The sequence below is a fragment of the Pleurodeles waltl genome, chromosome 2_2, assembly GCF_031143425.1.
Source record: "Pleurodeles waltl isolate 20211129_DDA chromosome 2_2, aPleWal1.hap1.20221129, whole genome shotgun sequence".
Taxonomy (NCBI): Eukaryota; Metazoa; Chordata; class Amphibia; order Caudata; family Salamandridae; genus Pleurodeles; species Pleurodeles waltl.
This window is the reverse complement of record NC_090439.1, coordinates 332478660-332550748: the sequence shown is the minus strand read 5'-3', so window position 1 is coordinate 332550748 and position 72089 is coordinate 332478660. Positions and strand designations below refer to the sequence as shown.

The 72089-nt window shown below is 45.0% G+C and overlaps 1 long non-coding RNA gene across 1 annotated transcript; it reads right to left on the bottom strand.

The window, feature by feature from the left end:
* Positions 1 to 48863: 48863 nt before the first annotated feature.
* LOC138273281 (uncharacterized) lies at positions 48864 to 59382 on the bottom strand. The gene is made up of 3 exons (XR_011200280.1): positions 59278 to 59382; positions 54068 to 54175; positions 48864 to 48965 (listed from the first exon to the last, which is right to left on the bottom strand). It is a non-coding gene; the product is annotated as an uncharacterized lncRNA (long non-coding RNA).
* Between the last annotated feature and the right edge of the window lie 12707 nt (positions 59383 to 72089).

Below are 72089 nucleotides of genomic sequence, written 5' to 3'. Positions count from 1 at the left end.
CTGCAGCTATCCCCTGATCCTGAGGGCTGGGGGAGCTGTACTCACTGCTCCCCTAGTGCAGCATTGCTGCAATACCCATCTGGGCTACAGGTAGACCTGCAGCAGCCATACTGTCAGACTTCTGCTTCCAGGGACCAGGCCACACTCATCACTGCCCTGCCAGTCCCAGGACCGCCAGGCAGCAGAACTCCTCCAACACTGCAGACATGGCTGACCTGTGCATCTGCCTGCCTTAGAATGTGCGCAGTGCTGACCAGAACCGCATCATCCCCCAATTAGGGAGGATTGTGAAGGATTAATTTCCCTGACTGCTAAAGTCTCACTGAGGTGCAGCCATCTTGTGCACCGGCTCACTGGTGTCCCCCTAAGACAGGTTTGTTCTGTATCTCCATGGATGTGGATGACTCAAGCGTCGAAGCAGCCCTTCATATAAGGCATACTTCACAGTTGGGAAATGCATTTCTCTGCAATAGGCTTAGTGCATCTTGAATAGCCTTTACAAGTGCTTTCAAGTTGATGGATGCCATGGGGCAGCTTGAGAATGGTGTCCTGTATAAAGCTCAAGTATCAAAAGACAGGTCATTCTCACAGAGCATACAACACATCCATTTTGTAAAATGGCAGAGCCCAGTGCTCACTTAGTACTGAGAGCCAGTCATAACCCAGTTAGAAATCTATGGTCGCTCTTCATTTCTATTTGGATAGGTAGGTGAACTCCACGTTGTTGACAAGTCTTGTACACGTTCTTTTCTAGAAGGAAGGGGATAATGCCACAGCAAATTATCAGAAGTATTGTATGGAATATGCCAAACAAAGTTGAAAACAAGGAGTGGAAAAAAGAAGGAATCTGTCCAAACACGGCTTTTAATCCAGTCACCAGACCAGATCTGATGGTTTGCAAGAAGTGCACAATGCCAGTAATGCTTAATAAGTTGAAGATAATTTGCACATAGTGTGCAAAATGAGTAGGATACCAGGGGCCATATGTACGAACACTTTTTCCCATAGACAAAGAATGGGTAAAAACCTTTGCTACATCTGGCCCCAGGTCTGTAAAAGTTTTCAAGTCAAATGTTTCTGGTGTTGAGGTCAAAGCGACCTCCTTTTGAATCAAAATAGCAACAAACTTATTAAGTTTATCAAAACTCATATTGCCTGTGTCTATTTGAACCATGGAACACTTTCAATTACCAGGTGGATAATACAAGGTTATTTTTCAACATTTTAACACTTTTGATACATTAAGCAAATAGGGCTGTCTAGTACCATACCACAACAACTTTAATTAATTAACAATAAATAGGAATTATTTCTCAAGAGTGAATGACGAACCAGGATAGATGGAATGTGCTGAATGTATGGAATGGATCTGATAATGTGCAACCCAAAAATGGCTTTGAAGGGTTACAAGTAAAGTTATGTAATCACCAAGAAGTGGATGACCTAGAGGGTTTGTGCAACCAATTATGAATATAGAATTGTCTTGAGTTAGGCACCAGAACTCGAAGCGTAGTTCCCATGCATGATGTAAGAAAATATAGGGTTCAAAACAGCACTTTCACTTACAAGGTTCAATTGTAGTTTTGTAGCTCAGAATATTTGCAATGTCCAATTTAGCTGTGTAATTTCTCTCAATGGAGCCTGTCCATATTGAAGAAAACCTAAGTCCCTTTTTAGAATATCAAGGATTGAATGAACTATACTGTTTACAAATACACTCTTTATGAGAATGTAGGCATGCCATTATCTATAACTTTAGATGCCATTTGCAAAATGTATTTGTCCATTTGTCTAATTCTTTGTGCAGCTTCCTTTTCTGAATATCGTTGTCAATCATAATAGACAGCTTAGACTGCAGCATATATGAAGCGTTCAACTTTAGCTGTGTGTGTTCCCAAGAGGAAATCAGAAAAATCTATATTTTCACCAGTTCTGAAGAAATGTTCCTTCACAGCTGTTAGGCAGGAACATGCTACCCAACGTTGGCATAGCTTACCCACATTTTATATGTGGTTATGATTACAAGTGTATTCCTGTTACAGCTAAAGTCTGGGTGATTAAATTGAGGACCAGGAGTACTGTAAAGAAATTGTTGCTTGCATTTGTGTGCATCAACAGGACATAGGGCTATTCATTCAGAATATAATTTAGTGGAATTATAAATTCCATTTTGGATCATATTATATCAGTCATGGTTTCTTTTATTTGCTAATTTGGTAATTTGATTAAATTGACTTTTGGGAAGGAAGGAATTTTTAATTCCTTCATAGTTCCAAATGTCAGACAAGTTGTCTGCTGGGTCGTTTTGTTCAGGAAAACTATTTCTCTGGGCATTATGCATGCTCTATGCAGCACTTTTTTACCTTGTACTGGCCAAACTTTAGTTCCCTTAACACCCTTCTCATCAATATTTTCTTTCCAATTCTCATGACCTTGTATAGTGAAGTTTTTAGCGAACTAACAGAAATAAATTAATTTGCTATTAGTAATCAGGTTCTTTTTAAATTGTTATGTTTTTGTGAATAATAAAAAACAGAAGGATCTGACCTATCAGCACCGTTAAAGTAAGGGAGTTCCTTAAAGAAATTCAAGTAGTTATTTAAAGACGGAGGCTGGCAGTACTCCTTTTGAGTGTAAATGGATATTTCTTGTGGGCAGCTAGTTGTTTGTAAGTAATAGTGTGCATAGCGGTGAAAACAATACATTTATTTATAATTGTCATCATTCAAATAAGGATCCTCACTGTTGAATGTTGCGTATGTTTGTAAATAAGACATAATGGGGTGATTCCAAGCTTGGCGGGCGGCGGGAGCCGCCCGCCAAGCGGGAACCGCCAGAAGACCGTACCGCAGTCAAAAGACCGCAGCGGTCATTCTGGGTTTCCCACTGGGCTGGCGGGCGACCGCCAAAAGGCCGCCCGCCAGCCCAGCGGGAAACACTCTTCCACGAGGAAGCCGGCTCCGAATGGAGCCGGCGGAGTGGAAGGGGTGCGACGGGTGCAGTAGCACCCGTCGCGAATTTCAGTGTCTGCTAAGCAGACACTGAAATTCTAAGTGGGGCCCTCTTATGGGGGCCCCTGCATTGCCCATGCCATTGGCATGGGCACTGCAGGGGCCCCCAGGGGCCCCACGACACCCCATACCGCCATCCTGTTCCTGGCGGCCGAAACCGCCAGGAACAGGATGGCGGTATGGGGGTCGTAATCCCCATGGCGGCGCAGCAAGCTGCGCCGCCATGGAGGATTCCCCTGGGCAGCGGAAAGCCAGCGGTACACCGCCGACTTTCCGTTTCTGGCCGCGGCTGTACCGCCGCGGTCAGAATGCCCAAAGGAGCACCGCCAGCCTGTTGGCGGTGCTCCCGCGGACCACGGCCCTGGCGGTTTTTACCGCCAGGGTCGTAATCAGGCCCAATATTTTTAAGAGTCTTAATGTCATAATCATCGAAAAAGAACTAGGAATAATTATAGTATCCATTGACAAGTTTTGAAGCGGAAGACTATTATAGAAGTTCTGTGAGATCACTCTGATTGGGTCCCTATGTGAAAACATGCCATCAGGCACAGGGTAGGATGTAATGTTCATAGTGTAGAGATCTCTTTGAGCTCTGTGGGAAGAAGAATGTGGTTGCAGTTCTTGAATTACTGGTTGTGGCACCGTTTTATCAGAAACATAATGCCTCTTTAATAATAGCAGACAAAAATTAACTAAGCAAGCCACAAAACAATGAAAAACACTGCTGTAACAATCAAAAGATAGGAGTACAGTAGGATTAGATACATGTAACAAAACCAATGAAAGGCAATGTTGTTGAGTGACTGTGGAGTGTGTCAGTAAGTCATTTATTTCAATTTAAGAGGCATGTTCATAAAGCATTATTTCTTGTACAGGCGTCATTTCAATTGATGTTTTGACTGTCAGAGGTTCACAGTAAATGACAGCATTTTTCAGAATTGTAGCAGCTGTGGACATTACGGCATATGATCCATCCATAGAATCTGTTACTTGGTGCAGGGGTGGAGACACACCAGGCATCATAATCCCCAGATTGGGACTCAAATTCTCATCATTGTTGCATTCTCCTCAGGGTAGCTCCTTCAAAGTAGGGAAAAGTAGTGAGGGTCTACGCTTAAAATTTCTTGTGCAAGAAGGGAGCTGCTGTACAAACTTGGCCATAGAGTGCTTTTGATGTGATTGATGGATACCTTCCTGCTTTTCTTCAAACCAGGCAATTGAGGTAGGATTACAGCTCCTGTGCCTTCTTCTCCACTAACTGGAATGGGTGGTCGGTAAAATGAACCAAATGCTTGCCTATTGAGGATCTTTAGATGGACTAGATCAGCTACTTTAGGCATCTATCCATAAGCAGCTTGAAAAAACTTTTGTTCACCAGTGGCTGACTTGAAAGCCTTGAATGACTAGATACCTTCTCGCTGACCTCTTAGCTGCTCTGAATGAGATTAAAAGATTGGTCAAGTTCAAACTTTTTCTTGAGTATCAAATTTCTTTTTAGCTAAAACCATAGAAATCTGGAGCATGAATCTACTGCAATCAGTGTATATTGCAACTCATTGAAAGTTATGATTGGCCCAATATGATTGAGATAAGTAACGCCAAAAGAATGTTTGGAGATATTAAGAGAAGCCTGCACTGGTCTTCAAATATTAGAATGTTTAATTTGTTTGGCAGATATTAAATCTCCTGAGACATTCTTTAGCTTGTTTATAGGAACCTGGCCACCAGCATTGTTGCTGGAACATTGATACGGTTGCACTTATGCCACCACTGGCAGAGGCTGCACCCTCAGGAGTTCAGTACATCTAATCTACGCAGCTTATTAATTATTCTATTTCCATCTTTGTTCAAAGAACCTCTGGAATGTTATCTGGATTGAAGGTGTGGGAGTACCTGCTAGAAAAGCCATCTGGAGGCTTTTCACTCCTAACTGTTGCTTGCATCGCTGCCAGAACATTTATGTCAATCTTGGCCTTAGATGTGGTTGATGCTGCGACTACAACAATCTGAATCACTGCCTTTGTAGCAAAGTCAGTTGCAGAGTTTCCTTTAGCAAGAATTCCTCCACTTCTATGAATCATGGTGTGTTGAAGCATACAACAGTGGAGGCTTGTCTTGTAGGACTGTTGCTTTTCCCCTGAGCTGTTTATTCTTTATCTATTTTCCTTTTTAACCTTTGAATTCTTCCAGATGCCAATGTACAAAGTCAACATTGTATCTTTGCATACAAAAAGGATGAATCTGACACTATTAGTGTGGGAACTAAGGGATCAACATTCTGTGGAGCAAGTAACAAGGAATGAAGTTCTGCTGACTGCAAACTGCAATCACATAAAATTTTAGTTTAAGTATGCTGCAGCTGTAATTTGCCATTTATAACAATGCCCTGTGCTGCAATGAAAGCCATGGAGTGTTACTGTTTAGTGTCCACTGTAGGTTGTGCAGAACTGTGTATATGAAACAAGCTCTCAATGCGTGTTGTTTTGTAGTTTGTAGTCTCTTGTGAACACTGGAGAAATGATTGTGTGCATAGAGTCAGATGATATTCAAATTTCACAACTACTGCATTTAATTAAGAGGTTCACTGTACTCTACGTGGTGGGGAGTGTGAGGATTTGGTATGCTTGCTTGTGTCACCACTTCTAGCGCAGGAAAGGGAGACATTATCATTATGATTTTTTTGTGCCAATGGGCACTCTTTCAGATGGCAGTCTGCAGTGTGTCTGTGCTTTGGAAAATGTCTGCCCCGCGTTTAGATTATATATGTGTAACCTGAGGTGCCGGGTACACTTCTAATAACTAGGTTGTTGTATTTTTTTATCCTTAGTCTGTAAATATTTTGTCTTTAGCATGTCTGCTTGGAGTGCATGCAAGATAACTGTATTCTCCTTCCAAAGTTAAGAAACCACAGCAGGGCTTATAATTTTCTTAACATATTTGGGGGTCCCCAGATGCTGCATTTCTAGAGAAAGTCTGGTACTAAACCCTTGCTCTCATTAGATAGTTCATATCTGAGGAAAACCCCTTCCAGGTAACTGATTATGGATTTTGTTTAAATTATCTTTATAACCATGTCTATGGCCACCATCTGGTCTGCCTTAGTCAGGTGTGCGATTCAATCATTGTCAATGTAAGATAGTGCACCAAGATCTGGTTGTACAAATCTCTGTGATGCATTCAGCAAACAAGCCAGGGCTATTCTTATCCCTCATTGGTAATCCTTTAAAGGCAAAGTGCTGCCTATTACAGGAGAAAGCAATTACACAGCCCCATTTCACGCACCATGTTCAGGATGAAAACCCCATCGGAAATACCCAGGATAGTTTTATGTTATTTCTGCATCCTGTTTGCCATTAAGCCTGTGTTGTGAGTATTTTGAACTGCATAAGTATGTGAGTTTAAATTCCTATCGTCTAAGACTATCCTGCTGGATCAATCTGGCTTTAAAAAAGATAAAAGAGTGGTATTCATGGCTGAATTACAAGTCACAATAATGCCTACATTCTGTAACTTATCTACTATTGCTTGTGAGCTGTGCTTTGCTTCTGGCTTTAGAGGATATTGAGCTTGAGTTTAGGGCTCTATCCCTAAGCAATGACATGTGGAATAGAATATTTATTCCAACCCACTAGATTTCTGTTTACCATGTGGATTGTTTTACACTTCACACTCTTGCATGTATTTCCCTGTTATCCTCAGGTAGGAAAAGGCTTTTTATAATCCCCTCTTCCATCTAGAGGAACTTCCCTAATAGACAGTCATACTCAGCAAGGTTAATGTCATAAGTGTCATATAAATATTTCCAGAATGCTGTTTTTCATTGTGTGTGGTAGGTCACCCTTAATGAATATTTTAACACTATAGACCTTATTCCCAGGGTCACCTCCAGAAGCTCCTGGAGAGTCTGGTGCACTATCATCACTTCTGCTGTACTGTCTAGAAAACTGTCACTCAAGTCCTCTTCTGCAGACGTATCTATAGTTTTCACCCCATGCTTTTTGCGTTAGTACAGCTCAAATTTCTGAGGTGTGTCTTAAAGTCATTGCCTATCTCTTCCTTTTTTACATTAACCTCAGCTTCAAGTCCCGCTTTTCCTTTTTTCTTGCTTTTTTAATCTTTTCTATGATACTTGATCCATCCACTTCTTGCTGTTCTTTTAACCTCAAATTTCTGAAAAGAACGGAAAGAACAGCTATCAGAGTATGAATATGTATCCAGCGTTTGAATTTCATCACAGCCTCTCAAAATGTAACCAACCCCCACTGGACTCCTGAGCTAACAGAGATCCAGTCTATGGGGGTCATTACAACATTGGCGGTAAAAGCCGCTTACCACCGTGCAGAAGACCAGTAATACACTGCCGCGGCCGCGGAATTCCGCCACAGCTATTATGACCCACATCTCGGAATCCGCCGAAATTCAGACACCCACACAAGTCCGCCACACCAAAGGTCAGTGATAAACTGGCGAAAACAAAACCTCCACCGTCACGCCAACAGAAACACGCCCATGATATTATGACCCACGAATCCACGCAGCGGTCTTTCAACCGCGGTATTTCATTGGCGGTACACACCGCCGCGCTCAAAATACACACACATCTCCAAAACACCGCCACATTGGACATTTCGAAATACACACACCTGATACACATACAAACACCACTCCCACACACCCAAAACAATATAAAACACACACCCACATCACCCACAAACCCCTACGACCCAAAATTAGAGACAAAGGCGACAGAGAGAGATCACAGCAATAGACAACCCCACCACACAGAGGCACACAACACCATCACCCACACAACATCCACGCACAAAACACCCCACACCGAATTACAAATCACCACACTCATCACCACATACACCCCACACACATCACCTACACCACCCCATGGCACGCCAAAGACACCCCAGGTTTTCGGAGGAGGAGCTCAGGGTTATGGTGGAGGAAATCGTACGGGTAGAGCCACAGCTATTTGGATCACAGGTGCAGCACACCTCTATAGCTAGGAAGATGGAGCTATGGCGAAGAATAGTCGACAGGGTCAACGCAGTAGGACAGCACCCAAGAAATCGGGAGGACATCAGGAAGAGGTGGAACGACCTACGGGGGAAGGCGCGTTCAGTGGTCTCCAGGCACAACATTGCGATTCAGCGGACTGGCGGCGGAAACCCACCTCCTCCCCCACAACTAACAACATGGGAGGAGCAGGTCTTGACCATCATGCATCCTGAGGGCCTCGGAGGAGTCGGTGGAGGAATGGACACTGGTAAGACAAATCTTAACTATCATATCCCCCACCCTACCTGCATGCTATCACACACCCCCACCCTCACCCCCTCCCCTATCACTCCAACTCCTCACTAATGTACTAATAACACAAACCACCCATCCCAACACCAAGCCCTACATGACACAACAAAGCATGGACACCCATCACTAAAGCATGCCCACTGCACATATCCATAACAACCCCTAACCATCATCAAACAAGCAACCACACAGCAATGCTAGCACTGGGGTACACGCTCACCCACCCATTGCACACCATGACACACACACATGCAATAATCATGCTTTTATACCCCTGCAGGACCACTACCCAACGTCACCAGACAGGAGGGTCCAGACATCTCTACCCCACCCACAGAAGAGGCCCACAGTGATGTCAGCAGCTCTGGCCAACTGGATCCAGATGACCAGCCCGGACCATTGTGGGCCTCGGGACAGTTGGTTCCCCTCGCACAGGCACAGCCCAACACTGACCTTCCACCCTCTGGTAACACCAGCACAGCACCCACCCAGCAGGCCCATACCTCCGTACCCAGGACACGTCAATCAGCTGTGTGTCCACCACTACAGGGAACCCAGGATAACCCACCACCCCAACAACAACAGGGACCTTGGGGCAGTGGCAGTGGGCACGCAGTCCAGGGGACGGAGGCACAGGAACACAGGGGAACTGGGAGGGCTGCTGTGTGACAGGGGGCGGACAGGCCAAGGGAACCCACTCTCCACGAGGCCCTCTCCTCCATCATGGGAGCATACCACCACTCCCAGGAGACGATGGCTACAGTCCTGGCCAAGTTTCAGGAGACCCAGCGCATGCAGGACGAACAGTATTTGGGGTTCAGGGAGGAGCTCAGAACCATCAGCTCCGCCCTGGGCACCATCGTAGGGGTGCTGAAGGACATACAGAAGACCATGAGGGACACCGTGGCACTCAATGGGGCCCCTGACACTAGCCTGGACGATGAACTGCCCACCACCTCCTCCGGCGCTAGTGGACAGGACGCCCCACCACAGGACCACAACACCAGCACCCCACCCCCTGCAGACGGAGAACCACCCCGCAAGCGGTCCCTGAGATCCAGGAACAGGACAGAGCAAGATGGCAAGACCCCCGCCAGGAAATGAGACCACCCTGATTGTCATCCCACTGTCCCACTTTGTTACCCTGTCCAGATTGGAACTGTCCCAGGTCCACTTCCTATGCCCATATGGGCAGTGCACCTGTGAGACTAATAGACTAGACTCTGCCATGGACATTCCTCCACCATCACCCATCACCATTTTGCCACCCCCTCCAATAATTAGCACTTCAATAAATACCCTTAAACCACAAAACAATCTGGAGTCATTCTGTGATTTTGAAAATGTGTATTATCTGTGACAATGACAAAATCCGTTTGAAAATGTAATGTCAACATACCTATGTCACACATCACAAGCCCATGAAGGATGCAAGCAGATGACACACGTTGGTAACCACACCTGTGAAACCGTAATGGAAATGTACCACTCAGTTAGCAAATACTGCTTCAAATTTACAGACAGGATAGAGTTAGAATTGTGAAAGTAAATGTAATAGTAAAAAACAATGTTCTCACCTGTGTGTCACTGGAAATATTGCTGTATGACAGAGTCCCTGTTATCAATGTCTTCTTCCTCTTCTTCCTCCTCATCACTGTCCACAGGCTCCACAGCTGGCACAACACCGTCATCTGGACCATCCTCCTGCAGAAAAGGCACCTGGCGTCGCAAAGCAAGATTGTGAAGCATAGCGCAGGCGATGATGATCTGCCACACCTTCCTTGGTGAGTAGAATAGGGAACCACCTGTCATATTGAGGCACCTGAACCTGGCCTTCAGGAGGCCGAAGGTCCTTTCTATCACCCTCCTAGTCCGCCCATGTGCCTCATTATAGCGTTCCTCTGCCCTGGTCCTGGGATTCCTCACTGGGGTCAATAGCCATGACAGGTTGGGATAACCAGAGTCCCCTAATAGCCACACACGGTGCCTCTGGAGTTGCCCCAACACAGCTGCTATTCCGCAGGATGTAGGCGTCATGCACTGAGCCAGGGAGCATAGCATTTACCTGGGAGATGCACTTGTCTGCCAAACATACCATCTGTACATTCATCGAATGATAACTCTTCCGGTTCCTGTACACCTGTTCACTCCTGTGGGGGGGGACCAAAGCCACATGGGTCCCATCAATGGCACCTATGATGTTAGGGATATGTCCCAGGGCATCGAAGTCACCTTTAACTGTAGCCAAATCCTACACCTGAGGGAAAACAATGTAGCTCCTCACGTGTTTCAGCAGGGCAGACAATACTCTGGACAACACGCTGGAAAACATAGGCTGGGACATCCCTGATGCCATGGCCACTGTTGTTTGAAATGACCCACTTGCTAGGAAATGGAGCACTTATAGCACTTGCACTTGAGGGGGGGTTCCTGTGGGATGGCGGATTGGTGAAATCAGGTCTGGCTCCAACTGGGTACACAGTTCCTGGATTGTGGCACGGTCAAACCTGTAGGTGATGATTAAATGTCGCTCCTCCATTGTCAACAGGTCCACCAGCGGTCGGTACACTGGAGGATTCCGCCATCTCCTCACATTTCCCAGCTGACGGTGCCTAGGAAGGACAACAGCGACCACAGAGTCAACCAATTCTGAGGTATGTACCCACAGCTACACAGAATACGACACAAAGTACAAAAATCTTCCTGTATGTGTGTTGAGTCCAGGCCTAAGTATGTGTGACGCAGTTGTAAATGAAGCCATGTAGGCCCCTGAAATGGCGGCTGCCTGACCTCTAAAGTGGGACAATGGGATGTGAGGTAACTGCGCTGGCATTGTACACCATCGCGGTAGGCGGTCGTAGACCGTGGCGCAATGCTGCATTGGTTAACATTGGACCCTGCGGGTCCCAGGAGCCACTGACGAAGTGCGCCGGCGGTGATGATACGCACCGCCGCGGACGTGACCACCATTTTCTATCTGTTCAATCACTCGATACCTGATCTTCGACAGGAGAGGACCTACACTGCAAGTGCTGCTGTGACCTCGGTCTGGAAGAGACAATGGCACATGCATCTGGGGAAAGGGCCCCTGCCTTCACTGCACAGGAGTTGGAAAAGCTCGTGGACGGGGTTCTTCCCCAGTACACGCTACTCTATGATCCACCAGACCAACAGGTGAGTACATAGGGTGCAAGTTGTATGGGCTATGCCTGGGTGGAGAGGGCTGGATGTAAGTAGGAAGGGGGCAGAGTTATGCGACCATGAAGGAGTGTGAATGCATGTGCCACGTGGCAAAGGCAGGGATGTGGGCCACTCACTTTGACGGTGCAGTTGGTAATGACTTCTCTTCTTCCCCTGTACATGTCATGTAGGTCAGCGCCCACCAGAAGAAGGATATTTGGCGTGCCATCGCCAAGGACGTCCAGACCCTGGGGGTCCTCCAGAGATGGAGCACCCACTGCCGGAAGAGATGGGAGGACATTCGCCGCTGGAACAAGAAGACGGCGGAGACTCACTGGGGATGGCCTCCCAATGTGGGAGGGGTGCCCGTCGCACCATGACCCCCTGATGTTCCGGATCCTGGCGCTGGCCTACTCTGAGTTGGATGGGCGCATGAGGGCATCACAGCAGACACAAGGGGGTGAGTCAAACATCATTCAGCTGACTTTGCGCGCAGTGGAGGGGCCTGGGTGGGGGAGGAGGGCTGTGGGTTTCCATAGGCCAGGGCGAGATACGTGGGCTAGGCCCCTCCATAATGCAGGCCATGTGCCACTCCACCCCACCTCTGTAGAGTGCCAAGTACAGGTATACATGCCCCTGTGTCATCTATGTGGGCAGATGACACTCATAGCCATGTAGGCCATATCCCAGGAACTGCATCTGTAGAGGCCAAGAGCACGGCGTAGTGCAGGGGGCTGCTGGGTCTGTATTGTCCGCCAACGGTAGCGGTAAGCCATGCACTCAACCTGTCTTTCTTCTGTTTCCCCACCCCTTTTTGTGCTCTCCCTGTTCTTTTGTGCATCAGCATCATCAGGCAGAGGTACAGGGGCACCGGAGCACGAGGGAGCTGCATCCCACATGGCCATGGAGGGCCACACCACGGACTCTGAATACACCAGTGGGACGGAGGGCGAGGGGAGCGTCACGGCGGGCACCGGATCAGCAAACAGCGACACAGACTTGTCCTCCATTGGGAGCTCCCTTGTGGTGGCAGCAACATCTGTGCCCCCCACCTCAACAGGTACAGCCGCCACCCCCCCTACCAGCACCGCCCTCCCATCAGCCCCTCAGCCTTCGCCCCGTGCCCGCTCATCCAGGAGGGTGGGCATCACCATCGCCCCAGGCACCTCAGCCCCTGCCCCTGTCACCCCTGCTGCCCTCAGTGAGGAGGCCATTGACCTCCTCAGGTCACTCACTGTTGGGCAGTCTACCATTGTAAATGTCATCCAGGGTGTCGAAAGGGAGTTTTGCACACACTAATGCATTCCTGGAGGGCATTCATTCTGGTCAGGGTGCCCATCATCGAACCCTGCAATCTCTGGCCTCAGCACTGATGGCAGCCATTGTCCCTGTGTCTAGCCTCCCCCCTCCAACTTCTTCCACCCAGACCCAATCCCCTGTACCTCAACCTATCCCAAGCACACCATCAGACCAGCCTGCACACACCTCAACACACAAGGGCAGCTCAGGCAAACATAGGCACCATACATCCCACAGGCACTCACACACGCATCACCCAAATACAGACACAGCAACATCCACTGCCTCCACTGTGTCCCCCTCCTCGTCATCTCCCTCCTCCCTCCCAGTCTCGTCTACACTCTCACCTGCATGCACTATCACTACAGCCACTAGGACTCGCACCAGAACACCCAGCACCACACCCCGCACACCTGCACTCACCACCCTACTACCATTTCACGTCCCCTGTGTCCTCTCCCAGTGTGTCTGTGACGCCCTCTCCCAAAGTACACAAACGTGGGCACACACACACCCAACATCCATCCACCTCACGACAGCCTCCAGAACATGCACCTGCACCCAAATCATCAAAAGTGACACCTCCTACAACCACCTGCTCTTCCTCCACCCCCAGACCCCCTCCCGCTACCCGTCCCAGTGTTCGGCAGAAACCTTTCCTGAGCAACCTTGACCTCTGTCCCATCACCCCCCCCTCCAATTCATAGGTCCCGTAGTAGCACCTCAGCCAAAAAGATTCTGGTACCAGTGGTGCCTGTTAGAGGTATGTGGAGTGCACCGGGCACCAGGGCAGCCAGTGTGACACCGAGTCAAAGCACTGCCAGTCCACCCCCTGTGAAGCACCAGAAGTTGGACAGTGCCCAACGGGAGAGGGGGAAGACACCTGCCGGCAAAGCCACCCACAAGGATCCCGGGGGGAGTGTCGAGTCAGCTGTGACTCCTTCCAAGGTGGTGAAGGGGCAGAAGAAGTCTCCAAAGTCTGGGAAAAGCAATACGGTGGAGAAGGCCGCCGTCCTCCCCGCTGCCCAAGACGCCACCACCAGCCCCATCGTCACTGGTCCGGAGACCACCGCCAGAGTCAGTGCCCAGGAGGGCAGCACAATCATCACTGGTCAGGAGACCACCGCCAGAGTCAGTGCCCAGGAGGGCAGAAAAATCATCACTGGTCCGGAAACCACCGCCAGAGTCAGTGGCCAGGAGGGCAGCACAATCGTCACTGGTCCGGAGACCACCGCCAGAGTCACTGCCCAGAAGGGCCCCGGCAGACACTGCCATGGCACACACCGCTGCACAGGTCAGAGACAGCAAAGTCAAGCACCGCTGAACAGGGCAAGCACAGCTGAACAGGGCAAAGACCGCCATGGACAGCACCGCTGAACAGGGCAAGCACCGCTAAACAGGGCAAAGACCGCTGAACAGGGCAAAGACCGCTGAACAGGGCAACGACCGCCATGGACAGCACCGCTGAACAGGGCAAGCACCGCTGAACAGGGCAAAGACCGCTGAACAGGGCAAAGACCGCTGAACATGGCAACGACCGCCATGGACAGCACCGCTGAACAGAGCAAGCACCGCTGAACAGGGCAAAGACCGCTGAACAGGGCAAAGACCGCAGAACAGGGCAACGATCGCCATGGACAGCACCGCTGAACAGGGCAAGCACCGCTGAACAGGGCAAAGACCGCTGAACAGGGCAAAGACCGCTGTACAGGGCAACGACTGCCATGGACAGCACCGCTAAACAGGGCAAGCACTGCTGAACAGGGCAAGCACCGCCAACTCAAGCATCGTTTGCCCATGAGCGGCAGGGGCAGGGACGGAACTTGGACCGTCACGGGGAGCGTGATGCACTCTGGGCACCAGTCCTCCTCCAGAACCAGTGGAGACTGTTATCAACTTGAGAGACTATGGCTTTGCACTCCCCAGGATGGTACAGTGGGCAAACCAACCACTGAAAAGACTTGGGAGACTGTGGCTTTGCACTCCCCAGGATGGTACAGTGGGCAAACCACCCACTGAAAAGACTTGTGAGACTGTGGCTTTGCACTCCCCAGGATGGTACAGTGGGCAAACCACCCACTGAAAAGACTTGTGAGACTGTGATTTGCACTCCCCAGGACGGTACAGTGGGCAAATCACCCACTGCAAAGACTTGTGAGACTGTGGCTTTGCACTCCCCATGATGGTACAGTGGGCAAACCACCCACTGAAAAGACTTGTGAGACTGTGGCTGTGCACTCCCCAGGCTGGTACAGTGGGCAAATCACCCACTGAAAAGACTTGTGAGACTGTGGCTTTGCACTCCCCACGATGGTACAGTGGGCAAACCACCCACTGCAAAGACTTGTGAGACTGTGGCTTTGCACTCCCCAGGATCCATCAATGGGCATGGAGCCCCGTCGTGGATCTGGCTTGGTGCTGTCATCCGGCTCAGGTGCCCCCCCTTCCCTTCCCCCTGAGGTGCCTGTTGTATTTCTATCTGATGCCGCTGCAGTGTTCTCTCCGTTTCAGGACAGGTATCGTGTGTGGGCCTCTTCCATGCATTTTGGGCCCAGTGGTCCACGGACATTGAAATGTGCATACCTGCACTACTAATCGTGATGTATATATTTGGAATGTGTATATATATCTGTATATATTAGCTTACTGTATTTTGATACATTACAATGGTTGTACTCATTTCCTTTTGTCTTTGCATTCTTCCGGGGGGGTTGGGGGTTGTTACTGTGATGTTTGGAAATGCATTGGGGTGTGTGTTGTAGTGTGCGAGGGTCGGGTTGGGGGTGGGGGTGTTGCGTGTGTGTGTCCGTGACTTTTGCCTCCCCCCTCCCCTATGTCATAGGTGCAGTACTCACCGTTGTCTTCGGCGCCGCCGTTGCTGATGTTCGTAGAGGAGCAGGAAGACGAGCGCAGGGAGTATTTGGAGTTCCGGCTCCATGGTGCCTTCCTTCCTCGTGGAGTGTGTTAAGGTGAGCGTTTTCCCATTGCAAAAGCTGTTTCGGCCGTTTTTTTATTCACGGTGTATCCGCCCCGGAAAAGGTGGCGGATTGGCCTGTTGTAATATTGTGGGCGGTACTTTGTCTTCCGCCTGTCTGTTGGCGGTGACCGCCGCGCTGCTTGTCTGTACCGTCGTGGCGGTCGGAGTGTTAAAGTGGCTGTCTATGTTGGCGGTTTCCGCCACGGTCATAATTCCCTTTTTTTTTTTCGCCGGCCTGTTTGCGGTATTACCGCCGCTTTAACACCGTCCGCCAGGGTTGTAATGACCCCCAATGTTTTTCTGCCTTATTCTCTGTTTTTTCTTAATTTCAGGTATCCTTTCCTCACTGGCATTCTCAACCTGTCCTTTGGCTTTGAATTGCAGTTCAACAGACCACCAACCTACAACATCACAACAGACAGATCAATACATTTTAGATGGAATTTTTGGTGATTCCCATTGACAAACAGGAACTGCTTCCAGTCTCTAGTGGATGGGCAGGGCTGCTGCTTCTCTGCAAATGTTACTCTGAATGAATGAGGAAACATTCTCAAAATTAATAATTAATGTCATTCCAAGATCAAGGGCTAATGCAGTTAAATGCTCGTTTTGTACCTGCCTTAATACATCTGGACGAAGTGCTGCTGAGGGTGTGTCATGTGTAGTAATATAAACATACACAAATATGCTTCCCCAGGTGTTACACTCCTCTACAGGTGGCACCATCCCTAGGGGAAGCCACAAAGACAGGATTTTATGCTTCTCTTTGGGTGAGGTATGAGGATACTCTGCTTCCAACAGATTGGTCTTGCAAGCAAAACAGAAGGCAATTTTGTCATGTTTCACAGATATGTTACCCATGATAACACTTAGGTCTGTGCACTAATTGCTTTTATAGCAACTTGTCTCTGTACTGCAGGTAATCCAAGGTCATGTTGAAGATGTATGTTTTGCAATAAACATTGCTTGCGAAACTGTATATTTTTATACCCCTGCTACGTTAATTATATGCACAGTAGGCGTTCCCTTCCAAAAAATGACTTTAAGGCCTGTGCCCCATATTTATACTCTGACGTCATTTTGACGCACAGGAGGGGGTGGGCCTTAAAAAATGACGCACAGCCTGATGGGCGCCGTTTTTTAACGCCTGGGTCAGGGCAGGCGTTAAGGGACCTGTGGGCTCGGAAGGAGCCCAGAGGTGCCCTCCCCTGCCCCCAGGGACACCCCCTGCCACCCTTGCCCACCCCAGGTGGACACCCAAGGATGGAGGGACCCATCCCAGGGAAGGAAAGGTAAGTTTGGGTAAGTATTTTTTTCCGATTCTTTTTTTGTGGCATTGGGGGCCTGATTTGGGCCCCCCTACATGCCACTATGCCCAATGACCATGCCCAGGGGACATAAGTCCCCTGGGCATGGCCAGTGGGCAAGGGGGCATGACTCCTGTCTTTGGTAAGACAGGAGTCATGTCAATGGAGGTTGGGCATCAAAAAAAATGGCGCAAATCCGGTTTGAGGCCTGAATTTTGCCTCAGACCTGACCTGCCCCATTTTTTAACGCACAACCCCCATATTCCCATACGCCGGCGCTGCCTGGTGTGAGCCATTTTTTTTTACGCACACCAGTCCGCAGCGCCGGCTAACCTCATTCCATAAATAAGGCGCCCGCATGGTGCGTTGGAATGGCGTTAGCCGGCGGTAAAATTTTTGACGCACAACTGCGTTGGCGCAGTTGTCCATCAAAAAGTATAAATATGGGCCTATGTTTCACTCTACATGGTCCGGTGGGGACCAGTGCCAGCACTGGAGGAGTTTGAAATAACTAAATTTTAGATGCACTTCCTTAGCATCTTATCATCTGCCATTAAAATGTCCTAATCATTCTCCAAGATTTGTATGTGGAAAGAGTGTTCCAACCAGGCCCATATTGAGGAGGTGGGCTGAGAGAAGACATGATCAATTAGAGTCCAATATAGACCCAAGATAGTTCTCCCATAATCTTTCCAGGTGCGTAAGTACTGAACTATTGGGAAGGAGGGAATGTCAGAGTCGTCATGTGTAAGACTGCAGCTAGGGCATGGGCAAGCTGCTTAAGGTGCGATCATTGTGAAGGTGGTAAGCAATGTGAGTGATGGAGGTCTAAGAAAGGTTTAAGAGATCGGTCCCGATCCAGATGTTGTCCAAAAGTAAGATTCTACACTGTTTCTAGATTGACTAGTAGAGTACTTTGTCACCAAGCTAGATCAGATTGTCACACCACAATGATACTTTGCTGTGGAAAAGATGGTGAGTCTGCAATAGTTTGGGAGCTCTGCACTATGTGTGTTATGATGAGAGGATTAATGGATTATCCAATGCGGGGGTGGACTGATGTACAGAGCCTACTTTCAGATCCCTCAGCATGGTAAACATGTGCCATTCCATCTGAGACCAAAATGAAGTTTCCCTATGTTTCTTAAGCATATAGGTGGTTTTGGCCAACTGATGACCCAGCTAATAGAAGCGAATTCAAGCATTCCATTCATCACCTTGTTTTTTTTGCATTTGCTACCCTAAGTATGCCCGATATACCCAGACGTGGGTACAGGGCTCACAGGGCCACTGGATTCAAGCTAGACAGATGATGAGAGTTGATACCCCTAAACTGGTCCCAGGATGCTTGTTTCTGGTCCAGGGAAGACCTGGCCTGGCTGTTGGGCTGGACTGTTGCCATGAGAAGCAGGGTCAAGACTGATTTGCATATGGCTGGGTCCAAACTGGGGTGGCATAATGGGCAACTAAATGATGGATTGGGATGCGGCCTTGAGCAATTGCCACTCACTGAGATTAATTCAAGCATTCCATCATCACTTTGCTGTTTTTGCATTTTCCACCCTATGTTGCTGAGCCAGCAGCTGAGCCGCCTTTTTCCACCTTCATAGTGTTTTGTCACAATCTAAAGAGGGATTTTTCAGCCAGCAATGTAAATAAGACATCCATTTTGTACTTTGCTTAAGTTAATTAAGTTACTTAAGCAGAACCTCTCATAATTTCTCACCATGGACAGGCCTTACCTGCCCCCCACAGAGTCCAAGCTGACGTCTCTGACCAAACATTGGTGTCTTAAGTAATGCTGATGGTTAGAGCATATGAGCTGCTTGCCTTGGGGTCTCTATACCGAGCAATGTTCATTGACCAAAAGCCATGGGAAGGCTTGATCATTTAAAGGTCTTGTTTAATCTTTATTAGATCGTCATCAGAGACTCTGCTCAGGAAGATAGTGGAAAATACCATGGCCCATATTTATACTTTTTTAGCCCCGCATTTGCGTCATTTCTTTGACGCAAAAGTGGTGCAAACTTGCAAAATGCAATTGTATTTTGTAAGTTTGCTCCGTTTTTGCATCAAAAAGCGGCGCAAATGCGGTGCTAAAAAAGTATAAATATGGGCCCAAATATTACGTTAAACTTGAGGTCAGCAAGAAGTACTCTTTTTTTGTACGGGTGCTGAGTGGGCAGGAAATGAATGTGTAGTCTCTGCCCAGAGCTGTAATGCTCACTAAGTTTCAATTAACTTGTGGTCATGTATAATGTTGTGTAGGATATATCTCTATCAGGTTTGCAAACTCTGTCCATACAGGATCAATAGTAAAGTTCCAGTCTCCACCAGGTGGCCATTTAGTTTTGCCAGAAAAAATAATGAGGTGCACTATGTGGGAAAGAATGTCAGCTTTGTTCCTCACGGAGGCTTACACTGGTCCCACCACAAAATATGCTTTGCGGATTTTACGTTTGACAAAAACATAACTGCCACGTACATCAATCCACATCTAAAGCACTTTTACAGGCAGAGTGTTCCCAATGGCTAAGCAGAGAGTCATTGCAGGTGGGTGACTTTTGGTCTTATGTGCATGGAATATCTTCCTGACCCAGTTCCAGCACAATTTTTCATCCTTAGCAGCTGTAAAATACATTTCCTGTAGAGGGGCTATGTCCGTACATCTAGCTTTTAAAACAGAGAGGACTTGCTTGCGTTTTATGAAGTGCACTAGGCCATTGAGGTTAAGGGAGTAGATGGACAGAGGAATCAGGGGCGTCATGATGTAGTGTGAGGAAGCAACTCACAGAGAAGAGAGGTTATGTCACTGGGAATCTGTAGTACCAGAAAGAGTAACAATCTAACCTTGTGGGCATAGTTTTCAAAGTTCTGAAGCAGGGGAGTCACTGGTAAGACGACCGTAGGTGGATATAAAAGGAGGGGAGGAGATGTGAATTGTACAACTCAAGGTTGCAAGAAAAGGAGAGGCTTGCAATTACTGTATGATGTGCCCACAAAAGGAAACAGTGAGGAAAGGGTAGGAGAATATAGATGAACAGAAAATGACTGGGCCCTTCCCATTTGAATCCCACCCTGTGGGCAAGCTCACTCCCTCAGGAATAGGGAGGTGGTCAGAATCCGAGTAGGTCCCAGTGCCAATCCCAAACCCAATCTGATATAGAATATGTGAAAACATAATAATAAAACAATAGTACGGAAGCACCAAAATTGTTACACTGAGGGCTGGGGTTATGACTCAACTAGTGGCATCACAGGCCACACCATTTTGTAGTACAGGAATGCCACAAGGGGACTGACGATGAACTTAAGTAGTCACATGTGTGTGTAAAGAAGTACAGAGAATAGAGTCACCAAGGACAGTATCAGGGAACCAGGAGCATTTCAGCATAGAAGCTAGATGTTTGTAGAATGGTCCAATATCCAACATGGGTCATTTGGGCTTACATTGGGCATCGACTCACTGGTGTCAAGAAGCAGTAGCCCAGTGTGGGTCACAGCCAGTAAAACTGGTAAGACAGATGCCACCAGGTCAGGGAGGAAGAGCGCTCAAGAAGACAGACCAGGGCATCACTGTGGTGTTTAAGTTTTCAACTAAGACTAGAACTTGTCATGTGGTTCTGTGGGCTTCCATCATCCTTCTTTATGACTTGAGACCATCATTAAGTAACCCTAACCAAGCGCTCCCTCTCATCGGATGTGTCAATTGAGGTGGGAGTCAAGTCCGGTGAAGCTGACACTGTGGGTTGAGCATATTGCGGCAAACTTTTCCAGTTCCTTTAGGTTATCATATTCTGTGTTTTTTTCTGGCTATCATCAAAGTGAGTTTGAGTCAGAAATATCTGATGCCCTTTTTCCACAGCTGTGGTCGAAGCTCCAAGAATCTCTTCCTGGTGGAGTTAGTTTCGGAAGAGAAATCTTCTGATATTTGAATCTGACTGCTGACGAAGTGGGATAGGCCATGTTTCTTAGGTGCCTCAGTAATTTGTCTGGTCTGCTGACGTTGAAGACAACATTCCAGAATTTGACATCATCTTGTTTGATCATGGCTATGTAAGGAACACATGAGGTGGCTCTTTGGAATTGCAAGGGAGGCTCGAACATTAGGTTTAGGAGATTTGGCAAAAAAGTATTCAGGAAATGGTGCATATTGATCTTCTTCACTCGTTCTGGCACCTCAGAGATTCATACATTATCCCTTCTGCTTCTGAGAATAGCAACTGTCAAGAATGTTTAGACATGTGGAGGGTGTGTGGAATCTGGCAACTGACCACCCGCTTCCAGGGCACAAAAGAGCCCAAGCCATGAGAGGACTAAGAACCAAAAAATATTTTGGTCTCCAAGGACACCAAGGAGAGAATAGGTTGAGATGGTCTGCACTCTCCTCCATAAAAGCAACTGTGAAAGGCCTCAGTGCCAGAGAAAGGACAGACATCTTGACAATGTGTGCATGATGTTCCCAAGAATACAAGAGTCCCAAATGTCACCCTCCACATGTGCGTGCCAGTGTCATAGGCAGTGATGAGGCAGTAACTCATCCAAAATGGCTGGCTCTCTCTTTCGTCAATGTCCCCCAGTCTCTGGCTTACTGGCCTCCAGAAGAAGGTCACTGTGGACTGGGGAATTAGGCCCCCATGAGAAGGAAGTACAGAATGTGTCAGTACAGTCCTAGTACCCAACTGAAGAGACAGGTGTTAGAGGCCCCAGTACCAAATAAGGGAGGCTTCTGTATGCTTGTGTGCTTTTTCCTCTGGGGAAATACTAGTCCAAGATGACTGCCTTAATGTAGTATATTAGTCTCAAGGGGAATGAAAACGTAGCAGTACATCCAAAACGACAGTCACTGATGAGGGCTAGTCTCCTCATTATGTCTGATGTGACCTGGTCCCGGTCGCTGGTGTACTGGCTCTCTGGTATAGGTGGGTGGGGGCAGTACACAAAAATGGATACTGCTAGCTTAGACACCAATGGGGCCTACCGGCTACTAACTCCATTCCACCCTTGTTGTTCGAGGTGGTTTATGTCCTCCAGGGCTATGGCCAAGAGACGTTTGGTCAGTAGTCAGTCTTCAGAGGCTGTACGGTGCCTCAGAAGATATGTGAAGGTTACAGGGAGCTTGGTTTAGCCAGCAGCGTTAGGGTTGCAGACTCCCCATGCTCCGTTGTGAGACTTGACTCACTTGGTGTGCAGCAGATGGGAGATGTTGTGAAACAGTGGAGATTGGGTACTGCTTGACAGGGATTAGCAGTGGAGCTTGTCTGCAAACAGTGATATCAGGGAGAGCATTGAGGTTACCTACGGTCAGAGTGAATAAATGTGGGGACTGCTTGTGCCATGGGAGCTCTACCAGGTTGCTGCCATGGTCATGGTCATCAGCACCAAGCCCCACCTCTTTTGGTTATTTGGATTTAGATGCGTTGTATATCCAGCCAATATGGATCAAATTCATCAAGGAACCCAGTCTAATATTTCTTTATGTGAGTGGAAGCAAATCACCAAATTAATGTTGGTGTTTTAGATAGGTTAAGGGAACCTCTAAGTCATAATATGATCTGCAATGTGCAGGCCCGGATGCAGCTTTATATGCTTGAAGGTACCCTGTGTTGGTAACTAGGGGATCGAATGTTATCCATGTGTAAAAAGACCGAAAGGTTTATCAATGTGTGTTGTGACCTCATCCTCGAGAAAGGTCCTGTCTTTGTGATGTTGTGTGATTGCTGAACTGAAATTTATGCCGTCAGAAACACAAACCGCTATTCTTAGCAAACAGATTAAACAGACATAGGATTCAAGATCCTGAAAATCACAGATGGGGACTACCCTTTTTAAGAAGCTCGACTAACCTACAGTAAACTGGGGATTCCTATTTTATCTGAAGGTTGTAACGAACATTACAATGGGCATCTCCATGTATTTGTAATACCTGGTTCTTTTTTACTGTGTTTATCCAAAAACTACTTAAAATCCAGAAACATATGAAAAGTCAGTGTTGAGCACCAAATTATAAGAATTCAGTTTTTTACCAAATCTTCAGAAGTCATATTTCTAACCCACAAAGGCCAGAATTGGTTGTATAGTTAAGTTTCTGGACCCTGTACAGAGGACCATGGAACTAGCAAGCTTTACCTGCCCAGTAGTGGTAATTGAGGACTTTATGCTTGATGTCCTGAGACCCCACCTACTATGGTCCTGAGCAACTGGGCCAGGCACCCCTCCTGCACTTGACTCTCAGTGGTAACAGGGTCAAGAAGTCCAAGGTTTCTCAAGGGGATGTAGGCACAGGGGTTGAACACAAACTCCAAATAAAAAAAATGATTACCCAGTCAAATAGTTGTGTTTCTGAAAACAAGAGTGAAGAGTTATATTTCAGGCAAGATCCTCCTGGGACCACTGGCTTGAAAATCAGTCTTACTAATACCAGTAGGATCTGAATGATCAGAGTTTTCAAGTGCACCCCTTTCATAGGCGCTAAGGCTGCAGCGTCTGTCTTCTCTAAGATCTTCACATGTGACCCAGGAAGGTCAAGTGACCTTCAATTCCTTACATGTGGTCCTACGGAGGTAGCAGCTGGGGGGGATCATGATGTTTCTCTGATACCGGTAAGTTTCTTTAGATCCTTGCCACATGTACAGAAGAAACCGCTCCTCCTGCTGGTCCTCAGTTGGGGCTTGTGCCAACTTAGGTACCTAGTGCAGCCTCTTCCTCATAACAATAGTCTCAACTGGGTCATGTTCCTTGACCCGTTCTGGTGGCCCCCCTTGGCATATGCAATCACTATCCTCACTTTGTACACGGGCTATGGCCTGATCTGCACATCATCAACCTTCACATCAGCCCCATCTGACATATGAGGTTGCTGAATTCACTCTGCAGGTGGGTTATTGCCTGATTGGCAGAACAATATTCTTCAAGTTGGTACATCCTAGAAAACAGAGGTTGCTGACTCTTCCCTGCACATGAGCAATGACCTGATCAGAGTAGCAATATTCACAGTTCAGTTCACGGCTACCCTCCATCTGGCATAGGGGCCAGAGTCTAACCTTACTATTTTTGGGTATTCGCAAAGGTAAAGTTAGACCAAAATTGCCTAACTTTACTGCCAGTAAAGTTAGATTTTTGGTCTAACTTTACCTTTTTCAATGCCGAAAAGTAGTAAAGTTAGACTTTTGAAGTTAAACCATGAAAGTGATGGGTACACAATATTGGGTGTGAACCAGTACATGAGGGAAAAGCCAATGTAACTGCACAACACATAGAGAGGTAAAGCCAAATATTGGCTTTTGTCACTTCTGATGGATCACTCGCAGGAGCTGGCAAGTCTTCTATGAACTTCTCAACCCTCCACTATGTGGGTAGACATGGTATAAATTTGCCCAGGTACAAACGAGTTGCACCCGAGAGAAAGACCATTACTAATCACATCATCCTATGAGCTTTTTAAAGCATGTCTTGTAGGCAACTTTTGTGAGCTAGTGTTACCCAAAAGTTAGTTCTTCTGATATGAATTGCCAACTTGTGAGCTCCATTGTTATACTCTAATTCCAATTCCAATAGTGTAACGGTGTTCTTTCATGAGTGGAGGCGTTTAGCCGAAAGACTGTGCAGTGCATCCAGGAATGAAGATGTCTGAAGCCTTCGGAGTGTGTGTTACTGAAAAGTGGGGTGATATAAATAACAATCCTATGGAAAGGAAAGGATAAGAGAGTTGTGGGGAATCTACACTAGACTGGCTAGGTGCTGGCGCAAGATGTTGTTAGGCACAGGGTCCCAACTGCCCCACCAATAGTTTCATCTTGGGACGCCATGGGAAGATGACCTTACCCTCTCTGCACCTTTGCTGGACACTATAAAGAACCAGTCATGACACACAGTTAACAGGTGGTAGGTATGAAAAAGAGGCCCTAGGTCGCACATGTTGTGTGAATGCAGTCTTAAAACAGACTTAAAATATAGCCCAACACAATACCACGTCATGCCTCGTGCCCCTGTTACAGCAGCATTAAGACTGTGAAAGTTGATTAAAAATGAGAATATTATCTGTGGACCACACAAGTGCCATACCCCTAATAAAAACCAGCAGGGAGATTAACAAAAATCAGTTTTGAAGTCTTTCTATACCCAGTGCTGCCAGAGCTTTGAGGAAACATTGTTGTAAACATTAGCTTATGCATTCTATTCATATTGGGGCTTAATCCTTAATCTTTTATTTGAGCTAACTGGGTATCCTCACACATATTAATACATAAATAAAGAAAATCTATAACCATGGAAAAATAAGCACTAGTGTTTCAAATAATTTTTGCCGATAATGTATCCTACTTGCAAAATAGCATAATTAATATGACAATTTAAGGTTGAAAGAATAGAGAATATGTGATTTTTTTACTTCACAATTGGACATTAACCGTTCTTGGGCAAAAGAAACAATAAGAGAAAACACATATACCAAAAAACAAAAAGAAAACACATCAGATAAGCTTAATATTTAAGAATAAAGACAGCACAATACATATGCTGGTTGATGATTGCGACTAGAAAACTTTTGCAAATATATGCAATTTGAGCACCATATTGTATATGATGTAATAGACTGCCTCAATCTTGGATCCAAGGAATTGGCAATATATATATACCGCTTTTTGAATTGGTGAGTCCTCTATACAGGAAAACAGGATTGAACTTTATCCACCCGATCAGAATCAGAAAGCTTTAAAACATTAAATTAATATACTGGCAGAGAATAGCTCACTAATAGTTTGTGTACGTGAATAATTTTTGTCCATTGTTAGATTTATACCCACTTCATGGTAGTCTGTCAGAGAAAATAATTATATAGAGGAGAAATATCAATTAAAATGAACATAATATTCACGGCCCTCAGACAACTAATGTGTCCAAAACAGAACAGCAAAAATTTAGACCACAAAAATCTGTAAAACAGCAATAATATATGGAAATCGGTAAGGGCCCGTGGGTCCAATGATAGCAACAGAGGGTATGTAAAAATGACAGAAAAATCTAGAAATATAACATGTGGCCACCACAAAACACATAGCTTGAAATGCAAAAGGAGAAGATGCCTTGCATCTCTTTTTCAAAAGTGGGGCGCATCAATGATTTAGGACTAACCAGTGTGCAAGGTGCCCACTTAGTAGTAGTAATCCCTGGATCCCAAAGGATGCAATAAGTCACAAGAACATGTAATATCCAAGAAAGCAGTGACTCAAACAGATTATCTCACCAAAGAACAAGAATATATTTCTACTACAACATTTCAGTTTCCGCCTTCCTCAGATAGTATAAGATGGTTTGCTCAGTGGCTGCACAGCTGACACTGCTGTATTTTCAAAAAGCATCATGAGTGAAGATTTTAATTGGATTGTGGAATCAATGCAGTCCTGAAAACTCTTCAGATATGCAGAAATCAAGTGGTATTGTCAGTGATGTACAGTCCATCTGGATGCAGTGATTTTAAACGGTACATCCAGAAGTTTTCTCTGATGTCCAGCAGTTCTTCCTTTAGAACATGTTCCGCAGGGAAAATCTTCAAATTTGAAATTTACTATCAGATTTGAAGATTTTCCCCGTGGAACATGTTCTAAAGCACTACATGTAATACAAGCCCATACTGCAATTCACAAAACCAAGTGGTGAAATGACGTGTCACATACTGCTTTACGTTTGAAACATAGATAGACGATTGTCACAAAAACAGGCACTTATGTCAATTCCCCTATGTGGAAACAGTGTAACTTCCCTAATAGTAGCACTAATGCCAATCATGAAATTAAAAAAGTTCAAAACTAGCAAACATTTTTCTCTCACCCAAATATCAAATATGCTTCCCCAACACACCATATCTTACTCCATCCATTCTATCAACTTGCATGTTTAACTTAGGACTGACTAATTTAGCACATATTTCAAAACAGTTGTGAATTTCTATAAAGTTATGAGCTTGGGTGTTTGTCTCAGTAAACACAATACCAATCATCTACAATTACATGATCATAATCCCGCCCTGCAGCTTTCATGAATAGTAAGTCTGTACTTTTGAAAAGCTCCACCATGATAGACTGCTCCAATTGTCACATTCATTTATACCTAGGAAAATATTTTAACAAAGGTTTGCTCCATACCTTACCCATAGATGTGTAGAATATGCATATAATAGATGTGTATTCTGAGCACTCATGCACATTTTATATAGCATGTTTAAGATAAGCATGGTGGCATTGGTGGCACCATTGTCATATGCTTCATGGTGTGGCACACACAAGTAGACATTCTTAGACATGGAATTACTTATTCACATTTTCTGCTAATATACATGTATGACCAATGTGTATTTTAAAGAGTTTTTAATGCATGACTTTTATTGTGTGTTTTGATGTATTGCTATCTTTGGATTTAAATGTCATGCATTGGTTTGAAAGTTGATCTAGCATGTGAATTGTCCTCAGCAGTGGTTCTTGATAGTGGCACTGCATGTGAAATATCTATAGCACAATTCATATGCCATGTGTTATTTTGATATGTAATTGCTTCAACCTCCGTATTTTATAATGAGATATTTTGTGTTGGGTGGATTTACAATGGTGTAATGTGTGCAAACATGTGAAAGAGATGCATTTTCATAACAACAGGTTAGAGATAGAAAACCTGTGGCCTGATTTAAATGTTGGTGGAAAGGGTACTCAGTAGCAATGGTGATAGAGTCCCCTCGATGCCGACATTATGGGCCACCCATCTGATCTTTAATGAGGCAGACCATAGGTTTGACGATGACAGACAGTACTACGTCTATGCTGTGGTCAAAACTTATCGACAGCCTAATGGAGAGAATGCTGTCACAGGTTTGGCTATATGTCCGCCCACCTAATCAACAGACATACAGCTGATTTTCAATGTCTGTCACTGCCTGGAAAAGCCTGGTGATAAGGGGCATTGAAAAGTGCTCAATGTTCTAATCACCATGGGAGGAACCTCATGGGAAGGCTGTTAGGTTTTTTTTTTATATATTTTTATATTAACAAAGAAGATCCCACTTTAGGATTTTCTTTTAAAAAATAAAAAAATATATATGTTTTCTGTATTGACAGGAACTACATTGACAGCGGTTCCTGCCAATGCTAGAAATATTAGTTGGGCTGAAAGACATTTCTAAATTTGTCAGACAGTCCCTCTGTCAGAGCGACAGAGTAATTTGCTCCTTCACTCTGACAGGAATAGGGGCCTGCCAAGATTCAGATTGGGCCAATAAAGAATAGCTAGAATATTAAATGGAATAATGTAAGGATTTTTTCAAACTGAAAAGATGTATTTCTCCTTCCTAAACAACCACTATGTTTACAAATAAAACAATGTATTTAACGTTTTTAAAATAGGACTATTATGAAACCGAAGTTTAAATGTTAAAAGTAAAAACAATGTTTCCTTTTTTGCTTCCTCCTATTCTTTTACTTACAATATCAATTTGTAAAATTGCTTATTCTCTTCCTCATATAGTCTAAATGTTCTATAAAATTAAGTAATTACATTATTAAGCTAGACATGCAAAACTGTACTTTTCAAGTTTAAGCTATTGAAATCTAAAATTCAATTTTGAAATTCACAATGTTAAAAATTGCATTAAAATTGTCTTTATCCTAAAAATCATGAATTTGTCATTAAAATATTTAAAATTGTTATGATTGATATTTCTAAAATAAATTTTGACAGTTAGAAACATTTTAATAAAGTTTGAAGTTTAATTTTATATTGTAAAGCAGCTCCCTCACAAATAGATACAAGGAAAAATGAAGTGGTGCTGATTACCATAGTAACTCCAGGTTCACAGACATTGTGGAAAGTACATAAATGCTGGGGGCTAAATTACTGTTGTACCTCAACTCACAAAAAGTGCATAAATCATGAATGGGGGGCAGATGTACTACTCTAGCTCCACTGGTGGTATTATTATTCTCACTCCTGACACCTTGGAGTAACAGGTGGGTGTGCGTCTCTTCCAGTCCTGCCACCACACATTGTCAGGCCTATTTATGGCACAACTACCCTGGCCACCTCCTTTTCATTGAAGGCATTGCGACAGTGGGAACAGGCTGCATGGTCAAGTATGAGAGGAGACCACTTGGCACAGGTGCTGGGTGCCATTCTGGCCAACCTTCATGGAGTCTGCAGTGCCTCTTAGGAGGTCACCTTGTTTGGGGCTGCCTTCTAAGTCACATTTTATGGGGTCTGTAAGGGGGGTGAGCTATGTGTGGTGTCCAAAACTAATTTGCTGGACTGATTACAATGGGTAGACACTAACTTATACTCAGACAGAGTTATTCTCAGGCTGAGGACGTTCAAGACTGATCCAGCTGAAAAAAGGAGCTGTGTTAGATCTCAGGTCAGCTCAGGACTCTGTTATTTACCCAGTCACCCATATGAGGGCATCCATCTCAGTTTGGCCCAATGTACAATCCCCTGCAGTGTTTGTCCATTCTAGTTGGGAGAGCCTCTGATGGTAATAATTTCCAGCAGTGCTACACAGCACACTCAGCAGTACTGGGATACTCATCACATCCTTTTAGGCTTGGGGCAGCATCTTTTTCTGCAGGAGCCAGTTTGTCTTCAACGAAGCCAAGTGGAATGGTCGGTGGTCATCATCTTGTTTTTAGGTGCTACATACACACTGAGTTGCTTTGAATCTCTATATTTCCTGCCATTATCACTATGTCAATCTGTTATCTCACTCTAATTTTTCTCTTTTTTAGCATGCCTTCCAAGGTTGCGCTGGTGGTTGGTCACTCCTTTGTGCAGTGGGTGGACTACCATTTGCAACAGCATCATAAGTCAAAGCCTGCTGGATTGAAGGATTGCTTCTTCCGATGGTGTGGAGGTGGGGGCCTCAGGATTGGTCACCTTCGACAACTGGTGGAGAAGATGAACGATCGTGTGGGACTGCATTTACCAGACCTCATCATTGTTCACACCGGCAGTAATGACTTGGTTTAGCTGGGGCACAGGGCATTCAGGGAGACTGTTTTGTGCGAGTTTGACTGGTTGGGCAGGGCCTTCCCCAAGGTGGTCCTAGCATGGTCACACAGAATCCTGCATCACAAGTGGGGTCTAAATGTTAGACCTAAGGCTCTGAATGTGTTAGTTAGTGCTCCAAGCCACTCGCCTGAACTCCAGGTGGTTCCGATGGGGTGAGTTGAATCCATGAATCCCAATGAAAACTGACAGGCAACAAAGAAGGACACACTGCAACCCTGGGACTTTCCAAGGAGAAGGGGGATTAGGATGAGAGAGAAAGAGAGAAATACCAGGACTTCTGTTTATTTGGATTTCTCTACTATGGGCACTGCCTAGCTCAAAGAGATCTGGTTTCTGGTTCAGGTTCTGGTTTCAGGATACTGGCAATCAGGATTATTCAGACACAGGAGTCTGGACTTGGATTTCTGGGTAATGAAACTACACTTAAAAAAAGGAAAACCTAAACAGATATTTGGCACTAACTAATGTCCAATCAACATATTAATAATTCGCACCAGAAACACTCCCAATGTGATTCAAGAATTATCCTGGAATTATCATATACAAGCATTTCACTGAGAGAAAATAACTGGGGTTATCACAACAAACCTACTTCAAATTCTTCAGTAGTTTAAGAGTCTCAAGAGTTCAATGTTCATATGCAAATATGCAATGGCAATCCGATTATAGTTCTCAATTGTCCCAAAAGACTTTAGAACACCAACATCAGATTCTGACCGAGAAATCATGGATTGAAAACCAACTATGAGCACAAGATCCAGGAAGGTGCAGAAATACAACTTTACACTAATGTCTTTTCAGTCAAAAGATTGGTCTGAATATTATTAATGGCTTTTAAATGAGTTTAATGAATCAGCGCTGATCAAGGTTTCAAATTAAAGAGAAAGACTTGTGTTACTTTATTTGGGATGACTCATGTATTTTTGCCAGCACAGCAGAGCACGATATGAGAGATGAATTGCAAGCTGCCCACCATTTACTGATTGGAAATATTAGGTTGGAACTTCAGGAAGTGCTCGCTATGAAGAGAAGCCTGTCACTGTGAAGGTATGGATGCTGCTTCAAATAGAGGACAGCCACTGTGAAGGGAAGACTGCTGAAGACTGGAGAAAGGTAAGCTTTACTTCCTAGTTAAAGTAGGCTTAGTAGGGTTCAGTTTGAAACACCAGCTTTCATAGCCGGCCTGAGGTGCAAGAAAACACATGGGGAAAATAGAGGAACTCGTTAGTCATTATTGTAGTTGCACGTGTTTCTCAACTGTCTTTTTCCATTAGGAAGATAAAGTAAGAACTGGTTAGTCATTATTATAATGGCACATTGTTTCTCAACTATCTTTCTTCCATCAAGATGAACAATGAAAGAACCAGCTGTTGTAGACAGTTGACGAGTGCTTCCTGGGTTACCTGGGTGAGGGAGAAGTTATCTTGACAAAAAGCATTGGTCTAGATTTGCTTTAAACATTAACATTGCCTTTGTGTTAACAACTGCGTTGCCAAGTTACACAAGGTTTCAAAGGCATAACATGATTCAAATTGCCACTGTGTCTAAAAAAAAATAACATCTCTGATATCACTCATGACGGGTAGAATAAAGCATGACTAAGGTATGACTAACCCTGCTTACAGCTGGGACCATGGCAGGCACCGCAATGCTGAAATGGCCAAGCTGTGCCCCAGGCTGGGATGACTAAGGAAAATACCACACAAATTGATTAGGGGTGACCAAATGTTTCACAGAGTTGGGGTCCACTTTTCTGACATAGGTACAGACTTGTTTAATGATTACATCTGGGCCTTTACTCACAAAGCATGTTATTCGGTGGGGAGGGCGAAGGATGATCTTGTGCTACAAAAGTAAACCCCAAGGTCACTCTGCAACAGCAGGGGGAGTCTAAATAATTTCCAAGGGCAGCACTGAGGGGGGGGAGCAATCTGAATCCCACAGAAGCAATCACACAATTGACAATGTAGCTCATTTCTCAGGGCAGCATTGAGGACTAATTTCCTAGGGCAGCACTGGGGAGGGCACAGTCTGACAGTGTAGATCATGGGTATCCAGCCCTTGGTCTCACTCTAGGAGCCCCATTGCCAGCGTTGTGTTGGAGGGGTGGGCCCCTGGGATTGCAGACAAGGTTACCAGGAGTGGGGACTACCCATCAGGGACACAGGTGGAGTACACCTGTGTGGTTCGTTTAGTGAGGAAAGTTGGCTAGAGCTTAGTATTGGAAGATTGAGTAATGGAGGCTCCACTATGATGAGAAATGTTTAATATCCAATGATGTTAGCGTGAGAATGACAGATTGTAATGATTTGCTATTCACTGTACATTAATTGTATATGTGTTTTCTTTGAACCTAATGACAATTTTTCCTTACATGGGTGTGCTGTGTTTAGGTTTAGATAGATAATAATGTTAAGTTGTCATGTTTTTAATATTTTTTTCTGCAATAAGCATGACCCTCTTCCCACATTTGTTTTGCTGTCTGTCATTGAGTTGTTGGGTTTTGGGAAGGGGCATGACCCGGTTTGGAGGTTCTGGGTCCTAATATAAAATGGCTTAGAACTGGTAAGTTAAGAGACGCAAGTATGTCACCCTTTACTCTGTCATTTAACAGTGGACAGTGGAAATCTGTAAATGAATTCTGTTTCTTAAGCCCTCATCCATTGAGTTTCTGATTTTGAAAATCAGGTTCTGGAAAGTTCCATGTCAGATAATTTTTGGCAGAAAGGCTCTTGAAATAGTACCTGGGGATTAATGACACATTTGTTTCACCTTTTACTAATGCCAAAGAACCCTTCATCATTGAAACTTTAGGAAGCAGAGTTTCAAACCGAAATAACTTGGGGTGCTCATTCTCCATTTTCATGGTTTGTTGACTCAAGTACCTTTTAGATAAATTTGAAGATCAGCGAACGTGAATCTCTATACTAGATTGAATCACGAGCAAAGACCTGAATTAGCTTTTGTGCATAAACTGTACTAGCCTGTAAAGATTTAGATAGGAACTTATTGGAGACACTAACTGCCCGATTCACAATGATTTTTCACTGACATATGCTGATTGCACTCCTGGCCTAGGGTCTGATTTAGAGTTAGGCAGATTGGTACCCTGTTAGAAACATGATGAATATCTCATTGGCCTTATTATATATAGTGCAGGGTACAATATAATAAATGTGTTTGTGATGGATTAACCCATCTGCCAAGCTCTAAATCACAATAGGTCATAAGTACTCATAGTTATATCTTTTTGAATCAGGTCACACGCTTCTTTAAAATGATACTCTAAATATAAATAAAATACAACACTTGAGATTTGTCAAACATCTATTATGCCTGCTACTTTCCATGGGAGACATGTTACCTGTCAGTCACTGACAGATTCTGGTATGGTTTGTTAAACATTGCCTTAAGGCATCAAACAACCAACCATATTGCAGTAGGTCTATGATGAAATGTATTTGGTTAAAATTGTTCTTGATAGTTGATAGCAAGAGAGACAATAACCATAATCCCCCTTTCATCAAGATGTTGCTTTAAGTAGGTAAATTCCAGGAGTACACTAGAAATAATCAATGAGTACTTCAGAGCAAATTCTATGTGAATCAGTCCCCAGAGTAAAATCCACAAATGAAGCACTTAAACTATTGTGCCAAAAGATCTTTTAGAAAATGTCAAATTCAATATCATTTGAATCAATAGTGCTTATTTGTGGAATGTTCTTTAATAGCATCAACATTCTAAATGTGTTTAATGGTGAAAAAGACTCAGTTGAATTTTTTAATAAATAACCAAATCCAATATTTTTGGCTATTCCCTTTATAAAAAAAAGTAAGTGATAAATTCTGCATGAAATTTGTGTAAAAGAAAAAGCCTGCCATATGTACTTTTTGGTAAAGAAATCTGCTTAAAAATCTTTGTGATAGAAACTATCCTGCAACATTGTTTTTTATTTTAAAAAAAGCACATGTGGGCAAAGTTGTGCAAAAGTTACAAACTTTGAAATACAGTTGGTCATCTTCACAACAACTAGAGTTATGAGCATCCGAAAATTCACAAACTCCTAAAAAAATAATGATATGAAAATGTGCATTTCCACAATGGTTACTTCTTAGGTCTATTCACATTTGCCTGAAAATCCTTAGGATTAAGTTTAGGGAAGAATGAGAATGAAAATGGTTAGAAATCAATAACATGCATAGGTTTACAAACACAATCCTGATAATTAGAAGGAAGTCTTAATGTGCAGAAACGTATATGGGGGCAGTAACCATCTATTTTGGGAACTGATACTGAACACAAAGGGCCAGATGTATCAATTTTGAATATTGATTACCTAATTGTGCTTGTTTGCGAATCTCAATTAGGTAATTGCTATTTAAATGTATGGTACTCCATGAGTTTCATTTAGTGTTTCCCAATGGCTCACAATTCGACCTACGTCATTAATATTTATGCGGTAGGTCGCAATTTGTGATCCATTGGGAAACTCTAAAATCACAGGGATGGTGGCCTGCTGGGCTCAGCAGACCACCATGTTTGTGATTGCTTTTAAATAAAGCAATCTTCGAAGTAAAACGGGATGAGTTTCTAAAATAAAAATACAAAGTTTTCTGTGGAACCACTGCCTGCTCTTAAACAATATTTTTGCATGCATTAACGAAGGGGAAGGGGTCCCTTGGAAACCCCTTCCCGTTTGAGGATAGGTTACCACCTACTTAGAGTAGATGGTAAAATGCAACCGCATTTCAGTCATAAAACTTTCCTACATACTGCTGTACTTCGGTATTAGGAAAAGACGCCCTTGACATTCCTTCCTAATATTGAATTGGTATATATTCGCAATTTCAAATTGCGATTCGGCAACATGTTACCAAATCACAAGTTGAAATTATTTGTTAGATGATTTACAAAATGTAAAATAAAATAGAAAATATAGAATCAGCACAATCAAAAATGTCCTATATAATTAAAGGATCCATTTAAGATAATGTGGAAAAAAGTTACCCTAGATTGTACTTCTGAATTTCAACCCCTAGAATAACATGGTACAAGAATATTGAGGACATCATTTTGAGGGTCAGGATAGTGAATGGTAAGTGCATATATGAGATGTAGAGATTTACTATACCTAACTCCAAATCTGTGTACTTCAAAGATATACATACATCATAGGTACTTTTGTGGAATTATGAATAGAAAATCTAGACTTGTTTACCTGTCGATAATCTCTATGTTTTGTCCTCGATATGCTGTCCTATGGATTCCCTGGGGGCGATATTCAGGGTGCCCTCCTTGCAGTAGTGTTTAGTTTCATTTTGAATTATACTTGTGACATTAAGCACATGTCCATCAGCCCAGAGCCAGCCTTTGCTAACAGAGTGCCCTGGTGGTGGGTGGAGAGAATTTTGGCGCCCTTGCTGATTGTAGTGAATTAAATGAGGCAGCAGGGGTCCCTTTTGTGTTCACTAGTCAATACCTGAATGAGCAGCCACTGGCCCCTGAACACAATCATTACCAGACTTCCCCCAGCTCACAAACATTACCCATAGCCAATAGCTTATATGCCTCATGCAGATTATCGTTTTGTTGATGTGTGTCAGCAGGGTCAGAGGGCGAAGGGAGGGCAAGGAAAAGGGATAAATGGATGTTAAAAACTACGCCTGCTGTACGATAATGAAGTACTAAAACTACTGGCAAATCAGACATAAATGAACAGACAGGGAGAGGTTCAATGCTAGAGCAAGATGAGGACACTTCTCTTGGCATAACCTTAATGCACACAGCTCCATGCACCCCTCAGAATGTTGGTGCCCTGGGTCCAGCTCGCCCATGCTAAAGGCCAGACCTGCATCAGCCGATAAAGAGCTACTGAATGCCCCAGCGAGATGTGTGTCGTACCTATGAACTGAAATGCCCACAGATTATTGGTGTACACTTTTCCCCCACTAAATATGAACGTAGCTGCTTATAGTGTGCCAGAGTCCAGACAAGGAAATCCGTGGAAATCACTTGCCGGGATTTTCCAGGTTCCTGTATTAGTGGAATCTTCCCTGAACGCAGAAGCTGCATCCCTCATTACTGCATTACATTTATTGAGAGCAGGCCTGAGTATTTAACTAGACAGATAACACAAACCCCAGTCACTTTAGTGCAACATCTGGTTAATATAATAAGGCCCCATAATTCATTTTTAACTTTCCCTAATTGCTTCAGTCATTTCATTATTGCAAATATTAGGTATGTGAAAAAAGGAACAGTAATTCTTTTGACTAGACTCAGTATTCCAGCACGAGGGCAGGCATGCTAATCTAATTATAAAGGTAGCGGAGCCGAACGGCAGCATTTTCTCATACTTAGCATTCACAAGTCAGGTCCCAGCAGATGTGCTGTGAAATTAATTTCCTCTGGTGTAACCAGAAACTCTCTGTTATGCAATTTCCATTTCACAGATGATAACCTATTATCACTTTATTCAAGGAAAATGTGTTAATAGCCACGAGGAAAATTGAATTATTCATATTCGCTCATTTCTATTCCGGAGCGCGCGCTTCTCTTTTCATGCATAGGGAGAAGGCTAATGTAAACATGACCAGATCTTGTAAATTGGCTTGTAGAAGAGGCTGTTAGCGTACTGCCTGGGGACTGATCCGGGATGGGGATAACGGCTGATATCTGTGAAGTACAGCATGTGGAAAGCAGGCTGTTACCAGGTGGTAATGCGAGCTAATGGGCGCCAGGTCAAACACGTCAGCTGTTAATTCACAACTCAAGCACAGCTATATTGCCGGAAATGCGGGGAGCAAAGCAATCTGTAACAAGTGGCTACAGCTTACAAGGTGTGAAGCTCCTGGGTGGCACAGGCATTTTGTAAGCAGTGTTTCCCCTCTCAGCAGGCAGTGCTACCATCCTATTGTTCAGCTAGGCTGTATTCAGATGTGGAAAAGGACTGCCAGTCTGCAGTGTTGTTGCTTACGGTTTTAAAAGTTGGATTACCTTTGTTTGTTTATTTATTCTTCATTTAGAGCACTCTTGCTAGAACACTTGAGGTAATTTGCCAGCAGCATGTCAAACCGAAAGAAACTACAAATGTATGTAGGCTTTCAATTATTTTTATACACCGTGGCATAATGTAAAAAAAAATGATGCCACTTCAAAATCTAACAACAGGGCACTCAAATGCTATTTAGACCAACCATCTCACATTACTACAAAGCAATTGTTTATACAGAGAGGAAGGTGACCACGATGGAGGGATACAAGGAAGTATCTAGCACAGTTTCAAAGCTCATGACTAAAGGTCTGATTTGGAGTTGGGAAGAGCTGTTCTCCACCCCATTTAGAAGTACCCAAAGCGCTACGTTTCCAGTGGTCATACCTTAGCTGACTCTGCCTTACGAAATCTTTGTCTGGCAACCTATTTACCACGTCTATCAGTCAATATCATTCAGAAGGTGCTCCCTTTTCAGGGTGCACACATGTTTTCTCTTATGGACAATCAGGAGAAGTTTGTTGGTCCAAAACAGGAAAAAATAGAAATTACCCTGAAAAACATTTCAGTATGTCAGGGCTACTGTTTTTTGTTTCTCGGTAAAACGCCACCATCTAGATGGTTTCTTTCTGAAAAAAAATTATTACCAAAGGCTAAAAGAACATGTCACTCTCTCAGAAATCGTCTTTGCATTCTGTGCACAGTCAGGCGAACGGAAGTTAATGAGATTCCTGTCAGACAAATATCTCATGATATGGCAAGGGAAGGGGCATACTAAAGATAACATTGACCCTAATGCAAGCAAGAGAAATTGGTAGTAAAAGACTTGAATAATTCAGGTGCTGTGAGTCCCTTAAACTCCTGGACCTTTGCATCACTCCACCTTCTACACCATAGAATACTACCCCTATCCTTTTTTTTAAATCTTCCTTTGCATGTAATTTTAGTCAGATTCCTATTTTTTTATTTTTTATTAAGCAGATGCAAATCTTAAGAGCAATACAGAAATCAGGACATACTATCATCTCGCCTTCTAATACCTCCTCCCATCAATTTGGTAAGCTATTACTGCTTAACTGCCGCTCCCTAGCGGCACACTCCTTACATATTCACATGCTCCTTGAAGAGCTATCACCAGATGCCTTGTTTCTCACTGAAACCTGGCTGAATGGAGATTCCTCAGCAGATTTATGCAGTACTTTACCCCCTAACTATTCTATAGTTCATTTAGACAGACTTCATATTAGAGGTGGCGGTATAGCTATTATTCACAAAATCTCCATTAAATGCTCAACATCCCCACTGGAAATTCTAGGATGTGAAAGTATGTTCTTCTCTCTGCACTTGTCGTCTACTTATACTTTCTCAGGAATCCTTCTCTCTCGCCCCCCGGCCCGTGTGGAGTCTTTTTAGAAGTTATCCCGGAGGCAGTGGCCAGTTCTATTGGGAAGGCCTCTAACTTAACCGTCCTCGGCGATTTTAATATCCACCTAGACAATCCTAACTGTCCATCGGCTAAATCATTATTAGCCTCTTTTACCTCTATGGGTATGGACCAGCATGTTACTGGTCCAACTCATACGAAAGGCCATACTTTAGACCTTTTTTTTAGTAATATCCCTAATCTTACCTTCTCCTCCTCTCTACCTCTACCCTGGACCGATCACTATTTAGTGTCACTTACGTTTCCCTATGATGCTCCTAGAGAGACACAGCCCAGGTGCACCACAATGGGTCGTGCTTGGTCGAAATTGGTACCTTGCACTTGGCATATGGCACTCTGTGCTTCTCCCTTAGCCAGTGACCATGCCTCCATTAATACGGTGGACCTGTTTAACAAATGGATTTCTACCTCTTTAAACTCAGTTTTGCCTTGCAAACTGAGGGTGAAAAAACCTGCTCATAAGTCTAGTCCCTGGTTTTCGTCTTCTCTATTGGACCTTAGAAAGAACTGTAAAAAATGGGAGAGAATTTGGAGAAAAGATAATAATCTTTCTGCTAAAGAACCCTATAGATCAGCTATTAGATCTTACCATCATAATATTAAGACAACACAAGCTCTATATTACAGCAGTAGGATAGAGAACTCGTCCACTTCTCAGAAAGAAATCTTTCAGATCTTTAAGGAGCTCACTATACCCCCTATGCCGCCCTCCCCGGTGGAAGCTTCTATTATGCATAGTAATGTATTAGAGGCTCACTTTCAAGACAAGATTAACAAGATATACTCCGGTTTTCCTCCATCTCCCTCTCAGAATAATCTCATGGGGCATGAGATGAATTCTCCTACGGGTATGACCCAGTTAACCAATTTTTCCCCCCTCACAGGTACTCTGATTGGGAATTTTCTTGCTAATATCAAATCGGGTTCTCCCTTCGACCTGGCCCCTCCTTCTATTCTTTTGAAGGCAGCAGATATTGTTGTTGGTCCTTTGACAGAAATACTTAATAATTCCTTGTCCGCTGGTATTCTACCCAGTTCCCTCAAACATGCAATCATAAAGCCTCTCTTAAAAAAACCTAAGCTGGATCCCTCTGTCTTGGATAATTATCAACCCATTGCCCTTCTTCCTATATTGGCAAAAATTCTGGAGAAGCACGTGAACCTGCAATTGACCAGGCATCTTGAAAGCCACGATCATTTACATCCTTCTCAAATGGGTTTCAGAACCCATCACAGTACAGAATCGGCACTCCTTACTGTAACTGAATCTGCTCGGCAACTTCTAGATCAAGGTGGTCATGCTGCTATTATCCTCCTTGATCTTAGTGCAGCATTTGACACTGTCGATCATACTCTTCTCCTTGATAGACTTTCCAAGATAGGGTTAGGAGGTCCAGCCCTTGCCTGGCTCTCCTCCTTCCTCACGGGAAGATCCTTTCAAGTTTTGGATCACTCTTTTTTGTCTGACGTCAGGTCTCTATCTTGTGGAGTCCCGCAGGGTTCATCTTTAAGCCCCACCTTGTTTAACATCTATCTGTCATCCTTGGCCACAGTAGTCGCTCCTTATAACCTCTCTATGGTCACTTATGCTGATGACACGCAATTGGTGGTTTCCCTCTCTAGTAGTAGGGACTCCCCCTCTGCCAACCTGGCCGACTGCATGAAAGATATTGGGGACTGGATGACCCTGTCGAAACTGAAATTTAATGACAGCAAATCAAAGGTAATGATTATTGGTAATGGCGCCCCTACCGCCCCTCTGGCTATGTACTCTGAGGCTTTAAACAGCTTGCCTCCTCCAATAACACAAGTAAAAAGCCTCGGCTATCTGCTTGACCCACGCTTAACTATGGAGCCACAAGCTAAAAGAATCTCCTCGATCTGCTTCGGCTTAATTAGAAGTGTCAGGAAGGTTCTTGGACTTCTGCCATTCGCTGCCAGAAGAATTCTTGTACAAGCCCTAGTTCTCTCCCGCCTGGACTACGGGAACTCTCTATATCTTAGTTCTCCAGATTATGTAATAAAGAGGCTGCAGGTTACGCAGAACGCAGAACCTAGACTTCTCATGAATACCCCAAAGCATCTTTCTGCTAAACCAGCACTTGCAGCTCTTCATTGGCTCCCGATTAAGCAGCGCATTCAGTTTAAAGCTCTGTGTCTTGTTCACAGAGCCTTACACAATAAGGGTCCCCTTTCCCTTAGAAAACGGATCTTTCTTTACTTGCCCCTTAGACCTCTTAGATCTCGTTCTTCTCGACAGGTTTACATCCCTTCGGTCAAGAGATCATGGGGAGGTAATTTGTTCTCCATCAGGGCTGCTCGGCTCTGGAATGCCCTGCCCTTTGAATGCCGTCAGGAATCCTCTGAACGTCTCTTTAGGAGGAAGTTGAAAACCAATCTCTTTCCCAGTTAATCTGCTTCCCCTGGCTCTTCCGACATTCTTGATGTACTTTAGCGCTGGGATGCCCCCTGGTAGCCATGCGCTCTACAAATCTATAAACTAAACTAAATTAAACTAAACTATCACACTACATCATCAAGAGTTTCCTTGATACTTGATTAACTACAAACAAAGATTATAATAACACTTTTCATAACACATCATGTCCTAGATTCCTCTTCGTCCTCAAAAGTTTGTCCCAAATATCCTTAAACTTGCAACCTGCACCTATTCTTTGTGCATACAGCTTTTCCTTCATGAATACCCGCTTCATCTTTGCTTCCCAAGCTTCAAATGTAGGGGGAAAGGGTGATTTCCAAACTTGTAGAATCAGTGATTTCGCAATCAGAGAGACTATGAAAAACAACTGCTTTGCCCGCAAACTTAAGTTCGGATGGCCCAAAATACCAAACAGAGTCCCCAAAGTATCTGAAATAAGAACACAACATATCTTCCTACTAATCCACTGAAAGACTTTATCCCAGACATCCAAATGTTTGGGACAGGTAAAACACATATGCAGCCAGTCCCCTGAATCATTACACCGCAGACAAGAGCCTGACACAGTCGGGAATGCTTTACTAATTTGTACAGGAGTGAGATAAAGCATCAATTTTGTGAAAAAACCCATTCTTTTAAAATTAGCCCCTCTAATCGCCTTGTAAGAAACGCTATTGAGATACCTCCGCGTTTTCAGCTCGATTTTGCACCCAGTGGACTTTTCAATCTTTGATAATGGACCGGAAAGTACTTGCATTGCTCCCTGGGTATTGAGGATCCGATACCAATTGCCTAATACCCTCTGACTCCCACAGAATGCCTGAAATATAAGAGAGGGGGTTTGATCTAGTAAGGGAGTAAATGGAAGCAAAAAATGGCAAATCTGAAGATAAGAGTACTTTAGAGAGTCAGGGATAGGAGCTTATACCTGACATTGATCCCAGGTCTTGACTTGGTTGCCTGCTAAAAAGTCAGAAAAGCTAGTAAACCCTGAATTTAACCATTGATTTACATGTGCAGGAATCAAATTTAAGCCCATTATTCCTGACTGGGTCAAAGACATTTTGGAAAAAAGTGCTGGGATATGATATTTTTCTCAAGAATGCAAAAGCCTAGCATAGATTATGATGGGGACTTTATATCTAGTGCGTTTAGGTTGCCTTGGAAAATTAAGAAAATAAACTAATTGACAACCATTCTCAACTAGCATGACATTGAAATAAAAGTTAGAATTTGGGAATAAGGCTGTTCTAGAGGCCCAATCGATAAATGCCGAATCATAATAATTCCTAAAGTTTGGAAGGGCCAGATCGCCATCTTCCACTGCAAGGGATAGAGTCTTAAGCTGAGCCCTTGTTTTTTTATTGGCCTACACAAACTGCCGTAGCAGTACATAAAGTTCTTTAAAACATTTTTGCTGAATTTTGATGATCACACTAGAAAAAATGAACAAAGAAGAGTAAGGATCATAATTTTTACCAGAGCTACACAACCAATAATTGATCGCGGAGAAGCTTGCCCTTTTTGTAGTAGGTGTTGCACTTTCTTAAATGTAGGAACATCATTTAAGCCAAAAAGCTCTGAAAAATCATGGGAGACATAGATTACCAGATATCTTATGGGACAATGAAGACGATACTGAGCCCGCATCTTGATTAGTAGAACATTCATAGTGGCATTGAACAATAGGGCTTCTGATTTAGAGTGATTGATCCTATAATCCCCCAACTCTGTAAAGGCCATTATTTTGCCAAAGGCTCTAGCACTATTTGAAGATTCTGCTGCCAAATAGAGAATCATATCGTCGGCAAACAGTTTTAATTTCGGAGCCTGGGTCATAGGAGCAAGAATAGAAGCGTCTTGACGCATTGCCACCGCTAAGGGTTCGATGAATAATATGAAAAGCACTGGGGAAAGGTGGCATCCCTAACGCATACCCCGCTGGACTTGAAGAGTTCCTGCTATACGTGAGTGGATAAGAATATTTATTTGAGCTTTAGAATAAAGGTTATGCAAGATCTGAGTAAATTGTCAAAGCCCAGCTCACCTGAGTCCTTGTTCAGTTCTGATGGAGGTTGAAGACAATCCGATCCCACCCTGAAACTGCTTGTTCCAGCACACTAGTTTTTAAAACAGTGCACTAAGAACAGAAGCTCAAGGGAAGGGGGGAAGTGGATAAAATAAAAAAAAGAGAGACAACACAGTTCTTGCGTTTCCACTGTTGAAGTGCTGCACAAATCTGCGGCCCTTTCTGACTTCTGTAGAAACTGGTGCCTAATGAAACATAAACAAAGAACAGATAAGTACAACCTATTCCTAAATGGGTTCCTGACTATCCCTTTTTTTTATTAGAAATTCTCTTCTAAAAGTACCTCTTGGATCCTGGTCTCTAGTTTCCAGGTTAGGAATGTGTTACTGCTCTGGGATGTGCTTTCTATTGCTGTAAAGCTTCTAAAACATTAAACAAATACCGTTATCAGAATTACCAATATCAAACATTCATCTTAATATAACTAAAGCCTAAACTCCCAATAGCAGACTCACTTTTCCCATATTTCCAGAATCTTTTATAAAACAAATACTGTACTTTTACATCAAAATACAGCATGTAATTTGTGCAAGTCCTTGATTTACTGTTTGTCTTGCTGTTAATGGTTTCCACTGTTCGATTCTTAAAAGTTCCATAAAGTATTCTTGTAACAAAGAGTTTGAATCACAATGTTCGTGGAAGGTATCTTGTTTCAAATTGTCTATACACGAATCCAGAAATTGTTGTCAAAGTTCTTTCAGGTAATAAAAGTTTTGCACTTACTTGTTGCTGGCAAGAGATACTGATCAGTCTAACCTTGTCTTCTTTCTCTTTTGCAGGTTGCTTGTAGGAGAGAGGCTGAGGCAAGGAGGAACCGGAAACCGGAGGAAGGAAGAGCCAGCAGCTGCACCCATTGAAGCCAATGAAAGTCAGTAGAGAGCAGGAGTGCCAGCGCCGAGGGATCTGGTCTCAGGTAAGCGGGAGGTAGACGAGCACAAGCACTGGGTGAGGTTCGGGGGCTGCCTTTTATAGACAGGGCTGGGTGTGGTTCGAAGAGCTGGGTGTGGTTTGAAGGGCTGGGTGTGGTCCTCACATGCTGCACATGTTCTTGAAAGGTGTGCAGAGCTGGGTGTGGTTTGAAGAGCTGGGTGTGGTCCTCACATGCTGCACATGTTCTTGCAAGGTGTGCAGAGTTTCAGTTATTATACAAATGAGTTGAATTAACACATGGCCTAGGGAGGAGTGTTTTAAAGAAGCCTTGGTAAGAGCAAGGCCCAATGTGTAAACAAAACAGCATATTAAACAACATACACAGAAGCCTAGGGGGGGGGGAAGGTGAGATAACAAGAAAGGCTTTCAATAGTAAGTTTAAAAGGGAGCTATTACAGAACCCACTAGTGCAGTGAGAGGGGACATGCTCTTTGCTGTGCACAAACCCTAACATAAATTGAGTTGGAAAGTTTAATTTAGCTACGATCTGAAAGAGCACCTCCCATTGGACTAAGTTGAAGGCTTTCTCAGCATCCAGCATTATAATAGCCACTGCTTTAACATTATTAGGATAGTACTCTATCGCCTGGATTAAAAAGTTTGTATTTGCTACTAACAGCCTACCCGGGAGAAAGCCGCACTGATCTTTGTGAATAAGATCCTGCTCTACTAATGTCAATTAGTGTGCCAATATTTTAGCTAAAAGCTTATAGTCAAAATGTAATAAGCTAATCGGACAATTGGAGTCCGGTTTCTGGGATGGCTTATCTTTTTTCAAAAAGCTGATCACTGTGGCTCTTGTAAAGGATGCATGTATGTCTGCTCCCTGCATAATACTATTGAACAGAACAATGAGACACCCGGCAATCTGATCAACAACGGTTTTGTAGACTTCTGCAGGAATGCCATCTTTCCCACAGGCCTTCCCGTTTGGTGGGGCCATTATTACCTCAAATGAGATGGGAGAGATAAGGTTCGCCCTTGCGGATGTATCTAGACTGGGTAGGGTGATTGAATCCAAATACTGCTTGATCTGCTGGACATTATTTGGAATGGAACATGAATATATTTTTGAATAGTGAGAAACAAATACTCTTTCAATATCATCTGAATGGCTTACCAACGCATCCGACCCTTCATCAAAAATAGATTTAATGGTGTCTTTTTGGGCTTTTATTTTATTGTCAGACCTGGCGAGAAATTTACCAGCGTGTTCACTTTCTTCCTACCAATTCTGCAAGCTTGTATGTTGGTTAACTATCTCACAAGCTAAGAAATAGTTGCTTGGCTTAGCCTGTGCCCTTCTTAATCTTAAAAGCACCTCTTGTTTTTGGAAAGTCAGAAGGGCCCTGGAGGAAGAAGATCCCATCATACTCCGTGACTGAGAGCCCCACTGACCAGTGCAATGGCGGCTGTGATGCGCTGCTGAACACGCCGCTTCGTTGAACAGCGGCTTCATCTCTGCCGGTTACGCTCCCCATCTGAAGGAAATCCTGGAGGTTTGAGGCTTCGCTCTGATGGATGGAACTTTTAAAAACTCGAAGCAGCATAATGGCAGCTGGGGCGCACTGATGAATGATGTCGCTTTGATCTGTAGCGGCCTCGGAAAGTGTTCACTTCTCCCCCCACTCGCCCTAGGAGCTGCCTAGAGGCTGGGACAGTGCCTTGGTGCAACTTACAAGTAAGAGCCCATGGTGTGTTTGCTCCGGCGTCCAGCACTAACAAATGCACGCTGCTCCCGGTCGAGCCGATGGAGGAGCGCAGCATGCCCTGGTGAAGCAGGGACACAGTGGAGTGGCATTCCAGCAGTCACGGGATCGTGTTTTTTTTTTTTGGGGAATGGCAGCCCCCCCCCTCGGATGAATGCTTTAAATATTTTTACCTCACGGCCACCCAAGGAGGAAAGGAGGGAAGGAGACGAGGAGCAACTACAGCAGAGTACAGCACAGTACAGTCTACAGATGAGCACTAATAAGCACAGATAAGTGACAAGTGATGGTTCTGAAACTCTAAAAAGTGTGTCAACGTGTGCTGTGCGGTGGGGGGTGCCAGTGGAGGAGCTTTTCCTAGTTTGGGGGGTATGTTGGAAATCAGCACCCAGTGGGCGGAGGGGGTTTTGACAAATTAACCTTTGCCTTGCACTGATTCAAGACCTAAAACCGAAGGAAGAAGAAAAAGGGAGGGGGAGAAAGGACAATGTTTGTCGTGCACACGGGGGTCAGTGTTGTTATAGTGAAACTATATCTATAGCTGTGTGTCAGCGGTTCACGAAAGAAGAGTACTGAATTGCCGAAGGTAGGCTGTTTTGCCCAAGACTTTTGCTGTGCCAACATTTTCTGGTAACATGTGAGATCCATAAGGGCTTAACAGTTTGGCTCCTAGTTAAGCAGACCTTTAGCCCACTTCGGAGGATAGGGGTGTGACAGAAGCAGTTTGTACACAGGTGGATGCAGCTGGTTGCCCCCTTGTGCCCCCTGCTCTTTGCTTTCAATTTTTGTCCCCGAGTTCAAGTTATTACGCCAATTGTCGCCCCTTCATTGGTCCCATCCCGCCTCCTGGCTGCACCTCCGTTATAAGGTTGGGACCTTCTATTTTTTTTACAATGAAACAAATGGCAGGAGATCTTGGTCAATGAGAAAGATCCTGGAAGGATCTAAGTCTAAGAGCCTGACCCCACCTTCAGGAAGGCTTAGGCATAGCTCCAACCAACAAGACTCTGCAGGTTCTACAAGGGAGTCTCCTGGGATTCAGGATCTTTCACCTTCTTCCTCAGGTCTCACAGCTATGTTGGAACCTAATGTGCTGAAGTATGTGGCGCAGCCAGTCGAATGGCCATCACGATCCAAGGAGCGATTTCTTCAAATACGCTCTCAACACTCCTCTTCTCTTCCAGTCAGTTTAGCCACTGAATCTCCTTCTTTATCACCAATTCCAGTGACATCAGGTAACCTCCCTCTCGTCTGTCCTTCAATATCCCCTCAACACTAGGAGAAACATTCGGAGAAACATGCTTATCCCTTGTTTTCAAATCCTAGTAGCAACCTCAAAGGGTCACTTAAAACGATTGAAAAGAGTGCTAAAGAAGGAGGGCTCGAGAGGATAACTCTCCCAAGTGAAGCAACTGTAACAAACACAGGGAGTATCTTCTGTTCTGGCTTCAAATTTTGTGTCGGGTGGGCCGTGAGCAGAAGTATCCTGCTCACTTGCAATCAATTCCAAAACAAATACAAGGTCTCAAACCCTCGGCTCTTCTCCTAACCCCCTCATTCCGGCTAGTAAAGCATGCGGGGCAAATGGCACTTCAACAATGGAGCGGTCCATGGGGCAGATCTTATTTGAGCTTCGAGCTATAAAACTATCTCAGAGGAGATTCGAAGGGAGACGAAAGACCAGCTTACCCAATTGAATATCCATTTAACTCTTCTTGAGTTTCACAGGTGTAACAGAGGGTCTCTGACCTAGAAGATGTTGAAAATCAAGTGGAATCAACAACGTCCTGGATCCAATCTGAACTGGAGGACCTCCATTTAAAACTGGACAAAGAAGAAAATAGGTCCTGCCGCTCTAACCTCAGATTTGCAGGGGTCCATGAGAAGATCAAAGCAGCCTCAACTGTGGCCAAAGTTGTCTCGGAACTCATCTATAAAGCCGTCTTTCCGGACAGGGAAAAAACAGAAGGGGACTTCTCAATCATGAGGGCTCATAGGGTACCCTTTCCCCGCCCTGCTAATTCAAAGTATCCTCGTACCATTTTGGTTAATTTTGGAGGCTACAGAATCAAGGAGCAAATCCTTTCTGAAGCTAGAAAAGTGAGGGAGTTCAAGTTTGACGATAGCTTAGTTTTCGTGTTTTTTCAGATATGTCAGTAGCGGCTGCACACCGTCGCTGCAAGTTTGTTGGATTAATAGACGATTTTAAAAGATTGGTAGCACCAGCTGGTATCGTGCAACTTGCCAAACTCAAAGTATTTCGTAAAGTTCAAGAGAAAGTCTTCCATAGTGTTTAGGAAGCAAGAAACTTTTTGGAACTCTTAAAAAAACAAGGAGGTGGTGCTTGATAAAGGAGAAGGGGGATAAGGGGGGTAAAGATAAAGAAAATAATATAGAAAAGGAAAGGAAAACAAATACAAAAATAAAAATAATAGGGGTATGTAACCGGGCGCCTCCTGATGCCGGTTCATATGCAGATAGGACAACCGCCGAGGGATACCCTGGGGGCACCCGAGAAACTCCGGACGTGATGACGTCCAACGCCATCTGTTAGGAAGAAATACCCGACAGAGAAATCGGACGAGGAGACGACGACGCGAGGAGGAGAGAGAGAGACGCTGGATCGACGAGGAGCCGAGAGGAGGAACGTCGCAGGCCGCCGACCGGGAAGGGAAACCCCGCCACGAAGGAAGAGGCATTGCTGAGGAGCGGAAAGCTCAGGGAGCCTCCCGCCCCTGCTCGAGAGAAGTCGGGAGATCACCTGGAAGCCGGCCGCGTCCCTGGAGGGGCGTGGCCAACCAAGGTACGCGCGTACCGACAGTGGGACTGGGGTTCCGGGTGGCTAGCTGGATTACGGGGCGTTAAGGGGAGAGGGCTGATATCCTGCAGAGAAGGGGAGACGGTGTAAATAAGACCGAGACTAACTGACTATAATAGCACAAAGTGCCGCAAACAGGAAGCAGTGGGATAGAATAAAAGGGGAGCACGAAGAGTTCACAAAGAATAAACCACGAAGGAAAAGTAGCCCCCACCTACCTCCACTCTCACAACCCCCCCCCTCCACGCCCTACTAACCTTAATTAACTGTGTTTAATTACTTTTTCCCCCACTTACCTGTTCCTTTCTCATTCTTTGTTTTGGGAAATCCGGTGTCACTGAGAGTCGGGAGAACGAGACCTCTCTCCAAACCGGACCAGGCTATTCCCGGAGCACCACCGAACCCTGAAAAAGAATAAAGGGATTCATATTAATTTCTTTGGAGTCTGACCACAAGACAACTTTGAAAAGTAATATAGTTGTCTAGCGCAAACGAACAGAAATAAACTCACTAACCCCATAAAAGCCGAGTCTGTCGCCTTCTTCCAATATCTCTTCAACTCGGGATAAAGAACCCGTCACAGTGGTGTCAGAAGTGGGATATTGGAACAGGCGACAGGGACTTCTAGACCATGGAAGAAAAGCCAACAATGTCCGATATGATGCAACAGTTGGCCGCAGGACAGAGGCACCTGCAAATAGTGTGGGAAGAGCAACAGAAAGAGGCTAAGTTGGAAAGAGAGACCCTACAAAATGCCCTTAAAAGTCAGGCCACCATCATGGCCAACAACCAGTTGGTTCATGAGACCGCCATCAAAAATCTCACGGATACAATCGCTGCCACCCGAGTACACCCGAATGTGCCCAGTTCGGTCTTAAAACGATATCAAGAAGGTGAAGACCCTGATGCCTTTTTCACCAATTTTGAACGGGTCGCTACTTCCGCTACCTGGCCTCTGGAGCGATGGGGCCAATATATCGCCCCCTTATTAACGGGAACTCTCCAATCTGCTTATCAAGCGGTAAACCCAGGTGGAACAACCCCGTATAGGGATATTAAAAAGAGCATCTTAGAACGGGTGGGTTTTGATTCTGAACATTATCGTGTCCGGTTTAGAAAAGCCAAGTGGGGGCCCTCCGAAAATCCCCGGGCCCTATACTTCCGGATTAAAGATCTGGGTCTCAAATGGTTAGGTCCCATAGGGACTAACCGGGAAGACATCATTGAGATCGTGCTCTTGGAACAATACCTAGACGCTCTACCCCCTTATACGCGCAACTGGATCAAACAACATCCAAACCCAGATACCAATACCACCATCGAGTTAGCCTGTGCCTTTCATCGCTCCCTCGAATTCAAGATCCCACCTCCTCGATCAGCACCTAGTCCCCTGCGTCAGGGTTCTGGGGTATCCTCGTCAGTGGGGCGAAGAATCAATGAGGACATAGGGAAGACACGAGGACTTGAACGGCCATACATACAACAACCTCAGTGTTTTAGCTGCGGAGAATGGGGGCACATAGCTCGCGGTTGCCCCCTGAAAACAGAACCCATGGAAATAGGAGTTACTAGGGGGAGAGTCTTTTATACTGAGAGAAGAGAAACCCCTTATAAAAAGAGACTGGTTATCAATGGGAAAACCACAGTGGCCCTCATCGACTCAGGGTGCAGTCAATCTGTAGTCAGGGCTGGTTTATTCGATAAACCTCACTTCACTTCAGGACTTACGCTATCAATCTGTTGTATCCATGGGGAAACCAGAGAATATCCCCTAATCTGGACAACCCTCACATGGGAAGGAAAAGAAACCCCCATAAGGGTGGGTTTAGTAGAACGGCTAGTTGAAGAAGCCATAATAGGAACTGACTTTTTGGAATTCTCGAAACTCTTGGATAGTGTTCAACAGGTCGAAGAGACGAATACCTGGTGGAAAGACGCTCCCTTTTCCAACATACCTCTGTCACCTCCGAGGGTACGACCTAAACCCTCCCGGAATGAGAAAAGAAAAATTAAGAAAGCCTACACACAAGAGAACTCAAGTCCCGCGAGGGTAATTACAAAGGCTCTTGCCCTCACCACCCTTTCCGGACCTCCCAAAGAGAAGACCCCAGTTTGGTTCATGCCTGGAAGAGTGCACGACCCCGGACCCTCCAGGATAAGGGTCCCTCGTTCACCATAGTTAAGGACCTATTATATCGAGTCACTAACAAAGACCAAGAAGAAAAGAAACAATTGATAGTTCCCGAACCTTATAGGCAACAAGTCCTACACTTAGCGCACAGCCAGCCAGGGGGTGGCCACTATGGAAGGGAGAAAACAGAAGAGTATTTGTTGAGGAAATTCTATTGGCCGGGTTTTTTTTCCCAGAGTAGGAGATTCTGTCAACAGTGTCCTAAATGCCAATTGATTGATCCAGGCTCGCGGAGAAAGGCCCCTTTACAACCCCTTCCCATCATTGATGTTCCCTTCTCCAGAATAGGGATGGATCTGGTTGGGCCCCTTCTGCCCTCTTCTAGAGGCTATCGTTATATATTAGTATTAGTTGATTACGCCACGAGATACCCTGAGGCTATCCCCCTCTCTAGTATTAACACCAAGAGTGTTGCCCACGCCATGATAGGTTTCTTCTCCCGAATCGGGTTTCCTCGGGAAATCTTAACGGACCAAGGTATCCAATTCATGTCCAACTTGATGACACAAATATGTCAGTTATTAGGGATTAAACAATTGCGGACGTCGGTTTATCATCCACAAACCGATGGTTTGGTGGAGAGGTACAACCGTACCCTAAAGACTCTACTAAAGAAATCTATCGCTGAGACAGGTAAAGACTGGGATAGAAAACTTCCCTTAGTATTATACGCAATTAGGACCCATGAACAAGCCTCTACGGGCCATAGTCCGTTTGAGTTGTTGTTTGGGCGACAACCCCGGACCCTACTAGATATGGCCGCTGAAATATGGGAAGAGGAAGAAGGAGAAAAGACCATTCTGAAATATGCCCGTGAGTTAAAAACCCACCTACACACAGTATGGGAAAGCGTAAGGGAACACATGGAGAGGGCCCAAGACAAACAGAAGAGGAATTATGATCGGAATACCCAATTAAGATCTTTTTCCATAGGAGATAAGGTGTTAGTGCTTCTTCCCAGTTCAGACGACAAACTGTTAGCAAAATGGCAGGGACCATACCCCGTAATAGGAATTGTAACCCCCGTAACCTATAAAGTTCAGCTCAAAGATAATCCCAATAGGTCGCAGATCTTCCATGTTAATTTATTAAAGCGATGGGAAGAACCTCTGAGCGACCAGAGACAAGGCTGTCTAGTTAACACCGTTAAGGAATTAGAGATAGGGTGGTGTCCCACTGATCCCCCTGGCGGGAGGGAAGTTCCTACCATAAATGCAGATATCTCAATTCACCAAAATAGACGGTTAAACAAACTCTTCGATAACCATATCCGGGTGTTCTCCTCGATGCCCGGTAGAACACGACTGGTACATCATCAAATCATCACACCACCTGGGAAGATAGTACGATTAAGGCCTTATCGTATCCCTGAAGCTAGGAAAGCCCTGGTAGAAAACAAAATCGAGAAAATGTTAGACCTAGACATCATAGAACCTTCCCAAAGTCCCTGGTGCTCGCCAGTAGTATTGGTGCCCAAACCTGATGGGTCTATACGCTTTTGTATTGACTTTAGACAGGTCAATTCCATATCGCAATTTGATACGTATCCCCTTCCGAGGATAGATGAACTCCTAGAAAAGTTGGGAAAGGCTAAATATATGTCTACCCTCGACTTGACCAAAGGATACTGGCAGATCCCGCTGGCCCCCGAAGACAAAGAAAAAACAGCTTTCTCTACTCCCTCAGGATTGTATCACTTTAATGTTCTCCCTTTCGGGTTACACGGGCACCCGCCACCTTCCAACGTCTCATTGACACTATATTACGACCTCATAACAGATACGCAGCGGCCTATCTGGATGACATCGTTATTTTCAGTGAGACCTGGGAAGACCATTTGGTACACCTAGACTAAATCTTTTCGGCTTTAGGGAAGGCTGGACTGACAGCCAACCCCGCCAAGAGCCGACTGGCCTTTAATGATATCTCCTACCTGGGATATCACATTGGGAAAGGCATACTTCGACCCCAAATGAATAAAATCGAAGCCATCCTGCACACCAATGCTCCCACCACGAAAAAGGAGGTTCGTTCCTTTTTAGGCCTAGTAGGTTACTATCGAAGGTTCATCCCACACTATTCCAGTTTGGCTGCCCCCCTAACCGACCTTTTAAGAAAAGGGCAGCCCAACAATATCACGAAACTAAACCCGACTCAACTTCGTAGTTACCATGCCTTACAAAGGTGTCTCACTACTCAACCGATTTTAAAATGCCCTGAGTTTGAAAAACCCTTTCATCTCCAGACTGATGCCTCCGACGTCGGAGTGGGAGCAGTCCTTTTTCAAAAAGATGAAAACGAAATAAGCCATCCCATCGTCTTCATCAGTCGTAAACTGTTTCCCAGAGAACAGAAGTATCCCATTATAGAGCGGGAGTGTCTTGCCATTAAGTGGGCAATCGAAAGTCTCCAATATTACCTTTTGGGCAGGCCCTTCCTGTTATATACAGACCATGCACCCCTTACCTGGCTCTCAAGATATAAGAATACCAACAGTCGTATATTGAGATGGTTTATAGAGCTCCAACCTTTCTCCTTCCAGGTTTGCCATCTCCCTGGTGACCTTATGGGTCAGGCTGACTATTTATCCCGGTTTCCGGGTCTTGTGGGGCTCGACCAGCCCCATTCATGTGAGGGGATGTGTAACCGGGCGCCTCCTGACGCCGGTTCATATGCAGATAGGACAACCGCCGAGGGATACCCCGGGGGCACCTGAGAAACTCCGGACGTGATGACGTCCAACGCCATCTGTCAGGAAGAAATACCCGACAGAGAAAACGGACGAGGAGACGACGACGCGAGGAGGAGAGAGAGAGACGCTGGATCGACGAGGAGCCGAGAGGAGGAACGCCGCAGGCCGCCGACCGGGAAGGGAAACCCCGCCACGAAGGAAGAGGCATTGCTGAGGAGCGGAAAGCTCAGGGAGCCTCCCGCCCCTGCTCGAGAGAAGTCGGGAGATCACCTGGAAGCCGGCCGCGTCCCTGGAGGGGCGTGGCCAACCAAGGTACGCGCGTACCGACAGTGGGACTGGGGTTCCGGGTGGCTAGCTGGATTACGGGGCGTTAAGGGGAGAGGGCTGAGATCCTGCAGAGAAGGGGAGACGGTGTAAATAAGACCGAGACTAACTGACTATAATAGCACAAAGTGCCGCAAACAGGAAGCAGTGGGATAGAATAAAAGGGGAGCACGAAGAGTTCACAAAGAATAAACCACGAAGGAAAAGTAGCCCCCACCTACCTCCACTCTCACAACCCCCCCCCTCCACGCCCTACTAACCTTAATTAACTGTGTTTAATTACTTTTTCCCCCACTTACCTGTTCCTTTCTCATTCTTTGTTTTGGGAAATCCGGTGTCACTGAGAGTCGGGAGAACGAGACCTCTCTCCAAACCGGACCAGGCTATTCCCGGAGCACCACCGAACCCTGAAAAAGAATAAAGGGATTCATATTAATTTCTTTGGAGTCTGACCACAAGACAACTTTGAAAAGTAATATAGTTGTCTAGCGCAAACGAACAGAAATAAACTCACTAACCCCATAAAAGCCGAGTCTGTCGCCTTCTTCCAATATCTCTTCAACTCGGGATAAAGAACCCGTCACAGTGGTGTCAGAAGTGGGATATTGGAACAGGCGACAGGGACTTCTAGACCATGGAAGAAAAGCCAACAATGTCCGATATGATGCAACAGTTGGCCGCAGGACAGAGGCACCTGCAAATAGTGTGGGAAGAGCAACAGAAAGAGGCTAAGTTGGAAAGAGAGGCCCTACAAAATGCCCTTAAAAGTCAGGCCACCATCATGGCCAACAACCAGTTGGTTCATGAGACCGCCATCAAAAATCTCACGGATACAATCGCTGCCACCCGAGTACACCCGAATGTGCCCAGTTCGGTCTTACAACGATATCAAGAAGGTGAAGACCCTGATGCCTTTTTCACCAATTTTGAACGGGTCGCTACTTCCGCTACCTGGCCTCTGGAGCGATGGGGCCAATATATCGCCCCCTTATTAACGGGAACTCTCCAATCTGCTTATCAAGCGGTAAACCCAGGCGGAACAACCCCGTATAGGGATATTAAAAAGAGCATCTTAGAACGGGTGGGTTTTGATTCTGAACATTATCGTGTCCGGTTTAGAAAAGCCAAGTGGGGGCCCTCCGAAAATCCCCGGGCCCTATACTTCCGGATTAAAGATCTGGGTCTCAAATGGTTAGGTCCCATAGGGACTAACCGGGAAGACATCATTGAGATCGTGCTCTTGGAACAATACCTAGACGCTCTACCCCCTTAAACGCGCAACTGGATCAAACAACATCCAAACCCAGATACCAATACCACCATCGAGTTAGCCTGTGCCTTTCATCGCTCCCTCGAATTCAAGATCCCACCTCCTCGATCAGCACCTAGTCCCCTGCGTCAGGGTTCTGGGGTATCCTCGTCAGTGGGGCGAAGAATCAATGAGGACATAGGGAAGACACGAGGACTTGAACGGCCATACATACAACAACCTCAGTGTTTTAGCTGCGGAGAATGGGGGCACATAGCTCGCGGTTGCCCTCTGAAAACAGAACCCATGGAAATAGGAGTTACTAGGGGGAGAGTCTTTTATACTGGGAGAAGAGAAACCCCTTATAAAAAGAGACTGGTTATCAATGGGAAAACCACAGTGGCCCTCATCGACTCAGGGTGCAGTCAATCTGTAGTCAGGGCTGGTTTATTCGATAAACCTCACTTCACTTCAGGACTTACGCTATCAATCTGTTGTATCCATGGGGAAACCAGAGAATATCCCCTAATCTGGACAACCCTCACATGGGAAGGAAAAGAAACCCCCATAAGGGTGGGTTTAGTAGAACGGCTAGTTGAAGAAGCCATAATAGGAACTGACTTTTTGGAATTCTCGAAACTCTTGGATAGTGTTCAACAGGTCGAAGAGACGAATACCTGGTGGAAAGACGCTCCCTTTTCCAACATACCTCTGTCACCTCCGAGGGTACGACCTAAACCCTCCCGGAATGAGAAAAGAAAAATTAAGAAAGCCTACACACAAGAGAACTCAAGTCCCGCGAGGGTAATTACAAAGGCTCTTGCCCTCACCACCCTTTCCGGACCTCCCAAAGAGAAGACCCCAGTTTGGTTCATGCCTGGAAGAGTGCACGACCCCGGACCCTCCAGGATAAGGGTCCCTCGTTCACCATAGTTAAGGACCTATTATATCGAGTCACTAACAAAGACCAAGAAGAAAAGAAACAATTGATAGTTCCCGAACCTTATAGGCAACAAGTCCTACACTTAGCGCACAGCCAGCCAGGGGGTGGCCACTATGGAAGGGAGAAAACAGAAGAGTATTTGTTGAGGAAATTCTATTGGCCGGGTTTTTTTTCCCAGAGTAGGAGATTCTGTCAACAGTGTCCTAAATGCCAATTGATTGATCCAGGCTCGCGGAGAAAGGCCCCTTTACAACCCCTTCCCATCATTGATGTTCCCTTCTCCAGAATAGGGATGGATCTGGTTGGGCCCCTTCTGCCCTCTTCTAGAGGCTATCGTTATATATTAGTATTAGTTGATTACGCCACGAGATACCCTGAGGCTATCCTCCTCTCTAGTATTAACACCAAGAGTGTTGCCCACGCCATGATAGGTTTCTTCTCCCGAATCGGGTTTCCTCGGGAAATCTTAACGGACCAAGGTATCCAATTCATGTCCAACTTGATGACACAAATATGTCAGTTATTAGGGATTAAACAATTGCGGACGTCGGTTTATCATCCACAAACCGATGGTTTGGTGGAGAGGTACAACCGTACCCTAAAGACTCTACTAAAGAAATCTATCTCTGAGACAGGTAAAGACTGGGATAGAAAACTTCCCTTAGTATTATACGCAATTAGGACCCATGAACAAGCCTCTACGGGCCATAGTCCGTTTGAGTTGTTGTTTGGGCGACAACCCCGGACCCTACTAGATATGGCCGCTGAAATATGGGAAGAGGAAGAAGGAGAAAAGACCATTCTGAAATATGCCCATGAGTTAAAAACCCACCTACACACAGTATGGGAAAGCGTAAGGGAACACATGGAGAGGGCCCAAGACAAACAGAAGAGGAATTATGATCGGAATACCCAATTAAGATCTTTTTCCATAGGAGATAAGGTGTTAGTGCTTCTTCCCAGTTCAGACGACAAACTGTTAGCAAAATGGCAGGGACCATACCCCGTAATAGGAATTGTAACCCCCGTAACCTATAAAGTTCAGCTCAAAGATAATCCCAATAGGTCGCAGATCTTCCATGTTAATTTATTAAAGCGATGGGAAGAACCTCTGAGCGACCAGAGACAAGGCTGTCTAGTTAACACCGTTAAGGAATTAGAGATAGGGTGGTGTCCCACTGATCCCCCTGGCGGGAGGGAAGTTCCTACCATAAATGCAGATATCTCAATTCACCAAAATAGACGGTTAAACAAACTCTTCGATAACCATATCCGGGTGTTCTCCTCGATGCCCGGTAGAACACGACTGGTACATCATCAAATCATCACACCACCTGGGAAGATAGTACGATTAAGGCCTTATCGTATCCCTGAAGCTAGGAAAGCCCTGGTAGAAAACGAAATCGAGAAAATGTTAGACCTAGACATCATAGAACCTTCCCAAAGTCCCTGGTGCTCGCCAGTAGTATTGGTGCCCAAACCTGATGGGTCTATACGCTTTTGTATTGACTTTAGACAGGTCAATTCCATATCGCAATTTGATACGTATCCCCTTCCGAGGATAGATGAACTCCTAGAAAAGTTGGGAAAGGCTAAATATATGTCTACCCTCGACTTGACCAAAGGATACTGGCAGATCCCGCTGGCCCCCGAAGACAAAGAAAAAACAGCTTTCTCTACTCCCTCAGGATTGTATCACTTTAATGTTCTCCCTTTCGGGTTACACGGGCACCCGCCACCTTCCAACGTCTCATAGACACTATATTACGACCTCATAACAGATACGCAGCGGCCTATCTGGATGACATCGTTATTTTCAGTGAGACCTGGGAAGACCATTTGGTACACCTAGACGAAATCTTTTCGGCTTTAGGGAAGGCTGGACTGACAGCCAACCCCGCCAAGAGCCGACTGGCCTTTAATGATATCTCCTACCTGGGATATCACATTGGGAAAGGCATACTTCGACCCCAAATGAATAAAATCGAAGCCATCCTGCACACCAATGCTCCCACCACGAAAAAGGAGGTTCGTTCCTTTTTAGGCCTAGTAGGTTACTATCGAAGGTTCATCCCACACTATTCCAGTTTGGCTGCCCCCCTAACCGACCTTTTAAGAAAAGGGCAGCCCAACAATATCACGAAACTAAACCCGACTCAACTTCGTAGTTACCATGCCTTACAAAGGTGTCTCACTACTCAACCGATTTTAAAATGCCCTGAGTTTGAAAAACCCTTTCATCTCCAGACTGATGCCTCCGACGTCGGAGTGGGAGCAGTCCTTTTTCAAAAAGATGAAAACGAAATAAGCCATCCCATCGTCTTCATCAGTCGTAAACTGTTTCCCAGAGAACAGAAGTATCCCATTATAGAGCGGGAGTGTCTTGCCATTAAGTGGGCAATCGAAAGTCTCCAATATTACCTTTTGGGCAGGCCCTTCCTGTTATATACAGACCATGCACCCCTTACCTGGCTCTCAAGATATAAGAATACCAACAGTCGTATATTGAGATGGTTTATAGAGCTCCAACCTTTCTCCTTCCATGTTTGCCATCTCCCTGGTGACCTTATGGGTCAGGCTGACTATTTATCCCGGTTTCCGGGTCTTGTGGGGCTCGACCAGCCCCATTCATGTGAGGGGATGTGTAACCGGGCGCCTCCTGACGCCGGTTCATATGCAGATAGGACAACCGCCGAGGGATACCCCGGGGGCACCCGAGAAACTCCGGACGTGATGATGTCCAACGCCATCTGTCAGGAAGAAATACCCGACAGAGAAAACGGACGAGGAGACGACGACGCGAGGAGGAGAGAGAGAGACGCTGGATCGACGAGGAGCCGAGAGGAGGAACGCCGCAGGCCGCCGACCGGGAAGGGAAACCCCGCCACGAAGGAAGAGGCATTGCTGAGGAGCGGAAAGCTCAGGGAGCCTCCCGCCCCTGCTCGAGAGAAGTTGGGAGATCACCTGGAAGCCGGCCGCGTCCCTGGAGGGGCGTGGCCAACCAAGGTACGCGCGTACCGACAGTGGGACTGGGGTTCCGGGTGGCTAGCTGGATTACGGGGCGTTAAGGGGAGAGGGCTGAGATCCTGCAGAGAAGGGGAGACGGTGTAAATAAGACCGAGACTAACTGACTATAATAGCACAAAGTGCCGCAAACAGGAAGCAGTGGGATAGAATAAAAGGGGAGCACGAAGAGTTCACAAAGAATAAACCACGAAGGAAAAGTAGCCCCCACCTACCTCCACTCTCACAACCCCCCCCCTCCACACCCTACTAACCTTAATTAACTGCGTTTAATTACTTTTTCCCCCACTTACCTGTTCCTTTCTCATTCTTTGTTTTGGGAAATCCGGTGTCACTGAGAGTCGGGAGAACGAGACCTCTCTCCAAACCGGACCAGGCTATTCCCGGAGCACCACCGAACCCTGAAAAAGAATAAAGGGATTCATATTAATTTCTTTGGAGTCTGACCACAAGACAACTTTGAAAAGTAATATAGTTGTCTAGCGCAAACGAACAGAAATAAACTCACTAACCCCATAAAAGCCGAGTCTGTCGCCTTCTTCCAATATCTCTTCAACTCGGGATAAAGAACCCGTCACAGGGTACAACAAGATGCGGCAACGTATGTATGCACAGCACAGCAGAGCACTCTATGGGATACTCTTTTGTGTGTGATATATTGCCATATTTTGATGTATCATTTTTTTTTACATTGTATGTTGTAGGTCTTCTGCACATGGCATCATAGTGTTTAGTATCCTGTTGCTTGCTTGGAAAATTAGGCTGTAGAAGAGAAATAGGTAGTGGCATGAGGAACAGTGGGGAGGGAAAGGTGGGGGGAGATGATAATGATGACATCGGATAGGGTATATTGTCAACAGGGGATGTTCTCTGTAGGAAGGACTTCCACATCATATAATGTTTTCCAAGCTTCACACATTTCCACATGGTGCAACCTTAGCCTTTGGTGTGAGGCTGATTGGCATTTCAAAGTCAAGCCATTCACTGTATTGAAGATATTCTCCAGCTTGACAGTTCAAATCATTTGTTTCTCTGTCCATACCTTATTTACATTATAGTCTTGACAAAGCCCTAGATGTTATTGGCAAAATATGTATAGTCAACTGTACCACTTTCTTACTATACAAATTCCACAAATACTGCAGTAACTTGGAATTATTCTCCTTCAGGTCTATCTATTCAGGTACAAATTAAACTATTCTTATGTTAACACCATCCTTAATTTATGTGATTTGGTTAAACATTGCTATTATTAATACTATTTCCTACCCTGAAGCAGTAGCAGTCATAGATTGAGAAACACATGTTAGCGTGGATTGCTTCTGGCAGAGATCTACATGAATCTCTCCTGGTAGAGAATTGCAGTTCACTACTGAACCCAGAAATAAAGATGTTTGCTGACTTTCTCTTTGTCTCTGACTGCTGTCTTAGATTTCTTGTTGTGCAACATTCATTGCTGTAAGGCGCACACTTTGCACTGGTGTCAAGCCAAATATTCTCTCCAAGTGCTATGATAGAAATGAATAATTCCCTGATATTGTATTTACAATTATTTAGATTTGAATGCTTTCCTGGAATATTTAAAGTCAATTGCTAATCTTTTACCAGCAGGCTTGTTCTACACCTAAAACTCGGAACCTCCTTCCAGGGTTATGCATAACAGCACCACAGCTCATTGTTTTTCAAAGGAGTACAAGACTCTTGGGTACTGTGGCATGGCTACAAATCACTCACTCTTCCCTTTAACTTAATTTCATTATAGGTGTCTCCTATCCTTTGCCTTCTGGGACTATATTTAAGTTCTGTATTTATTATTATCCCTGTCAAGGCTCAATTTACTCCCCTTAATTTTTTAATCTCTGGGGATATTTTTTTGACTCTGTAGGTAACCCCTGTTTAATATCTGAAGTACTCGGTGGATTACTAGAATGATCTCTGCATTACACTAAAGGAAATGACCAAAAGATAATTTAGAGTTGTTACTCAAGGGTAAACCTTAATGCAAAACATGTCATGCAAAAAATTAAAAGTATACACTTGTCTTAAATGTTGGAAATTTGCTGGAGGCAATGTCATAAATGATAAAAATACATTTGTAAAATATAACATTTAATGAATTTGCTGTCACAGAAAAATGGTTCACAAATATGTCTCTCCGACCATGACCATCATATGCCACTATACTTCCCAGTTTCCGTGATACTTACATGCAATGCAAATTCAATAGGCAAATCAAATAAAACAGAACACTCCTAGAGCTCACTTTGCTAAAATTCTTACAGTCTAAGAAAAAGAAGTTCAATATGATAAGACTACTTTCTAGTAATCAGCCCATCCTATAGAAGTAAACAATTTCACTGTTAACACATTAAAAATATTTATTAAAAAAATCTCAACACTTTCATCATTCCAGAATTGCAGCTTGTTCATTCACAGCTGTGCATTTATCTATATTTATTCCATAGACAGTCACAAAGTATCTAATGCACTCTGATTTCAGAATATATTACATTTATATCTATTTTGAAGACTATTACTTCTTCCTGTGGGGAAATTCAGTGTTTTCCCCAAATTTCAACAAAATATATCTCCTAATTTATGCATGTGGTCATAATAAATTACATTATTTCACCCATAACAAACTCACTCTACCTTTCATTTGTATTTTCTTTGGAATAACATCATACTGCAAACCATTTATCTTTTAAATACAGGTTCGTGGACAACATCTCCTGCTCTCCACTTTTAATTTTGACACAACCAAGCAGCATGATCTGTCAGTAAATATGTATCATTTAAACAGTGCTCATTTGTTTTTTCCTCTTTTCATCCAGAGGTTTATCCTTTGTTGTTGTGACTTCCCCTCCTCATGAGACTTTCAGAGACACAGTACCACAGATTAGGCCCCCCTCCAGCTTTCACATAGCACTTATCCCACACCTGCACAACACACCCACCACATAAAATAGCATCGCTACACATCATTTACTAGCCATCACCCCCTCACCACATAGCACCTCCACCCAACATCCTATTTTTGTGTTGTCTACCATCATCATGTAACCACAACAAAATCCCTGTTTTACAGATGATGAGTTGAGCGTCATGGTGGAAGAAATTATCGGAGTAGAGCCACACGTATTTGGAGCCCAAGCCCAGCATACTACAATTGTGAGGAAAATGGAAATCTGGCAAAGAATAGTCAACAGGGTGAATTCTGTGGGCAGCTACCCGCACACAAGGGACAACATCAGGAAGAGGTGGAACGACCTCAGGGGAAGGTGCATTTCATGTCAGCCAGGCACCAGCTGGTGGTCCTCAAGACTGGCAGTGGTCCCCCACCTCCTCCGCCACAGTTCACATAATCATAGCAAAAGGTCTTGACCATTCTGCATTCTGAGGGCTTGACAGGAATACTTGGGGGAGTCAAGTCGGATAAGTCACTACACCAATAATGCTACCAAAATGTATTGTTATGCATGCTCACTGATCACCTTTTGCCACCCTGACAGTCAACATACTCACCCCCCCTGTGTCCAACAGTCCCAATACCCCTGTCTGTCATCTCACATGTGAAGTTAACTCACCTGTGAGCACAGTATATGTGTATGATGTGGGTAGTACAGGGACTGATAGCTCTACAACTACCAGCAGGCACTATACTCCCTGTTGGACTTTTTGGCCATACGCATGGTCATCCCTAGTCTTTTTGCCTCCTTCCTCCTGGTTTTTCTGACCTCTCGCTGTTGGCTCTAGGACTCTGAGCACTTTATCACTGCTGACCAGTGCTAAAGTGCAGGTGCTCTCCCATCTAAAGTTGGTATGATTGGCTTATACCTAATTGGCATATTTAATTTACCTATAAGTCCCTTGTACAGTGGTCTCTCTATACCCAGGGCCTGTAAATTAAATACTACTAGTGGGCCTGCAGCGCTGCTTGCGCCACCCACTGAAGTAGACTTTCAAACCTGTCTCAGGCCTGCTAGCGCAGGGCCTGTGTGCGCAGTTTTCTGCCACAGGGACCTGGCATCTAAATTTACTTGCCAGGCCCAGAACTCCCCTTTTACTACATGTAAGTCACCCCTAAAGTACGCCCTAGCTAGCCCTATGGGCAGGGTGCCATGTATGTAGAAAGGCAGGACATGTGCCATATTGCATGGCCTGTCCTAGTAGTGACAAACAGTCTAACTTGGTGTCTCACTGCTGTGAGTGCTGCCTTCTCATAGGATTGCATTAGAAATTCCCTGCCTTATGTGTAAGGGGTATTGTCTGATTTATGAGGGGTAGCGTAGGCGTGTTTGGTATGGTTGTGATGGTGATAATAAATACTGCTTACTGGTGTGGGTGTATTTTTTATTACTATCACAGAAATGCCACTTCTAGAAAGTGCGCATTTATCTGTGCTTATAATTCTGGTGTTTTGCAGCTTGACTCCAATCCACGTCTGGGCAGAGTGACAGTTGGGGCTTTGTGCATACTTTTCAGACAGCCTGTACACAGGGAGGGTGGAGGTGTCACCTAGGTGCATCTGCATGCAGAATAGTCTTCCTGGGCTGAAAGAAGGGAGAGGCGGGGCACACCTACATTTGTAAAGGCTGTGCCCTGGCCTCACACAATAGGGTCGTTAACCCCCCACTGATGTTTGGAGCCTGTGCTGAAAGGAGAGAGGGGGCACTCCCAGAACCAGTTGTAACTGGCTGGAACCTCCTCTCCCTATCATTGTAAAACACTGTAAAAAAGGACTATAAGTACAGGGGAATTTTCCCCACAATTTGAACATTCTTGGAACTTGAAACTGGACACAGGACGCTGATGAATGGACTCCCCAGGAAACCACCATGGACTGCTGCTGCTGTGCTGACCTGTGACCTGCCTGGTCACTAGGAGGAACTGCCACCAACTGCACCCCTTGTGCTGGCCTGTAGCTGGACCCACCAGCCCTGTACCATCCCCTTGATTATTGTTCCCAGGGGCAGGGTGCTGTGGCCCCTGACCCCTGCAACTAATTTTTCTTTTGCCCAAAGAAATCACCACCGCAGCCCGGGCTCTAGATGGTTCCTAGCGCTTTGAAGAGCGCTTTTCTGTTGGCAAGGGAAGAATCACCGCCGCAGCCCAGGCTGCTGATTTTACCTTAGCGCTGTGAAAAGCGCTGTATTCTGAGCCCCTGGATCACCGCCGCAGCCGGGTTATTTGTTTTTGTCCTAGCGCGAGGATCGCGCTCACTCTGTGCCCCCGGGGCACGAGAAGGACCACCTCAAAAGAATCCGGAGCAAGCCTGCTCCTAGCGTGCTCCCGGGGGACGCGCGCTCTGCAGAGCGCCCCCGGGGCACCAACAGGCCCCACCTTGGGCCGCGTCGTCATCCGGACGGCGAGGGAGAGGAGGACGCCTCTCCCTCGCGTGCCGGAGTCCCGGAGGACTCCACTATTAAATTGGGCCGGGCGCCTGCCTCGCCGGAGGCTCGCCCTGGCCCCCGGCTCCCTCGTTGGCCCCCTCGCGGGCCAGGAATACCTCAGTTAGGGGTCTCCCTTCGAGGAAGGGCCACGGAGGCCCAGGGAGACCCCAGAGGTTAGTGGGTCCCCCGGAGGGGCCCGTGTGGCACAAGGAGGGGGTGCGAGGCGCCCCCCTCCTCCCTACCAGTGTTGGGTGACCTGGGCCCCCCACAGGAGGGCTGGTGGAGGCCCGGGGGGGCACCCAGTGATCGCGGGGCCCAGGAGGGGCCCGTCAGCTGTACCGAGGGGGTGCGTGCCGCCCCCCTCTTCCCCAGGACTTTGAGGAGGCCCCCTCACTGCGCAGAGGAGCGCTGGGGGCCCCTTTCTTTCTTGTCTTCAAGGCACGGAGGGTGCCTCTATCCTTCACCAGGTACTTTTAAACGGACCAATAATATTATAATCCAAGTTCTTTCTACAGACCTTGCTAATTGTGATTTATTGCCTACCTGTTCTAGGATGCTGTTACATATATGAGCACATGTTCATTTTATGGACATGACTTGCTAATATGTTTCTCTAACTTGCCATAGGTTTTCTAATGTTCCTACTATGGGCGTTTTATGATATCCTTATGACAAGTGTTCTAATGTAATCACGTGTTTCCTGACTACTGCTTATGTTGCAGAATACTGAGTAACCTGTGTGTTATGTGTGACTACTGCTAGTTTGCAGAGTAACTAATGTGTAACGTTCTGACAACTGCTAAGGTAGCAGGATAGTACTGTTATGTGATGTTGGTCTAATAATTACGTTGTGTACAATACAGTATATTTTCATATAATCTGGTGTTGTTTCCTTTGTGGTGGGGATATTGCGTCACATGTATGTGTGTGTTGTGCAAACGCTTTACGCATTGCCTCCGGGTTAAGCCTGACTGCTCGTGCCAAGCTACCAAGGGGGTGAGCAGGGGTTATCTTGGACGTGTAACTCCCTTGCCCTGACTAGAGTGGGTAAGTTCTGCCTGGCTGAGGTGCATACCCTAGCCAACCAGAAACCCCATTTCTAACACTCCCCATTAGGAAAACCAGAACAGTGTACCATAATGAAAATAGCATTGCATGTAAACCAAACACTGGAATATACTCATCTGAATGGTCCATAATTGTATAGTCTGTGGGAATGACAGCAATGCTATGGACATTAGCGAGTACAATGTCACTAACAGACAGCTACAACTGTGTCCTCTGCTAAACTGTCCCCTTCTACCTCCCATTACCTATAGTACTGTACTCACCAAGAGGGCTAACAATTGTAAAGTCTGTTGGCATAGGACAACTATTCACAGAAGTGCCAAGGACAGCTGCCACTGACATACCCCTCACACACAGCTACAACTGTGTCTTCTGATATTCTACCCCTTCTACTTCCCTTCACCTATACACATGTACTCACCTTTGGGGATATAAATTGTATAGTCTGTTGGCATAGGACATCTATTGACAGGAATGCCAAGGACAGCTGCCACTGACATATCCCTCAAACACAGTTACAACTGTGTCCTCTGCTACTCTGTCCCTTCTATCTCCCATCACCGATAGAACTGTATTCACCTAGGAGGATAACAATTGTATAGTTTGTTGGCATAGGACAGCTATTGATAGGAATGCCAAGGACAGCATCCACTGACATACCCCTTACACACAGCTACAACTGTATCCTCTGCTATTCTCTCCCTTCCACCTCCATGACATATAGAACTATACTCACTTAGGGGGATAATAATTGTACAATCTGTTGGCATAGGACAGCTATTGACAGGAATGCCAAGGACAGCTGCCTTTGACATATCTCTCACACACAGCTACAAATGTGTCCTCTGCTACTCTGTCCCTTCTACCTCTCATCATCTATTGAGTGTCAGTGTTCACATGGCATTGTGCAGCTGTCTGGTAACTCAACAATTAAGTATTACTACCTGGGAAGTAACATGAAACATATAATGCTACACTGCTGATGAGAAATTAGTCAATAAACAGACATCTAAGTGCCAAGATACTCTGACATCATGTAGCAAGGTGTCTTACTAAGGAATTATCTGTACCCCAAATATCAGGTCTTCCTAACTGAAAACAGGTGTCAATGTCACATAAGGGGATCAAGCAAAGCCAATTTGTATATGGCCCAAAGCATATATACCTGTTAAAATTGAGGCTACATGTCATTACAACCTGTGACTATCTGTTTCACATCTTCAACAGGTCTACCGGCCAGTGGGACCATAGAAAGCAGTCCTAAGACAGCCACTTCCCCCCTGGATGAACCCCTCAGTGAGGAGAGCACTCTTGGATGTGTGGACTTTGGGGATAGCTCTAGCCCATCTGGGCAATTTCACAAAACTTCTGGATCTTCTTCCAGAAGATCTTTGATGGTCCTTTAGGAGTCCACAACTCACCTCAAGGTTCCAGAAGCTCAGAGTTGCTCCTTGAGGGTTAGGACTCCAACTCTCACCACGCCCCTGGTTCGAATCCAAAAATGACCGCTGGCCACTGGTCAGCTGGTCAGTTTCTTCAGGGCTTGAAGAAGGGGACTCTGGTCAGTTATTTTCTACCCACAGCAAACAGGGAGTCCCTTCTTTAAGCAGTAGATGGTAAGTCAAAGTCCTTTTAGTGGTGAAGCCCAAGCGTGCAGCTGGTGCAGTCCTTCAGACTCAAGTGTCCAGGTGAAGGTCAGACGTCCAGGAGGCAGTTCGTCTTCTTCTTGTCTTGTTTCTTACAGGGTTATGAAGTGGGGTGCAGCTCTGCCAGTTGTATCCTTGCTCCTGGGGGTGGAATGCATGGGTGCCTCTGTCCAATCATGTGCAGGCCACCACCCTCTTGAGTGACCACTTCCTGGAAAGCATGGCAAAAATCTATCCCAGGGGGCAACATTCTCCAAAAAAACAAGTTGGCAAAGATTCAAACTCAGAGGTTAGGTCCGGCAGTGCCCACCTATGGGTGTGGCTATGTGTCCTTCAGCACACCCCTTTCCAGCCCTCTCTTAATCTAATCAAGGGGCACCTGGCTGGGTTTGCAGGAAATGGGGACAGTACCATTGGTTTCACCATCTGCTGAGGCAGATCTCCACCCACCAGATGCTTCCTTTGTGTCAGTCTAGGTCACTTCACACCTCATCAAGGCAGCCTGACCAAGCTGCCAGAGGTTGACCAATCAAAGAAGGCACTACAGAGCTAAAACTTGTAGCTTTCAGAAAGAGTTCTAAAACTCTTTCTAGGTGCAAGTTATATTACATTCAACAGTGGCAAGTTGTCGGATTTATTATAACTTTTAAGTTTATACTAGACATGCCATATTTAGCTCCTTTCTATGAAAGTAAGACTTTATTGTTTCAAAATAAAGTCTCCCTAGGTTAGCCTATGGAGTCCATTCACTACAATGAGGGAAAATGAATGCAGCTATTTTTCCCTCACCTGGGCTTATAAAACATATATTATAAAGTCCCTGCTTAGAGTTACACTGCACCCAACCCCGGATACAACACGGCACACCTCGGGGTGACTTACATCTAAAAATAAGGTAGCTTAGGACTTTAGAAGTACTTTTAATTCCAAAGTTGAAATTGGCATTAACTGTAACATAAAGGCAGCCAGCAGGGCAGACCTGCCTTAAAGATTACACTGGGCACCACAGCAGTGCACCTATGGGTCTACTACCTATGTGGGTGGTCCCTAAACCTACATGCCCTACCATATATTTGGGACTTATAGGTAGGTTAGTACAGCCACTTATAATTAGACTAATTTGCATAACCATTTTAATCAGAGCACAGGCCCCGGGACTGTTGTAGCAGTGCCCAGGGTACCACCAGAGTCAGAAAAACATCAGTATGAGTGAACAAAGGGGGCAAAAAGCTAGGGGGCTTCTGCAATCAGCCCAGTTTTCCCACAAATGACAACTTTGGCCTTGGCATAATGAGATATGTTTACCACATGTTTATTACCTTCTCCAATGAGATATTCTGGATCACGCCTCAAATGGGGGCATTTCCTGGTCTTAGAATCTATAGTGATACCAGTAGCGTTTCCATCTCTCACTTAAATTAGACAGGCCACCAACTAATGTTATTTGTTATTATTCTTCCGAACTAAAACCCTCTAGCACAAAATTGTTCATAAATAACCCACCACCCACAAAGGACATGAATACATGAAGTAGACTAACTGGGAAAATTTGGGAGTTGCCACCCCCAGTTTCCTTACCCATCATCTTTCTTCAATAGGGCAACTGCCTATAAATCATTATGAATTCCCTGTAGGTGCTAAAGCTGTATCATATGAAAGTTTATACAAGCAGTACTTAATTTGTATTAAAAAGTGCTATGACTCAACTATTTCTTGGGAGTCCACTGTACCGTCCACACTCTACAAGTACTGCCAAATGCCTGCTGAGTATAACAAATGTGACAATTTGGATTATTCCATCTCTCCAAAGCCTTAAAAATGACCTGAATGATGTACTGTTATTTTCTTTCAGGGTATTCTGAAGTTTTAAATCCTCTGCTGATGTGCTTTTCTAAAAAATATACAGGTAGCGCCACTGCATGTAGGCCTGTCAGAAATAAGAGCCAGTGTTCAGAAGTAAGTGCCGGCACTGGGCACGGGCAAGCACCAGTACAAATTAAGCACTGCAATATGCATCTCTGCAGAAGCTCCACAAGTTCATCTCAAAGAAAGTAATAAAGTAAAAAAGGGAAAACATTGGGATCAGAAAACAACTGGTTGCTGAAGAAAAATGTCTTTAAGTACCCTCATTGAAGTGCAAAAATATCTAAATATGAAAAAAATTGTACAAGACAAAATTACATTCATCATCTACAACCACCACCTGGTTATGGGTCTGCCTAATATTGAGTTAGGCACGAAGATCACCAGATGTAGTTAGGCTACCAGAATTAACACCACCTCTAACTGACACATTGTTGGATAAACAAGAATACAACCCAGTGTCACCTCAGTTAAATTATCAGGCTAACCATCCTCCATATTAATCACATGCCTAATAATATGTCTTTAGTACTATTCAAACCTCTGTGGGTGAAATTAAATGCACTTTACACCACATTAACACCATATTAATTGAAAGACAGTGAATGTTAAGAGGTAAAGATGCCCTATGAATACTCCTGCAATAAACAAAAATGCTCAGCCTAGTATGTTACAATCCCTTGCAACTTTCTACCAAAATAGCATTCATTGTGACAGTACTCAGAAATGTGCAGCTCAATTTCAAAATCATGCTTAAGCTTTCTCAACATTGGATCCCCAGCAGCCATTACTCAGGTCACATAGAGAGCATTGCTCAATAGGATCAAAAATCTGATTTTGCAAGATGATGATTTACCTTCTGACCTAATTGAAGATTTTTTTTTATCTTTCTATGTCGCTGATCATCAAACATATTCAATTGACCCAACCATGGTTTTGGTTGTTTTGATCTACAACATTTCTTTGTTATTTCTCACATGCTAGTCAAATTTGTGTCATTAATATAGTTTTACAATGTTTTCTATTAAGGTTTTTAGACCAAAAATCATCAGAGTTTGTTTGTTTCCTAATCTAATGTGAGGACCTTGCAAACCCCTCCCCAACCCGTCAGATAATTTACGACCCCGCCGGTCGCACTCTCACACAAATATGGTAGCAGTGTTAGGTTATGAATGATTGCAGCATGCACCCAAGTCCAAGCACTAATCAAGCTCCAAGAGCAGGCTTGTTCAAGCTCTGTCCCTCGGTAAAGCCTCAGCTGTCATCTTGAGACCTGTGTCAGATGGGTGTTGCAGGAGAACCGAGTCAGTTGGGTGTGGCCCAAGAGCTGAGTCAAGCAGGGGTGGAGTGAAAGCTGAGTGAGGCGGGCATGGCCTCAGTCTATTTAAAGACACCCACACCCCATGCTGGACCTGGCAACATCCTCAGATTCCTTTTGAGTGCATCACATGGATTTCTTTGGATTTAAAAGTCAAAGACTTCTTACTAAATGTTAGGCTTTTCATCCTTGGCATGGGTTCCCCTAACTTTTTCCTCTGTTTCCCAGGTTGGTGATGTGTGCTGGACTCTGTTTTTGCTGTTTTTGTTACTCTGGGCACTTTACCACTGCAATCCAGTGCTAACATGCAAGTTCTCCTGTACCAAATGTGTATGTGATTGGCTTTCCATGATTGGCATATTTGATTTTCTAGTAAGACCCTAGTACAGTGCACTAGAGGTGCCCAGGGCCTGTAAATCAAATGCAACTGGTAGGCCTACAGAACTGGTTGTGCTACCCACATTAGTATCTCTGTAAACATGGCTCAGACCTGCCACTGCAGTGTCTGTGTGTGCAGTTTTAAACTGCCAATTGGACTTGGCAAGTGTACCCACTTGCCAGGCATAAACCTTCCCTTTTCTTACATGTTAGACAACCCTAAGGTAGGCCTTAGTTAGCCCCATGGGAAGGGTGCAGTGTATGTTTAAGGTAGGACATATACTAATGTGTTTTGTATGTCCTGACAGTGAAATAATGACAAATTCGGTTTTCACTGTTGCAAGGCCTGTCTCTCTCATAGGTTAACATGGGGGCTACCTTTAAAAATTATTAAAGAGTAGATTCCCTTTGGGAACAGATAGACATGTGGAGTTTGGGGTCTCTGAGCTCACAATTGTGAAATAAATATTTTAGCAAAGTTGGCTTTCAAATTGTGTGTTTGAAAATGTCACTTTTAGAAAGTGGGCATTTCCTTGCTTAAACCATTTGTTTGACTCTGCCTGTTTGTGGATTCCTTGCCTGGGTCAGTTTGACAGTTGGGCTGTTTGCACCTCTCTCTAGACAGTGACACAGAGGGAGTTGGGGTGTAGTCTGCATTGCCTGATGAGCCATCTGTGCTAGGAGGGAGGGGAGGGGTGGTCACTTACACCTGAAAGGGCTGTGCCTACCCTCACACAATGCAGTCTCCAACCCCCTGGTGTGTCCCTGTGGCCTGGACAAGGCAGGATTTCACAAACAAGAGAGACTCTCCTATGAAGTAAGCCTACTTCAAAGGGCAAAATGGGTATAAGAAGGGCACCCAAAACTACAGACTTTAGATCACTTCTGGACATCTAGAGAACCTCTGCCTGGAGAAGAGCTGAAGAGCTGAGGAGAAGTGCTGCCCTGCCTGAGACTGTGCTTTGTGGAGCTAACCTGCAGTTGCTGCTTCTGCCTGTTCCAGAGGACAAAGACTGGACTTTGTGTGCCTTCCTGCTTGTGAAGAAATCTCCAAGGGCTTGTTCTGAGCTTGGCTCCTGTTGTTGAAGACCCAGCGTCATCAAAGACTTCTCCTGCCAGCACCTGGACTCTCTGCTGAAACTCCTGCCCTGCCAAGTAGTGCCCTATCCAGTTCCTGGGGTCTTGGAAGGTGGAGCTGGCAGACCAAGACTGAAAATCCACGCATAGACCGCCGTGCGGGGAAAAATTTGATTCACCTTCTGAGACGTGGCTGAAAAACGATGCGCCACTGGCTTCGCAGCAGAAATCAACGCTCCACGGGCATCACAGCTGGAAAATCGAGGCACGGAGCTGGAAGAACGATGCTCACACCCGCTGACGGAGGCTGTTAATGTCACAAACCACATTGCGAGGTTTTGCTGAGACCATGCAGCAGAATT